This window comes from Malus domestica, chromosome 13, assembly GCF_042453785.1.
Source record: "Malus domestica chromosome 13, GDT2T_hap1".
NCBI classification, from domain to species: Eukaryota; Viridiplantae; Streptophyta; class Magnoliopsida; order Rosales; family Rosaceae; genus Malus; species Malus domestica.
In genome coordinates this window covers 22,503,459-22,575,547 of record NC_091673.1, presented here as the reverse complement: position 1 = coordinate 22,575,547, position 72,089 = coordinate 22,503,459, and the positions used below count along the sequence as shown (strand labels likewise).

General features: G+C 39.2%; 4 protein-coding genes across 4 annotated transcripts; 2 read left to right on the top strand and 2 right to left on the bottom strand.

Annotated features, from left to right (window-relative positions):
• Window positions 1-3,894: 3,894 nt before the first annotated feature.
• LOC103453652 (ubiquinol oxidase, mitochondrial-like) lies at window positions 3,895-5,981 on the top strand. The gene is made up of 4 exons (XM_008393210.4): window positions 3,895-4,519; window positions 4,603-4,731; window positions 5,077-5,565; window positions 5,645-5,981. Exons 1-4 carry the CDS (start codon window positions 4,175-4,177, stop codon window positions 5,702-5,704), a joined length of 1,023 nt encoding a protein of 340 aa, XP_008391432.3. The 5' UTR covers window positions 3,895-4,174; the 3' UTR covers window positions 5,705-5,981.
• Window positions 5,982-7,149: 1,168 nt separating this feature from the next.
• Window positions 7,150-10,048, top strand: LOC103453653 (protein SULFUR DEFICIENCY-INDUCED 2). Its single transcript, XM_008393211.4, has 4 exons — window positions 7,150-7,434; window positions 8,132-8,344; window positions 8,741-8,896; window positions 9,465-10,048. Exons 1-4 carry the CDS (start codon window positions 7,324-7,326, stop codon window positions 9,870-9,872), a joined length of 888 nt encoding a protein of 295 aa, XP_008391433.3. The 5' UTR covers window positions 7,150-7,323; the 3' UTR covers window positions 9,873-10,048.
• Window positions 10,049-35,976: 25,928 nt separating this feature from the next.
• On the bottom strand, window positions 35,977-41,728 carry LOC103424182 (uncharacterized). The gene is made up of 10 exons (XM_070811184.1): window positions 41,123-41,728; window positions 38,654-40,997; window positions 38,207-38,557; window positions 38,038-38,124; window positions 37,724-37,876; window positions 37,308-37,471; window positions 37,079-37,226; window positions 36,726-36,848; window positions 36,544-36,631; window positions 35,977-36,335 (listed from the first exon to the last, which is right to left on the bottom strand). The coding sequence occupies exons 2-10, from the start codon at window positions 40,925-40,927 to the stop codon at window positions 36,148-36,150; spliced, it is 3,576 nt and encodes a 1,191-aa protein (XP_070667285.1). The 5' UTR covers window positions 40,928-40,997; window positions 41,123-41,728; the 3' UTR covers window positions 35,977-36,147.
• A 13,816-nt stretch (window positions 41,729-55,544) lies between these two features.
• LOC103453655 (probable voltage-gated potassium channel subunit beta) lies at window positions 55,545-68,342 on the bottom strand. Its single transcript, XM_008393212.4, has 4 exons — window positions 67,667-68,342; window positions 57,958-58,101; window positions 57,505-57,669; window positions 55,545-55,957 (listed from the first exon to the last, which is right to left on the bottom strand). Exons 1-4 carry the CDS (start codon window positions 68,243-68,245, stop codon window positions 55,844-55,846), a joined length of 1,002 nt encoding a protein of 333 aa, XP_008391434.1. The 5' UTR covers window positions 68,246-68,342; the 3' UTR covers window positions 55,545-55,843.
• Between the last annotated feature and the right edge of the window lie 3,747 nt (window positions 68,343-72,089).

The following is a 72,089-nucleotide window of genomic DNA, read 5'->3' as shown; positions in this document are numbered from 1 at the left end:
TATCCCAGTTCATGAATGCTTAACTAATGTTTATTTTGAGGTAGTCAAGCGTATACTTCGTTATTTGAAAGGCACGCTCGGCCATGGTCTACCATTTCGTCACTTCCTAGCTTCTACTCTTCTTGTAGCCTATTCAAATGCGGATTAGTTAGGTTGTCTTGATACTCGCTGGTCTATAATAGGTTCTTGTATATTTTTGGGTCCTAATCTCATCTCTTGGAAAAAGCAACGAGTGGTTTCTCATTCAAGTGCAGAAGCGGAATATCGTGCATTGCTTATGCTTGTGCGGATACTATCTGGACTCAAGGACTTTTACATGCTCTTCATTTTTCAACATCCCAATGCATCTTAATTGTGATAATATTTCGGCAACTTACATGGCTTTCAATCCTATCTTCCATGCAGGTACCAAACATATTACACTCAATTATCATTTTGTTCGAGAACATATTGCCTCCGGAACTAACAAAGCTCAATTTATTTCTTCTGTTAATTAACTCATTTTACCTTTCACATACCTCTTTCAATTTTTAACTACTAGATTGATTTAAATTAAGAAAAAAAAAACCTAACGAAAATGACTTTAAAACTTTGAATCTTCATAAAAAAAAAACTAGGTAATAATTTTATTTAATGGTTAAGACCAAGCCCAACATCAAACCAGCCCAAAGGATGAGTTTTCAGTTTTACCCTTAACAGCAAACCCTTTCCCTTTTGATCATCTCTCCGTTTCTCAATCTTTCCACCTAATCCCCATTTCTCGATCTCCATTCTCAATCTCTCTGCCTAATCTTGATCTTTCCTCTGCATAGAAACAATTCCTCCACTTTTGTAATCGGATTGATCTCTCTACCTTTCTCTCGATCTCTCCACATCTCTGTTTTCATTCTCCATTCCATTAGGAACCTTTGAGGATGAAGGAATTTGGGCTATTGGTTTCTGGGCATCCATAACATCAGCATTTGTAGCATTGGTGGGACTACTAGGTACAGGCACTTAAAGCCAAATGGCAATCCACTCTCAAGGTTTTACCAAGTCTTGTTGCTGTGAAGAAGAAATGCAGAGCACATGTGCCACAAGGTGGAGAGGACTTGTACAACGAGAGTAACAATGAGTCCTTGAATAGTAACCGAAAGATCTGAAAACTAGTCTTTGTGGTGTTTATGAGAGAATTAATCATAAGAGGTTTAAGGGTGTGGTTATGAATGGTGTGATTGTTTATACCCGAGAGAGAAAGGCTCAGATCAATGGCGGTAATGGGGTTTCGGAGGGGGCGGAGATAAATAGGAGGAAGGGCTCGAAAAAGCCGAGAATTGAGGAAAGCCCTTCTCATCAATTAGTTGAATGTTTAGTTAAAGATGAGTCAAATTGGAATTTGGAGATACACATGAGGGTGGCAGTGAGCGGTCAAGGCCTTCGGGTGCGGAGCACGATACGGAAGCAAACTTGGTTGAACTTGGAGTTAAAGATGAGCCCAATTATCATGAAGGGAAGCACATTTTTTTTAAAATTATCAAATACAAATATGATATTGTAAAGAGGCTGCAAGAGAGGAAGCTAGCTTTCTACTTATCATAAAGCACATCTTTTCAAGAGTGAAGTACCAATTTAGTCCCTGAACGATAATTTTAGTGAAAATTAGATCCCTGAATTATTTTTTGGGTAAAATAACTCCCTAAATTCATCAAAAATTGCTAATTTCATCCCTAATATTATATTCAAAACTGTTTTATCCAATTTTTCGTCAACTTAAGTCACTTGACACACTTTAGAGTGTAATACCATCATTTTCTCGTCTATAGGCCCTTAACATTTCATATAGTTGCGAATCTAACGTCTAATTTACCCTTCAAGGTTAACTTACACTATTTCTTATGAAAAAATTATTAATTTACCCTCCAAAGTTAACTTCATACACTATTACTTTATGAAAAACTAGCAATTCACCCTCAAATGTGTATCACATACAAGTAACGTGACTTAAATTGAAGAAAAATTGAATATATCAAATATAATATTAAAGATGTAATTGGCATATTTTTATAATTCAATGACTGATTTTTTTTGAAAAAATAGTTTAGAGATTTAATTTTTACTGATGTGGTAATTCACGAACTAAATTGACAGTTCATCCTCTTTTTAATATTATAAAGCACATTTTTTTTAACCAAAACCCAGATGGAGATGGTCACACTTGAAACTAATTATCATTTAGTCTTTTGAGAAAAACACGTTGAAAAGTACGAGTTTATTTGGTGAGTGCTATGACAACTTATAAACAAGGTTTTGATGATGCTACTATAATTAGTAATTAATTATATATTGAGTCTACCTAGGAAATTTTGGAAGTATGTGGAAACTTGTATTCGAATCGCTAGCTAGTGTCTGTTCATGTGTTTGTTAGTTTTTCAAATAGTGTAGTACCTATATTCAGTTTCAAAAATAATTATCATTTAGTATAAGAAATAATGATAATATTAGTGCTTATTTTCATAAATAGTGTAGCACCTATGTTCAATTTCAAAAAGTGTAGTATCCATGTTTAGTTTCAGAAATAGTTAGCGTTCGATTTAAGAAATAGTGATATTACTAGTGTTTAGTTTCATAAATAGTGTAGTATTTGTGTTCAGTTTCATAAATAGTGTAGTCTCCATATTCAATTTCATAAATAGTGTAGTATCCGTGTTCAGTTTCATAAATAGTGTAGTCTTCGTATTCAATTTCATAATTAGTGTAGTACCCGTGTTTAGTTTCAGAACTAGTTAGCTTTCGGTTTAAGAAATAGTGATAGTACTAGTGTTCAGTTTAATAAATAGTATAGTACCTGTGTTCAATTTCAAAAATAGTTAGTGTTTAGTTTAAAAAATAAGGATAGTACTCGTGTTCAGTTCTAAAATAATGGTAGCAACTTTTATAAACCCGCAACAATCTCAAACTAACTCTATAAATGCCGTATATGAAAATTATATTAATTTATTTTGATTCTATAAATATTTCAATATGCATTTCATCACAATTCTTTTTTCAAGAAACATCGATATGTTATTGAAACTCATAGTGGTTACATCATATCTTGGACGAGAAGGTCTTGAATGAAATTAGGAAGATCCTCGAAACAAACTAATTCATTGCCAATGAAAGTAGCAAACTAATTTTGATATGGTATTTTGAAGTGGACGTACTTCTCTTTATAGCCCGAATTACAGTGCTAATAAGTTAATAATAATAATAATAATAATAATAATGATGGACTAATAATTGGGAATGAAGGTTCTAGTTTTGTAGATTAGGGAGAAGGTGGTGGGGCTGTGCTGCCAATTTGGTACATGTCAAATTTGATTACGCAATATTTGATCGATGATTCTGATTTAAATTCCATTATTCTCACATTTACATGCAGACATAGACAGAACCAAACAAATATACAATGGGAGTATGGCCCCAACAAACTTTTCATGCCGTTCAAAGCATGGTGGGAAAATTCAACTTTCTAATGGAATTGGATTGACGGAACGGGGTTTTCGTTAGGGGTATTAGTTGGTAAAAAAAATTTAGTTTTACACATGGGCTTATTTCCTACTTATGAGGCTTTAGTTTTGTCCTTATTATATTATCTTTTGTCATTTTCATTAAGTTTCAAGCTTTTTACATTAAATAAAGTTTTTGAATGATTTTTTGTTAAAATAAACTTGACCTAAGTCATTTTCACATTAACTTCGTAAAAAGATAAAAAAATAAAAACTTATAAAAGTGTGTACTAAGTAAAATACGCGTATGGATAGCTCCTCCCTTGCAACAATTTGCAGACAGAGAAAATTCAAAACAAATGCAAACTTTGATTTAGTCAAAGAGAACGTGCATACAAACGCAGTATTCCACCTCATAGCCGTCACGGCAGTCAACTGCTTCCTGGAAACGGACCCATCTGGACACGTGTCACCAACCCAAACTCGGCCTTGAGGCGCAAGAATTTTAATCGGTCCAGGCACCAAATACAACCACCCAAAGATTCCAGGTCCAAGTCAAGATCGTCAACTGCCAGAAATTTTACTTTGAATTTTAAACCTGGAACCAAACAGACCAAATCATCATATAAAATGCCCAGGAACCCAAACGCTTTCCACAAACAAATCGAAAAACAAAACCCAAATTTGAATTGTGAAAGAGGAAGAAGATGAACCGGGTCGTGTTGAGGTCGGTGGTCGGAGGTCTCGTCAATGGCCGGAGCTGCAATCGCTACATTTCTACGGCGGTCGCGGTGGCGAGGCCGTTGGAGAGCTCGGAGTTTCTGAGTCGCCAGAACGGCGGGGTTTTGGGAGCGGTTCAGTGGAGGAGTAGGATGCTGATGAGCACGTCGTCGTCGTCAGGGCAAGCGACGTCGTTGGCGGAGAAGGAGCAGAAGGAGGAGAAAGAGAGCACAAACGGCAACAATAGCGTTGACGTTTCGAGCTACTGGGGGATTCAGGGGCCCAAGATTAGGAGAGAGGACGGGACTGAGTGGCCGTGGAATTGCTTCAAGGTCAGGGCTAATGCTAATCCGAATTATTAAATTAATTAGTCTGTATTGTTAATATAATTAATCTTTAATTTTGATTAATGTAGCCGTGGGAGACTTATGAGGCGGACTTGTCGATTGATCTGAGCAAGCATCATGTGCCGAAGACATTTCTGGACAGAGTTGCGTTTAGGACGGTCAAGTCTCTTCGAGTTCTATCGGATCTTTACTTCCAGGTCTTTGACTTTTACCTCTAATTTTTTCTTCTTTTCATTAGTTGGGTGAAAATTTGACAATGACATGGTTGGAGTTAGTCTCTCTGGAGTGCTTTTGTAGGAAGCACTTTTGCTTACGCGCTTATGTTAGAAGTACAACCGTTTTATTTTAATTTTTTTTTTATAAAGAATCAAGTGCTTGCTGTAAAAGTAGTTCAAACTCTTTATTGTAGACGTTTGTCAAAAGTGTTGATAGCGCAATGTCAAATGAACCCTCGAATCATATTTTGATCACACTAGTTAAACAATTTGATGCGTAATATTCCGCTCCCGGTTTGATCTAAAGTAGTTCAATACATGTTGCAGCAACGGCACGGATGCCATGCAATGATGCTGGAAACCGTGGCAGCAGTCCCCGGTATGGTAGGAGGAATGTTGCTGCATTTGAAGTCTCTCCGCAAGTTTGAGCACAGCGGCGGTTGGATCAAAGCTTTACTTGAAGAGGCAGAGAACGAGAGGATGCACCTGATGACGGTGGTGGAACTTGTGAAGCCCGCCTGGCACGAGAGGCTTCTGGTTCTTGCCGTGCAGGGTGTCTTCTTCAATGCCTTCTTCGGGCTTTATCTGGCTTCCCCCAAACTGGCTCATAGGGTTGTCGGTTATCTGGAGGAGGAGGCTGTGTTCTCCTACACAGAGTACTTGAAGGATATCGAAAATGGCAAAATTGAAAATGTAAAGGCTCCTGAAATTGCAATCGATTACTGGAGGCTGCCTAAAGGCGCGACACTCCACGATGTTATAACTGTGATTCGCGCTGATGAAGCTCACCATCGCGATGTCAACCATTTTGCATCTGTGAGTAGCAAATTAAACGACATTTCCATTTCAATCCGCTTTATTCGTTTCCGAAATCTGACTGCTTTTCTGTTGGCAGGATATTCATTTTCAGGGAAAACAATTGAGAGACGCACCAGCTCCCCTTGGATATCACTAAGGTGGCTTTGTATGTGAAGAATTAATTAAAGAGTTGCTTGTATTTCCTCATGTAATCTCTCTTGTATGTGGACAGTTGATACATGTACACCAAGTTCCAACACCGATTGTTTTCGAGTGTAAAAATTTCGTTTCGATTGAATTTAAATTGCCTACGTTGGAATCTAAATTATTGTTTCTTGCCAACAATAGTTGAATAAACAAAATCCGCCAAATACTGTTTGACGGATTTTGGCAGTTTAGTAATGAGAAGGAAAAAAGATAAGTTTTGAAAGCAATTTGATGTTTATTTAAGAAAAGTTCAACTTTGACCCATCAACCGTACATAATGCCCAGTTCTTGCCTTTGGAGAATTTTTCAAAATCATGTCCATTGGCTGGGTGGATTAAAAAAAAAAAAATCAATTATTGAAAAGGTAGGTTTTACCCTGTCCATGGCCACAGTCAAACAGTCTTACCAGCTTGGAGCATCGAACCTAGGACATCCCACATTTCATTTTTTTTTGTTTATTGGAGTTGCAGTCCGCGTCCTTATCACTGGACTACTTGATGTGGTTAACTAGACACAAATTCATATTTGATGTTTTTTACTCATTAACATATTTTTTACAGTAAGTGCTAATGTTTAGGTTATTTTGTCAATCAAAGAAGGTAAAAAAACTATTTAGTCTTCTATTACAAAATAATAATAATAATAATAATAATAATAATAATAATAATAATAATAATAATAATAGTAATATAATTTCACACTACAAAATCTCCATAGCTGCCACTCATTGTTAGCAATTTTGAATAATAATTTGCTTCTATTTTTCATACCAAAATCTTGGATATAAAATCTCCATAGCCGCTGCTCATTCTTTTTTTTTTTTTTTTGTATTGGTTAAACGATAAATTTTAGTAGATTAAATGTTAGATTAGCTACGACAGGGTTTAAACTCACGTTGTCATGTAAGGATTTAACATTTTTCAACCAATGTGATAAAAAGCCACATGCAATTGCTGCTCATTGTTAAGAAAGAGAAAAAAAAAATCTCAAACGGACATTTCAAATATAATAAACTAATATTGGGTATCATCTGAACCCAAAAAGATTGGGATGACAGTTCTCTTCCGCGATGAAAGAAGGAGAACGGAAAAGAAAAATCGAAAGGGAAAAATAAATAAAAGGGAAGAAGAAAAAGTGAAATTGCATTCTTCTTTCTTTGTTGATTAGGAAACTGCAGACATCTTAGAAAAGCATAAGTAAAGAAAAATAAAGCCCACAAATATTCCGAGGGTTTACAACCTAACGACTAATTTTGTTGCATAAGCGAAGATTACTCTAGCGGATAACCTCTTAAATGGGGTTGGTCTCGTTGACGACTTATATGAATAATAAAAGGCATATATTTATGATATGCGTGATGGCAGGGGAAATTCGCTTGCGGCCAAGTGGCCAAGTGCGCGTTTCCAAACTGATTACTTGGCAAGAGAACATGTCCCCACCCATCTCCACCACGAACCTGGACGCAATCCAGGCCACCTTCCTTCCCATTCACTTTCCTAACCATATGATATTTTATCATTCGTAGAGTACGAATGAAAGAACAAAAAACTCACCAGCTGCCTGCAGAAGATGACGAGCCCAAGGAATGGAGAGAGGACTGATCAGCAGCCTCCTCCTTACCATGTTCTTCACAAGCTGCCTCCTGGTGACAGCCCTTACGTCAGAGCCAAGCACGTCCAGGTCCTCTCTTGATACAATTATACCTACTTATGTATTTTTAGGATATATAGATGAATTAATTATATGCTATTTTAATTACTCGTTAGTTGATTTCAATTTAATTTTGTTTGGGATTTGATGAATTAATCAATTTCCAGTTTCATTGAATATCTCACATTATATTTGGTAATTTGCTGGATAATAAATTATCGGAAATCCTCAGTTATGGCTTTCTTAAAATCTTTATATTACTAAAGTGGAAAAAAGTTGAACTTTTAGTGAGTGCTCAACCTCCACACCCAAGTGAAAATGAATTCCGGGCAGTGAAGTCTTGCCCAATACTAATAGTTTACAATTGGTAGTAGGATGGATGCTCAGACTCTAATACCGTCTCCGTAGTTTAGATTTGATTAATTTTATTGATTAGAATATGGTCCGAATAAAATAATAAAAGAAAGGGTAATGCTAGGGAGATTAAATGTTTTACCACATCATTTGGGTTGCCAATTTAATTTAAAAATTTTGGTCTCCTAGCATTATCCCAAAAGAAAACGCTCGTAATTTGGTATTATGAAATTGTATTGGTTTGAATTTTGATTGTGGATTACGGAGTATGGTATTTTAATCCGTAGGTTAATCTGAGTGTGGTAGACGCTGTTAGACGATCTGCTATTTAGCTAATATTGTTTTGTTCGTTGTCTTCTTTGTGCAAATGCAGTTAGTTCAGAAAGATCCCGAAGCGGCTATTGTACTGTTCTGGAAGGCAATAAATGCCGGTGATAGGGTGGATAGTTCCCTCAAAGACATGGCAGTGGTCATGAAGCAACAGGATAGAGCGGAAGAAGCAATTGAAGCAATAAAGTCTTTCAGGGATCGGTGCTCCAGGCAAGCACAGGAATCCCTTGACAATGTACTAATCGACTTGTACAAGGTAACTATGCAAGCTTACTCTAATATCTGGCATCTGATGAATGTCTATTTTTGTGCCTAGAAAATGGGTCTGTTTGATATCATGAATGTCGACGCACCATAAGTTCCAACAAGTGTTGAATGTTTTTTTTTTCGATTGATTGTCAATCTTGGCAATGCCTTCAAATCGATCACCCCAGCCAATAGACTTGTGTAGCTTTTTGAAGAACACTCATGCTGTCAAACCAGTCGCACTTTTCTTTCCTTTTTGCTTTCTTATTTACTCAAAACTTAACAATTGAGGCCAAACAGTAGGTGGCATCAGCTTGCACTCTTTCTGACCATAATAAGAATTTTAATCCTGCTTTTGTGCCTCTAAATTGAAATTTGTTTCTCACGATATATACAAATTTGGCAGAAATGTGGAAGAGTTGAGGAACAAATAGAGCTATTAAAACAGAAGCTTCGGATGATTTTCCAGGGAGAGGCCTTCAATGGCAAGCACACCAAGACAGCGCGCTCTCATGGAAGGAAATTCCAAGTCACAATCAAGCAAGAAACCTCCAGGATACTGGTCAGTACTAAGTTGCAGGAATTTATTTTCTCTTCATTACTAAATTAGATTGCATAGTACTTGTGAGTGACCTTATTAAAAATGTTGTCTTTTTGGGATCTTATCGCACTTCTCGTTCAGCTTTCTCTAGTGTTAAAAGAGTCTCAGTACAACACAGTTTCTCTCTAGGTTTCTTTAGAATCTGAAAATTCTAAAATTAATTACCTGTAATATTTCCAGCGCAGTTGTGATTTCGACATTACTCTGGTTGCTAACCGAAAACTCCTTGGGTTGTTTAGCATGTTTTCCCAACAATAAGATTCACCTTCGAGTTAATCAATGGCTGTTATATTCTTCAAAAAACAAGCTTTCTCAGAAGATTACCTTAGCAGCCCCACTTAAAAATATACATGAAGGCAGCTGACTTCAAAGTTTTTCAGCATCATTCTCTTCTCCGTTTCTCTGAATAAAAACTTGTGAAGATTGATAGTGCTGCTTCTAAACCTCTGAAAAATGTCCTCCAACCAAGCATTTGCCTTTTTGAATGTCACCATATCACAGAGTTTTTACTTTAGAGATGTGTGAGCAGGGCAACTTAGGTTGGGCATACATGCAACAAGGGAACCATACGGCTGCAGAAGTGGTGTATCGTAAGGCCCAAATCATCGACCCGGATGCAAACAAGGCCTGCAACTTATGCCTGTGCCTGATCAAGCAAAGAAGGTATGCCGAGGCGCAATCAGTTGTCGACCATGTGTTGAAGGGCATGCTTCCGGGATCTGATGAGCCCAAGTCAAAAGTTCGTGGCGAGGAACTGGTGCAGGAGCTAGAGCAATGTCAACGTGTAGTTTTGCCTTCCAATTCGTTAAGTTTAAATATGGAAGATGCCTTTCTCGAGGGGCTTGACCACTTGGTGAAGCAGTGGACTCCTCAAAGGTCGAGGAGACTTGCTATATTTGAAGAGATATCGTCGTTTAGAGATCAGTTAGCTTGCTGATTTTGTAGAGAGTAGAGATTATACACATGTTTCCCCCATCATGTTAATGTATGCTTTGTATTAATAGCATGGAAGAGTGTATAATTTTGGACAAGGAATGGCTGTATGTATGAGTATAACAAATGAATAATCAAAGTTGCAAGAAAGAAATTAAATACAAGAAAGAAATTGTGGCAGATCAGAATTTACAAGACAGAAATTAGATACAAAAATATTTGGAGCTCTGCTCCTTCATCTCTTCTTCCCTCTTCTTCATAGCTTTCTTGTGCTACTTGTAGGTTGATTAAGGGAATTGAGAATTGGGTCGTATCACAAGCTTTTGGGTAGCGTCGGCCATATGGTGGTTAACCACCTTGTTTAGGGTTTGTAACTTCAGAATTAACGGCAGAAGTTTATGTGTATTAATGTACACATGGCAAAATTTGAGTTGAGATGTACTACCACTCAGCAATGCCACCTGGTGGAACTGTAATCGCAAATTTTGTCCATTCAGTTTGGTTATATACCAACAAAGTGAATTAAAAGAAAAACTCAAAAAACGTTTGTCGTTTACACCAACCTCACCTTTGTCGCTGCCATCACCATTGTCGCCACCACCACTCCCATCACCACCACCACCATTGCTCTCACCATTGAATTCGCCACTATTCCCGCTACCCTGTTTGTTTTGGCATTATCTACAATTATATCACTTTAATCTTGAAATTTACCAAGCACTTCTACACCGCTACTTTATTTTACAGCTAATTATTTTTAAAGCACAGCAAAAACATGTTTTTTAAAATGCGCAACAATCCCAAACTGGCCGTTAGTCTTTTCATACATACCATTTATTTATTTATTTATTTATTTTGTAAATGGAAGATCACACAACCTAGGTGCTAGGCTCTTACTCGTTGCTCGACTAGTGCCTTGCTCCTTAGAGCCCTAAATCCTAAATCACGATGTCCACTACCTTATATTTTGAGATTTGTGCCTATTCACTACACAAATTTTAAAATTTAAATTCATCTAATGGGGATAGATAGGATGGAGAACTTTGTTGATGCACAAAATCAGTGAGGACTTTGGTACAACAGAAAGTGTTAAGTTTGTGACCTTCACTAGATTGCTCTGGTCACTAGTGTGGATAAGTATGTAAATGGATAGAGACAAGGAAGCAAACACAAGATGTACGTGGTTCACCTAGATTGGCTACGTCCATGTAGTAGAGGAGTTCTCATTAATTGTGAAGGGTTTACACAAGTACATAGGTTCAAGCTCTCCTTTAGTGAGAACTAGTGAATGATTTAGTACAAATGACATTAGGCAATATTGTGGGAGTATGATCTCCTTTTATAGAAGAGAGTTTCTAGCCTTGTTTTGACATTGACACGTGTTGTGTTGTGATTGACTTTCGATGTTGACACGTGTCGCGCTATGATTGACTTCTTATGTCGGCACGTGTCGCTCTGTGATTGGCCTCTTGGTTGGAGGGAAACTTTTCTGGGTCTTTGACGGTATAACGTTGACCGGTGCTCGGTAGTTTCAGGATTGGTCAAGTATGGTACAAACAATGCTCCCTTAAGTTTCCGAGTGAGGGAAGCTCCTCGGTTGGGGACTTGTAAGATCCAAGTCGCTGAGTAATCACGAAACTTCTAAGTACCGAAGTGTGGTATCGTCTTCACTCACCTTATCTGTCTCATAGGTAGATGTGGCATCTTCTCTGGATGTACTTTTCCTCCATTCAGGGGTGGTATCTTTAACCAGTGGAGATGCATAAGGTAATGTATCAATTTGACTGGAAGCTTACTTGTAGTTTCAGGCTTGGTCAAGCGTGATACAAACCATGTAGTAGGAGTCCCCCAAGTCGCCGAGCTAGGAGATTTTCCGAAAGAGGTGACAGACAAGGTAAGCAATCAGAGTTCCAAGCAATCAGTCCCAGATCAGAAGTTTGATTTCGAGTTCCGGCTGATTGTTCTCATTCTCCTTATCTTGCAGGCAGCAAGAAGGATAAAGAGAAGAAAAAGAAGAAGAGAGGATATGAGATACTTTTGTTTTTGAAGAAGTAACTTTCCACATACTTATTCTTGAACTAAGCTAAAGGGTTTTGTGGTTTCCTCCAGAGTATAAGGCCGACTCAAGAATTTGAGGATCAAAACAAGTCCATCAAATCTAGAGTACGTTTGACCCTGATGATATGAGATACTTTTGCTATTGACAAAGTAGTGGATGTATCAGCACGTGTTCTGTTACGCTTGTCTCCACATGCTTTCTTGTATCCTTCTTACTTGCCTTATCTGTTCTTCAGGCAGATGTGGTATCTTCTCTAGAAGCATAAGATGTTGAAGATGAGTACTCGAGAGCAATGCCAGGTAAGTAATTAAGCAAGGGGTTCCAGGCAGTCAGTTCCTAACTAGAAGCTTGATTCCAAGTGCTGACTGATTGCTCTCTTTCTCCTTGTCTTGTAGGTAAGAACAAGGCTAAGGAAAAGACAGGGAAAAAGCATGATATGGGATACTCTTGCTTTTAACCTTGATGATATGAGATATTCTTACTCTGGTGTAGCTTGTTTGCAGAGGTATTATCGGGGGGAAAGAAAGCTGAGTATTTCGAGAGGCTTTGTTGGGAGTGCCCTCTTAGATATGAGGAAGGGTTGAGCATTTTTGTAGGTTTGCCTGTCCATTGAGGATGGAGGTCGACATATATAGGAGTCTCCCTAACAACAAGTAGTAATGTTATTCCTTTACCTTTCTTGGTCATAGCAATGTAGTGGGAGCTGCAAGCTTTACGTGTTTTAACTTTGTCAAAGCACTTTGAAAAAGTGGTCTGTGGTATCTGGAAAACTGATGTTGCGTGTGAAGATTGCAGACAAGCTTTATCCTAGGAAATCTGGCTCTCGAAGTTCGGAGAGGGGTGTCTCTTCGATTTTCGAACAAGCAATCCTGTCAGGGATCTGGCTCTCGAGATTCGGAGAACGGTGCCTGTTCGATTTTTGAGAAAGCAATCTTGCTAGGAGTCTGACTCTCGAGATTCGAAAGGCGGTGCCTCTTCGATTTTTAAGCAAGTAATCTTGTTGGGAGTCTGGCTCTCGAGATTTGGAGAGCGGTGCCTCTTCGATTTTTGCTTGTCTGCCTTGCCACGGAGCACAGAGGTTGACACACATAGGGACTTTCCAGTTATCAAGCAGTGGTGCTGTTCCTTTTCCCTTGTAAGTAATAGTAGGGTAGCTGGACCTTCAAAATTTATGTGTCTAAACTTTGTCATAGATCTTTGGCAAAGTTATCTGTAGTACCCGAGGTTGCTTGTGGAAAGTGATGCCTCTTCGAAATCCGGAGAGTGGTGTCTCTTCGATTTTTGAACCAACAGCCATGTTGCCCTTTCTTAGCTATTCCTTTACCCTTCTTGGTCATAGCAATGTAATGGGAGCTGCAAGATTCACGTATCTAAACTTTGTGAGAGATCTTTGGCAAAGTTATCTGTGGTACCCGATAAGCTGATGTTGCATGTGGAAAATGGTTCATCTTCGAAATCCGGAGAGTGGTGCCTCTTCAATTTTTGAACCAACGACCATGTTGCCCTTTCTTTTATAAGGGCACCAATTGTGTGCAAGAAGTACATTCAGAGAGTTATTGCTTGTAGGAATTTTCCCTTTATTTTTGTACTTCAGAGATTTATTAGACCTTATTTCTCCTTTATCATTTCTGAAAATGTTTGGCCCATCTGACTGTCGTTTTGACTTGAACTTTGGTGAAGAGGCAGCTATGTCTCCTCAAGACAACATATGGCGCCTATCCTTCTTATCCCTTACTGGTCCTCTTACCGTTGGATACTATATGATGAAGAATGATATGGTCGCTGCGGTGGTGGCTAGGAACCTTCTCACTCCCAAAGATAACAAACTACTTTCCAAACGGTCTGATGAGTTGGCTATTAAGGATTCCCTGGCTTTTAGTGTTCAGTGTGCAGGTTCTGTGTCTAATATGGCCCAACGCCTATTTGCTCGAACCCACCAAGTTGAATCATTAGCGGCTTAAGTGATAAGTCTCAAACAGGAGATTAGAGGGCTTAAGCATGAGAATAAACAGTTGCACAGGCTCGCACATGATTATGCTACAAACATGAAGAGGAAGCTTGACCAGATGTAGGAATCTGATGGTCAGATTTTACTTGATCATCAGAGGTTTGTGGGTTTGTTCCAAAGGCATTTATTGCCTTCATCTTCTGGGGCTGTACCGAGTAATGAAGCTCCAAATGATCAACCTCCGATGCCTCCTCCTTATGGGGTTCTGTCCAGTACTGAGGCTCCGAATGATCACCATCCGGTGCCTTCTCTTTCTAGGGCTCTACCGACTAATGAGACTTCTCCTAAGCAACCTTTGTGAAGGCTCCCTCTTGTTTGTTTATTTTGACTCATGTATATGTACATATTTGTAACTTATCGGAGATATCAATAAATAAGCTTTGCTTCATTTCAACGTATTGTGTTAAATACACCAAAGCTTTCTTCACTAAGTTCTTTGAATTTTTTCTTTTGTTGAAGCTTGTATGTTGAAGCTTTGTGAGTGAAGCATGTAGGTTAAGGTAGTGTTCCCTTAATTTCCCGAGTGAGGAAAACTTCTCGGTTGGAGACTTGAAAAATCCAAGTCACTGAGTGGTCGTGAGACTTCCGAGTATCAAAGTGCAGTAGCATATGGTAGGAGCCCCCCAAGTCTCCGGTCGAGGGAGTTGACGAAGGAGGTGTCTTGCTAGTAGCCAAGCTTCTAAAGTAACAAAACTTCACCATTTTCCTTTCTAAGTGATAGCCTAAAACTCCTCCTTCATATCTATATGTTATGAAAGTTATTAGGCCCAAAGAAGATGAGGCCTAGGCAATTTTTTTTTTTTTTGTATTTTCGAATTTTTGAATTTTCGAATTTTTGAATTTCCGAAAATATATATATATATATATATATATATATTTATTTTTTTTAAGCTTTGTAGGTGAAGCTTTGATGTTGAAGCTTTGTAGGTGAAGCTTTGAGGTTGAAGCTTTGTTGGGTACTATGAATTGATTTTGCTTCACACTATCTTGATTGAGAGTGTGTGAAGCTTTTGTAGGTGAAGCTTTTGTGTTGAAGCTTTGTAGGTGAAGCTTTTGTGTTGAAGCTTTGTAGGTGAAGCTTTTGTGAGTGAAGCTTTTGTGGGTCAAGCTTTTGTGTTGAAGCTTTGTAGGTGAAGCTTTTGTGAGTGAAGCTTTTGTGGGTCAAGCTTTAGTGGGTGAAGTTTTTGTGGGTGAAGCTTTTGTAGGTGAAGGTTTTGTGGGTCAAGCTTTTGTGGGCGAAGCTTTTGTGGGTTAAGCTTTTGTGGGTCAAGCTTTTGTGGGTCAAACTTTTGTAGGTAAAACTTTTGTGGGTGAAGCTTTTATGTTGAAGCTTTTGTAGGTGAAGCTTTGGAGTTGAAGCTTTGTAGGTGAAGGTTTGGAGTTGAAGCTTTTGTTGGGTACCATGAATTGATTTTTCTTCACACTATCTTGATCGAGATAGTGTGAAGCTTTTGAGAATTTGTAGTTGTCCTCTATTGATGAAGCTTTTGTTAGTGAAGCTTTTGTGTTGAAGCTTTGTAGGTGAAGCTTTGGAGTTGAAGCTTTTGTTGGGTACCATGAATTGATTTTGCTTCACACTATCTTGATCAAGATAGTGTGAAGCTTTTGAGAATTTGTAGTTGTCCTCCATTCATAAAGCTTTTGTTGGTGAAGTTTTTTGTTGAAGCTTTGTAGGTGAAGCTTTGGAGTTGAAGCTTTGTAGGTGAAGCTTTGGAGTTGAAGCTTTGTAGGTGAAGCTTTGGAGTTGAAGTTTTTGTTGGGTACCAAGAATTGATTTTGCTTCACACTATCTTGATCAAGATAGTGTGAAGCTTTTGAGAATTTGTAGTTGTCCTCCATTGATGAAGCTTTGTTGAATTTCCCAATTTCCTTTTGTTTTTTTGGGAAAATTAGAAATTTGAAAATGTGGGAAAGACAACATATACAAATTTTGCTTCTACACTGTTAAGCAAGAGATTGTCATGCAAGCCACACCTTGTAGTAGTCGAAGGTTTGGATGAACCATATAAATTGAATTTGCTTCGAACAGTCTTGATCAAGAGTGTGTGAAGCTTTCTACGAGTTGTAGTTGCCCTTCATTGATGAAGCTTTTGTAGGCACCATAAATTGGTTTTGCTTCACACTGTCTTGATCAAAAGTGTGTAAAGCTTTTGAGAATTATGGTTGAACTCCTTTGATGAAGCTTTTGTTGGCACCATAAATTGGTTTTGCTTCACACTGTCTTGATCAAGAGTGTGTGAAGCTTTTGAGAATTGTGGTTGCCCTCTATTGATGAAGCTCTTGTTGGCACTATAGATTGGTTTTGCTTCATACTGTCTTGATTCAGAGTGTGTAATGCTTTTGAGAATTGTGGTTGAACTCCTTTGATGACAACATATACAAAAGCTTCACCTTGTAATGTTTGCATTGTTACAAAGGAGAAATGTCTGAAGCAAATGCAAGAGGGCTGAATAGCTTGATCTTCGTATGCCATGCACTGAAGTTGTTGGTTTGCAATAACACTTTATTGATGACTATAACTCTTGTTGGGCATAAGTGCTCCCCTAGTTGAGTTGTAAAATATGAGGGTTTTTTATTATTTATGAATGCCAGGAGTTCATGTGCAAGTTGTACCACTCGTCTTCTGGTTGGTGGAATGAATGGTGAGTTGCTTTCATCACCTGGTTGGTGGCATAAAGATGAGTTCCTTCTTCACTTGGTTGGTGGCATGAGTGGCAAGTTGCCAAATGATATTAGAGTACGGGTTGTACATTTCATCACCTGGTTGGTGGCATGAAGGAGAGTACGGGTTGTACATTTTATCACTTGGTTTGTGGCACGAAGATGAGTTCCTTCTTCACCTGGTTGGTGGCATGAGTGGCAAATTGCCAAATGATATTAGAGTACAGGTTGTACATTTCATCACCTGGTTGGTGGCATGAAGGAGAGTACGGGTTGTACATTTCATCACCTGGTTGGTGGCATGAAAATGAGTTCATTCTTCACCTGGTTGGTGGCACGAGTTGTACATTTCATCACCTGGTTGGTGGCATGAAGATGAGTTCCTTCTTCACTTGGTTGGTGGCATGAATGAAAAGTTGCCAAATGATATTAGAGTACAGGTTGTACATTTCATCACCTGGTTGGTGGCATGAAGGAGAGTACGAGTTGTACATTTTATCACCTGGTTAGTGGCATGAAGATGAGTTCCTTCTTCACCTGATTGGTGGCATGAATGGCAAATTGCCAAATGATATTAGAGTATGGGTTGTACATTTCATCACTTGGTTGGTGGCATGAAGATGAGTTCATTCTTCACATTTCATCACCTGGTTGGTGAGAATAAGGGCAAGGTGTCGAGGCACATTGTAGCAAGTGTCGAAGACACAAAATATGTTGAACCCTTTCGAAGCACATTTGGCTTATGTATGGATATGTTGGAATGTATGATGTTTATGTATGAATGTGTTGGAATGTATGATGTTTATGTTGATTGATATAAGTGATGCTTATGAATGTTTTGCTATGCATGAAGGGATCCATGGTTTTGATATGTGAACCATGTTGGTTGTAACACTTAGTATCACATACTTTGTGTCAAAGTACGCAGGTTGAAGCTCTGAGTTGGAGTATAAGGGTAGGTCAGCGTAGACCAAGTGTTCCAATGCTAGGAACGCAAAAGACTCAGAAGAAGTTGTCTGAATTCCCTATTCTTTAAATATTTGCCGAATGGCTTGTGTGACAAAAGATCTCAAGCGGTTGAGAGTCAAAACATTTGTAATGTGTATGTCTTCTTATGATAGCATTTCCTTCAGTACCTAGTCCTCCATTTTGAAAGAGTGAGGCTTGGCCCCATAGTCATAATAGTCGACGGTACGTTCACCCCTGGTTGTCTTGATACGAACTTTTATCTTTCTTGTTGTAATGGGCTTGCTGAGAGTAAAAATCCTTCATCTTACCAAGAGACAGATACGTTTGGTGACTTAGTGAGTAGCTAAATGAGGCAAGAGATGATGCAATGGGTGTCTAAATGGCCAAGATCTCCTTACTTGGTAGAACTTGACTTCCACTTCCCACTTGTTGATAGGGGTTAACCATATGGGGGTTCCCTTGGTATGTCCTTGCTTCGGCGGAGGCATGATTGTAAGCCTGTGTCATCACCTCATAGTAAGTTTTCCAAGTGTTGGCATTGATCATGTACTTGAAGAAACAATCACGTACACTTGCCATGAAGGCCTTATGGGCGGTCTTGTCATTTGCCTCAACGCAACGAGAATACTCATGGTTGAAGCGACCGGTATACTCTCGTAGTGACTCGTCCGGCTTCTGGCGAATAGTGTACAAGTCATCTGTAGAATGCAAGTGATCAGTTTGGAAGATGTGTTGAGAGACAAACAGTTTCCTCAGTTCCTCAAATGAGTCTACTGTCTCAGGTGGAAGACGGCAATACCAGTTAAAAGCTCCGCCAGAGAGGGTTGAGGGGAAGAAAAGACATCGCTCTTCGTCAATGTTCATCCGATATGCCATGGTGGACTCAAAGAGGTTAAGGTGTTCAATTGGGTCCTCATTTCTAGTATAGAGTTGTAAACCGAGCTTTTGTTTTGTCTTCGCTTGAAGGGGGTGTCGAGGATCCTCCTTGTGAGAGGGTCAGGCCTGGGTTGGTTCCAGTCAGGTATCTCGGCCTGATGTTCGGCCTTCAATTTGTTTATTTCTTCAAGGAGTTGTAGGACAAAAGGGTCCTGAGTGGAGTCATGTACCATTGGAATTTTCTTTCGTAAGTCTCCATCGCCTCTTGGAAGTAGGAAAGTTTGAGCAAGGGCGTGTGGTTTTTTCTTGGACTCGCCGTACTGACTTCAAGGGCGAGTCTGTCGGAATACCTCAGAGTCGCCTATACCTTCATGATCCTCGGGGACCTGTTGTTCCTTCCTTAGATTGGCAACTGGCCTGGGTCGTGGGAGGGGACCGAGACTTTCAGAAACCCTTGGATCATTGATCTTCGAGCATATGTGGAGGGGATTCTCTCGACATTGCTTTATGAAGTCTCGGCAGTCACGATAAATGGCTTTCGATCCTTCCAACCCTTCTGCAAAGAGGTGTCTTCCTCCACTTCTCCTACTTCGGGTCGAAGCATCTAGGTTGAGAGAAGTCTTATGTTGATTAATGTTTTGATGATTAGCTTGCTCCTCATCAGGGATACCCATGTCGAAGAGAGGTGACCCTCAATGTTAGGGGGTACCCAGATGATGGTTGATGTCCACAGGGACCACGAACTCGCGTGTTTGAGTACCCCTAGGTTCATGGAGCATCTCAAAGAGCTTCTCATACTGCTCCTGGAGGACCTCATTCTTCATTCCTATCTTGTTGTACTGAGCTTCTAGCTTATCGACTTTAGCTTGAAGAGCAACCCTTTTTCCTTCCTTCTTTTGTTGCTTTGCACTAGGTGCAAGAGGGGTGTCATTCTGTGTGTTGTGGCTTCCTTCGCTCCCCATGTTGAAGATGGATGCCTGGTCAAAAGAGAGTGAACAAATGGTGGAAACCAGCTTGGCAAAGCTGAAGAGAGTGGGAATAAGTGTCGTTCCCACAGACAGCGCCAAATTTTGATGCACAAAATCAGTGAGGACTTTGGTACAACAGAAAGTGATAAGTTTGTGACCTTCGCTAGATTGTTTCGGTCACTAGTGTGGATAAGTATGTAAATGGATAGAGACAGGAAAGCAAACACAAGATGTACGTGGTTCACCCAGATTGGCTACATCCACGGAGTAGAGGAGTTCTCATTAATTGTGAAGGGTTTACACAAGTACATAGGTTCAAGCTCTCCTTTAGTGAGAACTAGTGAATGATCTAGTACAAATGACATTAGGAAATATTGTGGGAGAATGATCTCCTTTTATAAAAGAAAGTTTCTAGCCTTGTTCTGACATTGACACGTGTCGTGTTGTAATTGGCTTCCGATGTTGACACGTGTCGCGCTATGATTGGCTTCTGATGTCGGCACGTGTCGCTCTATGATTGGCCTCCTGGTTGGAGGGAAACTCTTCTGGGTCCTTGACGGTATAACGTTGACCGGTGCTCGGTAGTTTCGGAATTGGTCAAGTATGGTACAAACAAGCTTTACCATGACTTGAGGGTGGTGAGCAAAAATATTCTCCTAAATAGCCAATAGGGATGGAATCATAGATTCTCCATCATTCTACCTTTTTCTTTTTTTTTTTGACTAAATTACATTTTACCCCCTCAAGTTTGGGGTTAATTTCAATTCCTTACAACATCTTTAAAACATTTCAATTTCATACATTTACTTATCATTTTATTTTAATTTCATACATTTACTTATCATTTTATTTTAATTTCATACATCTGTCAGAAAATCCGTTAATTAAACCGTTAAGTGATGATGTGGGAAATATGGGATCCACATTTATACAAACGTGGCTGCCAAATTTGTGCCACTTAGCAAAAAAAAAAAAAAAAATTTATGCAATTAAAATATTATAATAATTTACCCTATTTTAAAAAAAAAAACCCCCATCTTCTTCCCCAAGCCCTTCCCCTTCCCTACAACCCAAACACCCCATCCTATCCCACCCCCACCTCTCCCGCAACCCCCCTCCACCCCCACCTAACCCCACCCCTCCCCACCTAAAACCCCAAAATCCACTCGTCTCTGACCTCATCACCCCACCCTTTTTCTCCCTTCTCTCATCTGCAACCCCACCCACCCTTCTCTCATCTGCCACTCGCACCCACCCTCCATTCTCTCCTCTTCATCGTCGACTCTATCCACCAACGATCATCCTCATTGTCTTCGCGCCTCCTTCCACGGCTAAGCCCAACAAACCCTAAACCTTAATCGTCCAACCTTTAAATCAAACGGTGTAAGAGACTCGGCAGCGGTGGTGGGTGCGGGATTGCTACTATGTTTTGCTGGGCTTAAAGATGGTGTTGGGTTACAGTAGCAGAGGGAGGTGGTAGAGGCAGTTTGGACTTCGATTATTCGTCTTCAGCTTGATTTCACCAGCCATGGCTGCAGGTTGAACAATTGGGTTTTTTAGGGTTTTGGGTGGGGTGAGGGGGGGTTGCGGGGGAGGTGGGAGTGGGGTGGGGGTAGGGGTGGGGGTGGGGGAAGGGGGTGGCGGGGGAGGTCGGGGTAGGGTGGGATGGGATGTTTGGGTTGCATGGAAAATGAAGGGCTCGGGGAAGAAAATGGGTTTTTTTTTCTTTTTTTTTAAATGAGTAAATTATTATAATATTTTAAATGCATAAAAATTATTTTTTTTTCCACGTGGCACAAATTTGGCAGTCACGTCAGCACAAATGTGGATCCCATATTTGCCACATTATCACTTAACGGTTTACCTAATGGATTTTCTAACGGATGTATGAAATTGAAATAAAATGATAAATAAATGTATGGAATTGAATTTTTTTAAAGATGTTATAAGGAATTGAAATCGACCCCAAACTTGAGGGGGTAAAATGTAATTTACCTTTTTTTTGTGAGTAAATGAATTTGAAAATATGAATAATTGTTAAGTTTATATTAGTGAACAATATTATTTGGTAAGTGGTGTCAAAATTACTAACTAGTCCTAATATTCAAATGATTACGCTTCACTTGTCACCTAATATAGCACACACAGTAGTTTTCAATGGTTTGAAAACCCTTGCTAGGGATTTATCCATTTACAGGGAACCGAGTAGAGAGAGGCTTCAAATTTTGGATAATTTTTTGTAAAATTAATAAAATATTAAGGTGCATCAATATGTTGTAGCCTATTTTATCTAACAAGGGGAAGGGGGTCGGCGGTCGAGAAAGAAAAGAGAGAGATATGTTTGTAGAATTGTGTCGAGGAATGTGACACACCCCGACCCGGAATGTCCAATTGGACTCCGAATCGAGTTATGCTAGTAGACACTTGGAAGGTGACGAAGTCATAAAGTGTAGAGATGTGGGAAAATGTGAGTAAATTTAAACGTAAAAGTGCCTAAATGTAAGAGTGCGCTGTAAGCTGGAATGAACCTATTTCACACGTGATGTTAGAGCATAAGTAAAGTCCAGTGGAGTGGATTGAGAATCATACCATCGAAGGTAATCTCCAATTCCAAGATTTACCACGAATCATAGTCGATAAGAAAGCTCAGCTATTAAAACCTGGAGGGGCGAAAAATAAGGGTGAGTGGGCATGAAAATAAAGTTTTAATAAAAACCTTTGAAAACGTTATAACCCCTCGCCGTAAAATATGTATAGTTTCCAAAATATACATACTATGTATAGTATGAAAATACTTACCGTAGCCTGCAAAACGTAAATAAAGCATGACATCCCAAAATCACAAAATCTCAACTATAATATAAGTAAAATTAGGTGCTCAACAAGTTATGCTAGCACACTAGTTGGAGTCACCTAATGCGACCTGTACAACTGAACCTATTGCTCATCAATTTATAGCACATGAATCGAAGTCGCCTAATGCAACTTGTATGACAGGACTGGGTGTAATCATAAAATACGTTTTAGTGCTAGGATCACGTGAAGACTAGTGATAATCGTGGTCACATACGAGTCGGAGTCGCTTAATGTGACTTATACACAGGACTAGCATCTACTTGGATCCAAGGCGAGCGTGCGGTGCGGAGGTGAACATACACGTGAAGGATTGGCCCTGGCCCAGGGCGAGCACTAACATTGGGGTGCAGTAATGATGAGTAGACTACATAAATATAAGCATGCCATAATGATTCGATAGTTCTAATCAACATACTAACATTCATAGCCGTAGATATAATTATGACATCAGACTATAAGCATACATATGCATCCCGTAGGATGTAGTATATTTCATAAATTCTGTCATTTCGCTAATTCTTATAAACTTTAATCAAATCCAGGCGTACGTAAGGAATTATTTTTCAAATGCATAAATGGAAACTATCAATCATATATACTATAAAAAGGAAAAGACCCACTCACCTGAAGTTTGCATTACAACTCCCTATCACGAATATCGAGGCTTCACGAACGATTGTTGGCTAGAACAAATATCAAATCACATATCAGAATTCTTATTGATAGAACACGTAACTTACATAAAACACATCCCCAAGGACGTTCTAGAATGATTTGAAACCCATTAACTAAAAGTCAACCGTCGGTTAAAGGTTGATGGGGTAGGGTCCACAACCCTACGTAACTTGATTCGGAAGATCTGCACCTTGGATTTTCGATCCGTAACTTCCCAAGAGTTTCAATAAGCTTCTAGAACAACATCCTAAAGTTTCGGAACGATCTAACGGTTGGATCTCCGCCAATCACTAATATTAAGTGGCGGCTGACGTTTAGATTTACAAACTTAGAAAACCCATCCACTTAATGAAATCCCGATATTTTAATATAGTTTCGTAGTTGACCACCTAGTTGGTCGTCACTTGGTCATTATAGCAATTGATGATCCGACCGTTGGATCGTCACTAAACTTTAATACATTATAGTACGTAATATTTAAGGACATTAAAAATTGACTTGTTTGGTATCAGAGCTAGGTTTCAATCCTGGGACCTGTGGGTTATGGGCCCACCATGCTTCCGCTACGCCTTCGCGTTTGTATCGTTGAGTACTTTAAGAATACACTAAAAGAATATTCCGTACGTCTCACTATACATTGGTCAACGAAAGCCAATACCTTCACCTCTAGGGTATTTTCGTAAATTCACATTTTAAAAATTTATAAAACCATAGCACTAGGGATGGGTTGTCACAAATATGTGTGTTACTCCCCCCCTACGTAGAGCCTTTATTTATAGTAATTAGAGGAAGAAGAAATCCTTCACCCCCAAGGAATACAAGTCAATATAGGAAAGAATAACTAGAATCAAATATAATCTAGGATTTACACAATCACACTTAAACTAGAAAGTTTATAACACTCCCTCTTGAGTGTGTAAAAACTCAAGGTAGATTCAGCATCATGTAGAACTTGAGGAATGCGACTCATCGACACTAATTATGGGAACACGCTATTCTCAATAAGGTAGGAACTTGCATAAGGAAGTAGGTCTCACAAAAAACCCTATGACTATGGTAAAAACCAGAGTAGGGACAAAATCCATAGTCTAAGGAAAAATGTGTGAGAAATGCAAAGTCACTGAAATGTCTATGGGACGTCATCAGGGATATGATCAACCCAAGGTGGGTGCCTCGTTAAAACCTAGTTAGATAGCAAAAACCTAGTGGGAAAAATGCACCTAATCGTAGGGAAAAAAAGTACATTAAGATTAAGCAAGTATTCTTCAAGATACTCGCCCTGAGTTTGACACAATTCCAAAGAGAACTAGCAATGTTACAACTCAAAAAGTTTACGCATATCGATTCCTTGAACAAGCTTCTGAAACGTCGGCTTCGGTAGCAATTTGGGGAAGAGGTCGGCCAGATTGTCTTGTGAACGGATTTGTGTGACTTCAATCTTTTGATGCTCTTATTACTGATGTGAGAAGAAGAACTTCGGCGCAATGTGCTTATGGTTGTTTCCTTTGATGTAACTCTTCTTGAGCTATTCGATGCTTGCTACGTTGTCTTCATAGATCGTCGTTGGGACATCCACGATGGGGTAAAGATCGCATGAGCTTTGAATGTGGCCCACAACTACTTTCAACCAAAAGCATTCCTGAGTTGCTTCATGTTAGGCGAGAATTTCAGCATGGTTAGACAAAGTGGCAGCTAAGGTTTGTTTAGTTGACCTCCAAAAGATTGCGGTGCCTCCAACGGTAAATATATACCTTTTTAAGAACGTGCCTTGTGCGGATCAGATAAGTATCATACGTCGGTATAACCAACAAGGTGAAATCTGTAGCAACCTTAAAGTAGCGGAAGATGTCTTTAACACCAGTCCAGTGTCTGCATGTTGGTGCATTACTGTATCTTGCCAAAAGATTAATAGCGAATGAGATGTCAGGTTTAGTGCATTGAGCTAAGTACAATAAAGCGCCTATCGCACTTAGATAAGGAATTTCAGGCTCTAAAATATCTTCATCATCCTCATTCGAACAGAACGAATCATTTTTCATATAGCAATCGAATGACCATAAAAGTACTTGAAAGATTAGCTTTATCCTCATTAAAGCGGCGCAACACCTCTTGGGTGTAGTTCGTTTGATGTACTAAGATTTCAACCGAACAATGCTTTATCTCGAGACCGAGATAGTATCGAGTCTTTCCTAGATCTTTCATCTCAAATTTCAACTTCAGGTGCATGGCCATTTTCGCAAGTTCTTCAGGAGTTCTTATAAGGTTCATGTCATCGACATATAATGCAACTATCACAAAACCGAAATGTGACTTCTTAATGAACACACAAGGGTATAGTTTGTTCTTTACATATCCCTAACTAGTCAAATACTCACTCATACGGTTATACCATATTCTTCTAGATTGCTTCAAACCATATAATGAACACCTCAACCAAATTGAGAACGAGTTCCAGGGTTTAGAAATATTTGATCCAGTCAATGTAAGTCATTCAGGAACTTTCATATAGATTTTTGTATCAAGATCCCTATAGAGATACGCAATTACTACGTCCATCAGCTACATACACAGTTTTTCGGAAACTACCAAGCTAATAAGGTAGCAAAAAGTAATCACATCCATAATGGGTGAATAAGTTTCTTCATAGTCAATCCCGAGCGTTGTGAAAAGCCTTGCACAACAAGATGAGCTTTGTAACGCACAATTTTGTTATTCTCATTACGCTTCCGAACGAAAACCCACTTGTAGCCAACGGGCTTCACATGTGGAGGAGTAGAAGCTATAGGTTCAACCACCTTATGTTTTGCAAGCGAATCGAGTTCAACTTGGATTGCTTGTTTCCAGTTTGACCAATCGGTTCTATGTCGACATTCATCAACGAAACGGGGTTCAATGTCATCGCTTAACATGATCTCAGTGGCTACTGCATATGCTAATGCATCGTCGATGATCATCTCATTTCTACACTAAACATCATCTAAGCTAGCATAATAGACCGAAATCTCACGATTCTCTGGAGATGGATTTGTCTCTTTAAGAACACTTCCGTAATCTAGAATTTCCTCATGAGTTAGATAGAATGAGTAAGTGACAGTCAGATTCACGATAAGTTCTTCAGGTGCCTGTGTTGTGGGTTTCCTTTTCCAGGGGTGTGAATCCTTAGAACCAATAGGTCTGCCACGTTTTTGTGTAAGGGAAGATGATTGGCTAGCCGCTAATGTATGTGGATCACCAAAGTTGGCGTCCTAGGTTTCTAGGAGGGAAGTTCGTCATACATTTGGTACATCCATCTTTGCAGGCACATTCGCAGCTGGAATATGTGATCTTGTCACTCGCGCTAGATTGGTGAAAGTATCTGGCATGCTTTGAGCTATGCTCTGGAGATCTAATATGCACTGCACTTCAGTTTCAGATTGAGAGATGCGAGGATCTAAATGAGACAAAGTGGGAGTTGTCCACGATAATTCACGTCATTTTTCAGGAACGTTGACGCTCTTATCTCCCCCTAACGACGAGAATATTGTCTCATAGAAGTAACAATCTGTGAAATGAGCGGTAAACAGATCGCCTGTTAAAGGTTCTAAGTAACGAATGATCAAAGGAGAATCATATCCGACATAGATTCCAATCCTTTGTTAAGGCCCCATTTTTGTACGTAAGGGTGGTGAAATCGACTTATAGGCCGCACAACAAAAAACTCATAGATGCAATATGTCGAGTTCGTATCCGGTAACCAACTGAAGAACGCTATATGGTTGGGTAGCAACAAGCTTCAGGCAGACCAACATAGCTGCGTGCAATATTGCATGGCCCTAAGCAACAATTAGGCCTCAGGTCGTTCTGGGTGTGAACATGGGGTACAAGATGTTCAACTTCAACCCTAACCGAAAGGCAATAGTCATCAAAAGTTTTAAATGTGAATTCTCCAGCATTATCCAATCGAATAGATTTGATCGGATAATCAGGATAGTGAGCCCTGAGCTTGATAACTTGAGCCAATAGTTTAGAGAATGTAGCATTCCTTGTGGACAAAAGCACACATGTGAACAACGTGTGGAAGCGTCAACGAAAATCATAAAATATCTAAATGGTCTGCATGAAGTGTGAATCAGTCCATAAATATCCCCCTGATTCCTTTGTAGAAAAATAAGAGGATTCGAACAAATCTTGTCATAAGAAGGCTTAATAATAAGCTTTCCTATTGAACATGTTTGACATTCAATTCCTTGAATCGAACCTAAACTTCGGGTTAGTGGATGCCTGTGTGATGATTTAAAAATACGTCGCATCGTTGTTCATCCAGGGTGTCCTAAACGATCATGTCAAAGTGTAATTTTGTGCGTGATCCCAGAGGTAGGGCCGACCACATAGTGGCTTTCTATGAGGCGTATGGTCGTAATATACAGACCACTCGGGATACGCTCCATCTTCTCTAGAATACGCTTTTGCCCATATTCATAGGAAGTTATGCATAGAAATTCAACTCCGTTTTCTACATAGGTTTCAGCGTGGTAATTTTTATCTCTATTGTCCTTAAAATTCAACAACATTCTTCCAGAATGCGAAGAATAAAGTGCCTCATCAATGGTCAAAATTGTACCATTGGACAACATCATATGTGTCTTACCGTATCCTTCGATTAGGTTAGATAGGCCTGAAAGGATTGTCAGAGATGCATTCTTAGGTATGAAGTTAGTGAAATAGATGCGTTCACGCAAAACGGTGTGCGTGGTTGCACTATTTGCCAAACAACTAACTTCCCCACCAGTCATACCTAGAATGAAAAATTAATTTAAATCGGTCACATGCATAAAAGTTCTAAAAACAAATATCCATTCAAAATAATTTTAAGTATTCAAGGATGGTAATTAATTAAAAACTTAATATCCAAAAACAAATCACCAACAAATAATCCAAACATAAAGAAAAATTGTTCAAAATTAACCAAAAACACAAGGGGGTTCGGCCATTAGGTGGAATTCGGCCCCAATGTCTAAATTTCAACTAGAAAAATAGTTTATGTCTAAGATTCTAATCTTCCATAGGGGTAACGGCCTCTTGAAAGTCAGAAACCTCCATTTTGGTACTCTCCGATTCGTCCACTTGCATAAAGTTTGATTCCAACTTTTGACGATAAGAATGATATTCAGCTACAACCTTCTAGGGAGTTCGGAAAACACGGGACCAATGGTCCTTTGAACCACAGCGATAACACATATCCACATCCATGGTTTCAGGTGCTTTGCCCTTATTCTTGAAGTTTGGGGCTTTGGGAGTGAGGTTAGAGTGCTTCTGGGCTTTGTTTCCTCCCTTAAATGGGCATTGGCTCTGTTGACCTTGGCAAGGTGGCTTCTGGCCACCCCTACCACGCCTATTATGGCGTTTTGGGCGTTGATTCGTGCTTTAGTGTGCTTCAAGCATAGCAGTCGCCCCAGTTGGTCGAGCTTGATGGTTTTTCATCAACAACTAATTCTGTTTTTCAGCAAGAAGTAAAACAGAGATCAAATCTAAAAACTTAGTGAACTTCTGAGCTCTATATTGTTGTTGCAGGATAATATTAGTAGCAAAGAATGTCGAATGGGTCTTCTCCGAGAGATCCTCTTCGGTCAAAGTCTCGTTACAAAACTTGAGAAGTGATCGGATTCGACAAACTTCAAAATTATATTCATTCACAGATTTAAAGTCTTAGAAGTGCAAATGCTGCTATCACGTCTTACTTTCGGTAAGAAGATGTCCTTTTGGTGATCAAAACAATCAACCAAAGCGACTTATAGTGCTCATGGATCCTCATCATCTTCAATGGTAGGACGCAAATTCTTTGCAGTAAGGTGAAGCTTCACATCTTGGACCCACTTAAGGTAATTCCTTCTAGATACCTCCAAAGTAGTGAAGTTGAGTTTGTTCAAATTCGACATGTTCTTATCATAAAATAAATGGATAAGATGTGGTTAGTGCAATGGAGAAAAATCAATTCATTCACATAGGAGTAGAACATTCAGGTTCTAATAGACATGTATTGGTTAAAATTCGCATGAAAAAACTTCGGGTTTTCATGGGTGATATTTTTAAGCAAAACTTCAGGTTTTTAAGCAAAACTTCAGGTTTTCAAACAAGGCATGTTTTTAGAAACTTCAGGTTTCGAAATAATTATGAACTTTAGGTTCATATGTTCCTACAGACAAACGCATATATATATATACACACATAAATATGCAACAAGAAAATATGCAAATAGAACTTAGAGTCTATGATTATAATTTAATTAATTAATTGGACTTCGGGCCAAACTTAAAGTGTGGGTGAAAAAATATAAGACCCATTGGGCCTAAAATAATTAGGCAACTAAACTCGAGGCCCAAAAACTTGGACCAAAGCCCACAGGTAGGCTGAGTAAATTTGAGTCGTGCGGTCTAGGCCCAGAAACTGGGCTGGAATTGATTCGGCTGATTAGGCCCCAATATGGTTAGGTTGCCAGCCCAATTAGCAGCAAACGAGCTACAGTAATAGGCCAAAAAATGAGAGGCTCATGGAGGCATTGATCAAGTGCGGCAAGAAGCAAACTGGGATTGTAAGCCCACTCGAAGGCGCACTTTGGTGCTTCATAGTGCAGTGCACTGATGTTCTAGGCTTCGAGCTGGAATCTAGTGTGACGCAGACGCAAAGACACCATAACCCTGCGGGCTGGTGTTGCGTTAAGGGTCGAATCGTGGCTTGGGCATTATCAGGCGAGCCTAGGTATGAATTTTTTTTTTCATTCACAGGCTAAGGGGGCCAGCCTAATTGGGCTTCAGTTTCAGCCAACCGAACACCCCAACATTGCTGGGTGTGGTAATCGGGGACGAAGGTCGGCGTTACCGTTTCAGGCGACTGTGTTTTGGTCAAAAGAACTCGGTGTGAGTCAAGGGCTTGACATGGAACTTGGATGGAGTGACGGAGAAGGGTCTCGACATCCAAAAACAAAAACAAAAACTTAGAATTTGAATTTGGTTTTTCAAAATTCGGGGAGATTTAGACCAATCTTAGCCAAAAATAAGTTTGGCGACAATTGCAGGTCGTCGGGGATGGCAACTGTAGTGGCTGGGAATGGCTGTAGGCCATGCGTGTGACGTCGGGAAGGGCATTAGGGTATTTTTGGGTTGAGTTCCAGAAGTTGTGAGCTTCGGGCTTTGGTTGTGGGCTCGGGTTAAGGTTCGAAAAACCTAGATTACGTTTGCAAATTATTTTTTTCTTTTTTTTTTCAATTAATTCAAGGCATATATGATATATAATTTAATGCATGAGCATTTATTTGATGCAATTCATGACAATATCAAATTCACATAATTCAACAATTATGAATATAATGCATACACAATTTATGTAGAATCTAAAATTCGAAAAACGTAAAGTTGGGTCATGCATTATGGTGAATGTTTATGCTATCAGGATTGCAAAAATATCTAGATACAAATTGTTGTTTTGGAAGAATCTGATTGCGTGATGATATGGATGAACTGGTTTGATGCATAAAGCTTCCACGTTAGATTCCTAAGCGCAGCGGTAGGAACGTGCTGATAACGTGTTGTAGCCTATTTTATTTGACAATGGGAAGGGGGCCAGCGGTAGAGAGAAAAAAAAAAGAGATGTGTTTGTAGAATTGTGTAAAGGAATGTGTGTGTTATTCCTCCCTACATAGTAGTGCCTTTATTTATAGTACTAAGAAAGAGAAGAAATCCTTCATCCCCAAGGAATACAAGTCCATATAGGAAAGAATAACTAGAATCAAATTTAATCTAGGATTTACACAATCACACTTAAACTAGAAAGTTTATAACACAATAAAATATATTGTAATTGTAAATATGCCAGTGAAGCTTCTTGTTGATGCACAAAATCAGTGAGGACTTTGGTACAACAAAAAGTGTTAAGTTTGTGACCTTCGTTAGATTGCTCCTGTCACTAGTGTGGATAAGTATGTAAATGGATAGGGACAGGGAAACAAATACAAGATATACATGGTTCACCCAGATTGGCTACGTCCACGGAGTAGAAGAGTTCTCATTAATTGTGAAGGGTTTACACAAGTATATAGGTTCAAGCTCTCCTTTAGTGAGTACTAGTGAATGATTTAGTACAAATGACATTAGGAAATATTGTGAGAGAATGATCTCTATTTATAGAAGAGAGTTTCTAGTTTCATTCTGACATTGACACGTGTCATGTTGTGATTGGCTTCTGATGCTAACACATGTCCCGCTATGATTGGCTTCTGATGTCGACACGTGTCGCATTGTGATTGGCCTCCTGGTTTGAGGGAGACTATTCTGGGTCCTTGACGATATAACGTTGACCAGTGCTCAGTAGTTTCGGGATTTGTCAAGTATGGTACAAACACTTCTGATACACTATAGTCTATAAGACATCAAACAAACAATATTTACTAATTCATGCATAACAACTGGCAACGTTCAAGTTTTTTTATTTCTTATTAGGTAAATCTCATGCATCACTCCCACGTCTAATATGTTTCACACCTTGTGCGACTTTGTGGATTTAGACAATGCATTGCAATGTCTATTTTCTATTTTGTTTTCTACATTTAGATCTTGGTGTTGCGTTGCAATGTCCATTTAGGTCAATCCCACACATCACTCACACATCTCTATACTTCATTCATCACGCGACTCTATGGATTCAGAAACTGCAATAATGTCTATTTCCTGATTTTGTTTTTTTTTACATTTGGATTTAGATGCTACATTGTAGTGTTCATTTCTGGTTTACCCTATACTTTCAGGTTTAGACTCAGCGTTGTAGTCTCTAAATTTGGTTTTGCTTTTACATTAAGTTCAGACTTTGCAATGCAGTGTCTATTTCTGGTTTCGCTTTTACATTTGGATTCAAACCTTTTAATGCAATGCAGTGTCTGTTTCTGTGTTTGATTTTACATTAAGATCATACTCTGCAATGCAGTTTCCATTTTTTTAGTTATGTTTGCTTATGAATTGTCTTCAAGTTTCCTACAGATGCAAGCATTGCCTTCCACCAATCCAAACACAAATTCAAATACAAAATTAAATAACAAAAATGGCAGAAAATTCGAAGCACGAATTTCGCAGATTTGAATCATCGCTCCATTTCATCCTTAAGCTCATTCCATGACGTCTTCTAAGCCTCATCAATACTCAAGTTTAACTTTTACGACCTTAATCCCGACAAGCTTTCTTCTAGAAACTCTCTTCGGTTGCTGATGTGTGACTACTCCTTCCCAAAACTCGTTGCTACCATCCGCTTCACGTTCTCGTGGAGGTCGTTGATGGTTCAGCAAGAAATTATGTCAATCATGATGTCATAATCACTGATCGACTGAGCCGTTGGGAGCTGGTGCTACTCGCCATTATCAATGACCTTTTCTTCTTCATAGGAGAAAAATATGGGAGAGAGGGGATGAGAGGACATCATAGAGTGAAGAGATAGAAGGAGAAAGAGAGACATAAGAGAAAGTCAAGAGAAGGGAGTAGATAAGGAAAAAGAGAAGGAGGAGAGAAGGAACACTATAAATTGAAGTGAGAGTGGTTGAATAGTTATTTTCTAATTAGTCTAAACCTATGTGACATGCTTCATTGACCAATGTCTAATTATTATAAATATTTTATTGATTATGTCCAAAACAAATGATGATCATTAATATATGGCTAATTAGTAAAGAATCTATTGACCTTTGACTAAATAAATTATTAATTAAACAAGCTAACATGCAAGTCCCACAAAATATTTCGCAATTGCCGGAGCATATATATAGGCAAAGCCTTTAAGTAGAGTGATCGTTATTTTTTCCAAAGAGATGGGAATTAGTTGTAAAGCTCACACTACATCGAAATTCAACTATCATAATTCTCTATTTTTCAAGTTACACCTCATGGATTATCCTTACAAAATATTAGCTAAATTGGAAATATTTGGGGCAATTAAATTGAGTCTTAAAAATTTGACGAATACTATGTTTTAAGAAACATTGAAATTTTATCGTGACAATTAAATAGGCACAAATGGTTTTGGATTGAATTGAATTTTTGCAAAGATAGTCTATGAATCCAGACTTACAAAATAAACGATTTAGATCGTTGAAGTTTGATCTGGAGTGGGTTGCACAATTAATCCCTACTTTTTTTTTTCAAAAAATGGGGATCCCTTCTCTTAAAGGACATTATATATAGATGACCTCAATTGGTTATCGTCATGTACATGTGTTCTTCTCCCTTTTTTTTTTCTTTTTTTTTTTTAACAAACAATATTATCCATACTAAGGGGTGGGGGAGTGAGCTAAGTCTCATAATGAGCTAGCAATAATGTGGTTCAAATTCATTTTTTGCGAGAATCGAATCAAAGACCGCTCACTTACAAGCAAAGAGGAACACCACTAGACCATAGTACTAAATGACAATGGTAAATGTTTAAACAAATACGTATTATAGCAAAGCAATTAGCTAACCCTACATGTGGCATCCAATAGCTTGCAACCATGGTCCGAAATGCCAATAATATCGGCGATATATCGCCGATATTATCGGTTTTTAGGGGAACCGAAATTTTTTTCACTATCCAAATGGTTTTCGGGATAATATCGCGATATTATCGAAATTATCGATAATATCGGAATGGGAATACTCGGAGAAGAACGCCAGAGCTGTAGAAGCTCCGGCAGAGTGTAAAACAGGACCCTAGACTCCGATCTAGGTATGAAAATGAAATAGAAGACAAGATGAACGTTTTTATATATGAAGTTTGCCGTGAAACGGTCGGAGGTGTTCGGAAAGTGAGTCGACACCCACGGCCTCGCCGGAGTTCGCCGAGTTGCAGAGACGAGAAGGAGAGGGAGAAAGACGAGGTTGCTGATGATGATGGGTGTGCGTGTGTGTATGTGGGTCTCGGACCCTCGGTGCAGAGAGAAAGGAGAGAGACGGCGGCGACGAGGGAGAAGTAGAAGCCGATCTGCCGATGTGGGTCTCTGTGTGTGTGTGTGGGAGTGGGAGAAGGATCGAGAGACCTTGGGTCTCTGTGCGTGTGTGTATGTGTGTGTGGGAGAAGGATCGAGAGACGTGGGAGATCTGTGCTTGTTGTCGGCGGAGGTCGCGAAATGAGAGTGAGAAGAAGATGAGGAGGAGGGTTTGGGTTTAAAGGAAGAGAAAGACATCGGTGGAGGGGACACGTGGAGGGAGTCAGGGACACCTGTTGGATGCGTGGAGAGTGAGAGTCTGCATGGTGAGAGAGGAGCTGGAGTGTTCAGTGATATGTCATCGACCTTTTGTTGGTTTGTGTGTTTTAATTTGTTTTCTTCGAATGATGGATAATGTGGTTTGGTGCAAATGGCAGTGTGAGTTTTGGGGGAGTAGTTTTTTTTTAATTAAATAAGATTAGAGGGTGATCAAAATATATAGGATGAATTTTATATTTTTGTGAGGTGTGTTTTATGATTTAGGTAGTTGATTTTATCCAAGTTTTATCTACGTAGTTATGTTAATTTGCTACATTAGGTATTTACATTTGAATGCTCATTATCTTGTTGATAAAACAATTTAAGTCTTCTAAATAATTTGGAACGTGTGAAGGCTCCAATATGGCTGGTGTAAAATTGATATTTGAGTTTGTTACATAGAGTAAGTTTTGGAACTTATATGCTTTTGTGCTTGGTGTGAAATTGAAAAGGATATCATAATATGGTTTGATAACCGATGCTTGTTTAATCTCTTAAAAAAAAATCCAATGATCTTCATCGTTTGGTTTTACTTAATTTCAACAATGGTATGCCTAACATAGTATACTCATATGTTAATATATTATGATTTATGATGTAGTCATGCCTTGATGGTTGGTGATGATTTATGTGTGCTACATTAGTTATTTATGATAGAGAAACATTTAGGTATGGACATAGAGATGATGAAGATAGTGAAAAATTTGAACCTCATAGGAACTCTATGTGGTACTAAGTCACTCATGTATCTTACCATGCAATGTATAAAGTGTAAAATATTGTACTAATTTATTATATATAAATGATTATGGTGTGTTTAGACTTCTTTCATTAATTACTACATATTTTCTACACTCACAATGTTTGTCAGCTCGCTATATAATCAACTTGATAATGTTAAATCCATCATGCAATGCATTTCCTTCCAATTTTTTGTGATAAACTAATAGATAATTGACTAAATAAACATCCTGCAAAGTTTCAATAAAAATTTCCAAGTTTTTCTTACAATTTCCGTGGTTTCCATGTAATTTTTATCGATATCGATATTATCCCGATATTTCCATCGATATTTCCGTGTTTTCAGACTACCGATATTTCCGATATTACCGATATTTAATACCTTGCTTGCAACACAATGTGAATGAGCGAGCATGTCTAATGTTTGAGTTTTTTGTGGGACTTGGCTTCCATTCCATAAGAAACCAAGCAAACCACGATGCATTGATGAACTACATAAAAAGTAGTAATTATATTCCATATTATAGCGTTGTCGATCTGTGTATCGATCGATCATTGAGTAATATATGCCTATGCTTCTTATAATGCGTAGGCATTTATTTAGGATAGGATTAGCCACTAAACATAGATGTTAATTAGTATTTGTTTTCCTTTTGTGTATCAGTTTTTCAAGAAGATGATATAGAGAAGACAATCAGTCCGACAGATATTGATAGGAAGTGGCGATGATGAAGAACAACATATTTCCCACTTGCTAAGCTTCAACGCATAGTTTGCTGGGGTTTGTATATGAAGGTATATGAACAAGAACATCATATATCTAAATGGAAAACGATTTGTCAAATTCAGAAAGCTTCTTCTTTTCATCATCTTTCTTCTTGGTGTGTAACGATTTGCTTAGAATGCACAATTTATAACAAATTCCACAAAACATGTTTTAAGCATGTATACTTTTTCTGACTACAAACCGCACCATAAAATACTTCCAGTATCCAGATAACAAAATTGTGTATAGGAATGTTTCAAAGTTGTAATATCAAATGAAAAGATGAAAAATGTGAATTTTGACACCAACAACTTAACTCCTTAATATGCCAAGTTCGAACTAAAGGGAATTTATAGATTTCGTTCATGTATTCATTCTACGAAGGTCAAAATTTACAGGGATAGTGATTGTATTATGCCGAAACTATTTCTATGTTAGTGAGTCTGACTTACATGCGATTTTACGTTTCATCTACTTGCAAGACTGGGCCGCTTTTTCTGGAGTGCCATTGACATGTCACGCAGCCTATGTGTTATCTCTGTGAATGATGGACGATCAGCAGGATCCGGCGACCAGCACTGTTCCATTAGTTTTTTCCATTCAGAATCACAGCGCTTTGGAATAGAAGGCCTCAGTGTGTTATTTACAATTCCCCCTTCAATGGAAGTTGATGAAAATAGAAATTCAGTAATTCAGATAAAACAATAACAAATCAAGTTTCAAAGTGGAAGGTAACAGTTTATGCAGGGATGCTGAAATCATACGTTTTTCATACTACATTTAGGCAGAATGAAGTTTCTCAACGCGTTTAAGAATAAATTTAGATAAAACCACTCTTTAAGCAATATGCTAGAAAAACTTACCTATGATAGCACCACAGTGCATGTTAGCGTACGGTTCCTCCCCAGTCAGGATCTCCCACATTACAATACCAAATGAGAAGACATCAACCTGTCAAAGAATGGACAGCCACATGATCAAGTTAAAATTTTTAGGCATGATTTGCTCAGCCCCATTCATAAAAATGATATTCCAAGTTCCTAACCTTCTCAGAGACCCGGTTACTGCTACCATTTAATAGTTCTGGTGCCATCCACGGAAGGGTTCCTCGAACACCACCAGATACTAGTGTGTTGCGCTTAATTCTTGATAAACCAAAATCTCCAACCTGCAAAGCATAATATAACCACCAAGGAGAACTGTATAGTACCTTCCATGTACAAAGAGGCATTCTTGCCTGGTGAATAAAAGGACTATTTTTAAAAGAACTACTTTTTAATTGAAAAACATAGCGAAACTAGTAATTATGTCTGAATCCATTGTCAAAAATAAAAAATAAAAAAGTAAAAAATACAGAAGACAAGAAGGGTATGCTAAATTTTGTATTGAACAAATTACCTTGCATATGGGCCGTTCGGGATCCCTCAAATTAACTAGTAAATTGTCACACTTCAAATCAAAGTGAACAATATTTTTCAAATGCAAATACTCCATGCCAAAAGCTGTGTCCATTAAGAATATGAGCCTCTTTTGACGATCAAGCACTCTGCATGACGAATCTGAAGACTGCATAAATCTTTTTCATGTCAGAGGATATATTGATCAAAACAAAGATGGATCAACTAACCTATCTTTCCTTATTAGGACATGCCTCAACGATCCATTCACCATGAATTCAGCTACAGTTGCTAACGTCCCCCCAGGCCCATCAGGCACCACTCCATAGAATGCTACAACATTGGGATGGTGAAGGGTTGACAGAATCTTTGCCTCTCTCCAGAAGTCCTTAGTCTGTCAAAACAAGGGATGTTTGCGTTTTCATTGTGAAAATATTCAAAATGTTGGATCTACATTTAACCCCAAGATATTTTGTATGCATATCTCGAGGCATTGGGAAGCTGTAACATAAGTTTAGTATATAATTGAATAGTTTTCTTTAGTTTTTGGTTGTGAATAGCCTGCACATTATGATATAATTTACATTACAAATGATCCCAATATGTACTGTAATTAGATATGAAATTCCGAAAATTGAAGACTAACCAGTCGATCTTGCTCTGATGATCTGCCGGAGAAACAACTCTTTTTTATCCTCTTAATTGCAACATCTGTTCCTCTCCACTTTCCATGATAGACAGTTCCATATGTACCAGATCCTAACTCTTGCAGTTCTTCGAGATCATCATTCTTTATGATCTGTATATAGGGTAGATGATTTTACATTAAAGATGGTATAAGAGAGTTGCACGAAAAACAAAATTGCATGGTAGAGAAACAAACTAAGCATTCATAATATGTAGAGAAGAGAGAATTAACATCCGATCATGAATATATCAATCAAGATAGTAGTTCTCAACCTGCAAACCATAGATGCCTGCTTCCATTTCAGCTATTGCAACATCGCTAATAGTGCCATGCCTATGACTTCCGTCAGCTGTCACAGCCTATAAAATAGAAAATAGGACTTCAAGTTTACCATCGAAAAGTTCCATAAAATCATTGCTCAAATTTTAATAGGGAGCTTACCTTGTTATCAGATGCTGTAGCTGAACTTCCAGTCTCTGTTTCTCCAGTTGATGAACAATCATCACTGGCCTCATCTTCTATATGCGAAACATTATAGACCACTTTGGAGGCAGGGATACCGGGTGGTGTATTATTAGTCAAGTCTTCTACAATTATCACTGAGTCCGTCACCTTGTTGTCATGCCGATTATCCAGTGGCTGTGATTGGGCAGGGAGAGCACCTTCACAGTTGGTTACTTCAGAAAACTGTTTGTTGAGACATATGTTTTCAACCAAATACTCAGGATAATTTCTTGACTCCTTATCATGGAGAGAAAATTCTCTGTCTGGTGCAGCAGTTGTAGCCAATTTCTGAACAGGTTCCAACAGTTGAAATAAAAATATCAGGAGACTTGAGGCAGAGATTCAAAGCAATAAATAAATAAACTCAAAGGGCTGAGTACTTACAGATGTTGAGACTAAGAACTCCTGAGATGCAACAGGTAGTCGTTCACGTGACTGATGAGAAACTGTTTGACTGCTTACCGTCTCAACTGTAGCACACTGCTGATCTCTAGTACAGTTTTGGTTCCTAAGAGAAAACTGAGAAGTTGTGTCAAATCCATAGCCTTGGGGGCCCGTAGTATCTTCAGAACCTTCAGTTTCAGGGTTTGATGAACCAAAAATCCCACTTTCAGGGAACTGTGAATGTTCCATGGCTAAGCAATCACTGAGAAGGCAGTTTGCATTTTGTTCCTTCTTAAATTCTATGACAATATCATTTGATGTAACTTCAACATTTCCTTCAAAGTATTTCCATTTTTTATCAGCACCAGTGTCATTCCTGTCCGTCTGGTTCAACATCTCCAGACCTCGTTCCTCTTTACATTGGTCAGGTTTCCTGATCGTGAATTGATTACCATGTTTAGCAATTTGATGTTTCCCATCAAGAATCACTTCCTGTTGCACAGACCGTTCTTGCGAGGACCTTTGTATCTTCAATGAAGGTGATTTTTCTAGTCTGTATTTCAGTGAGGACACTGGGATAACTTCTCCTTCGGTGTACCTCTGAACATGTTCCTGCAACTGAGAGTCAGAAAGTACTGCATGCATTATTCTGTGGTAAGAAGCATCTCTTTCCCCAGACCCTGAAGATAGTCCCTCTCTATCTTCAGGACGAGAGAGAGACTTTTCCGAATGGAGGGCCTTTTCCAGAATCACAAGTCTCTCAGATTCCATACCACTTTTGCCATACTGTGCAGAAGGCACAAAATTTTCGCTAAAACTACGATTGTGGGAGTGCAGAATGTGAGACTTTTTAGCCCTATAAGTTTCAGCCAAATATTGGTTATGATGATGATGATTTAACAATGGAGGCCCGTGATGCAGATTATTGTTATAACCTCCCGCATCAAGATAATAGGTATTGTCACATGGATATTTTTCCATACCATAAGGAGCAATGCCTGCATTACCGTCACAATATGATTGGTCCAAATAAAGCTGCACATTGGAACTCTTGGGATCTCTGTGTTGAAGTGGAACCGGGGATATGGGAGGGGATTGATTAAAAGACTTCTTTGGGATCTGAAGAGTAGCTAAGAACTGAGGAGCAGGTTTAGTTAATGTGCCCACTGCACTTGAGGAACAAGGGCTATAGTCTTTGGTCTCAAAATATGCACCGGTAGGAGAGTCTCTATGAAAGGTTGGACTATAATCTGATGGATTTCCATTCTGGCTGGCCAAACTTTGCTCGCTAGAGCTTTTCTGAGGACTTGGGTCTAACATACCATTAACAGCGAAAACAAATTCGCAGTCAGCACCGATTGGATGTGTTACCCTTGCCTCGACAGAACTTGGGCTCTCTGTTTCAGTTAAAGGTACAAGGAAGAGCCTCAGTCTTTGAGAACCCTCTGTTCTCTGTAGCTCATGATATTCCTCTATCATATGAAGAAGGTCCTCATCGGAACAAACGGATACAAGTGCATCAAGATCCTCACCGGGAAGCTGGTACTTGATGGTGTGATGTTGGTTGCAAATTACAAATGTCTTCTTCATTAGTTCCTCAAAATTGGTGCCTTCGCGAATAGATAAAATCCGTGTATCTCCACCTACATATCGGAGTTTCCCATCATTGGGCCGAGGTAATATTCTTCCCCCAAAGCTGCAGAGAAATTTCATTTTGAAAGAGAAAGAACCTTCAGCAAATACTTGACCATAAGGAGTGTATGATTGAGGGGAGTCCACAACATAAAAAGGTGGAGTAGTTGGTCTTGGAATAACCCGATCGCGATTAACTTCATCAGCAAACTTACTCGATGCTTTTCCCATGGCACCATATTCCCAGTGGTATCTGCTCATGTTACTAGGATAAACATTTTTCTCTGTGTCCGCTAGAAAACCTTTTGGAGCAACTGGACTAAAATCCGAGAACTCTGAACTGCAATCGGAATCTATTCTCTTCATCCCCATAACGCTACCAAGATCCTCGTAAAGCAGTTTAGGGTTTTGGTGTATATTAGAACCCAACCTTTCAGACTGGCGCAGATCAATGCCAGTCAGTACAGGGGCTAATCTTCTTTGTGCAATACGATCCTGCAGAAACTCCATTGAAAATTCCTCACCGGTCTGTAGACAAATATTAGTCAAATTTTCGTCCGCAGCATTTCTGTCACTTCGAACATCATTGGTTGTATCTCTGCAAAACTGTCGACCAGAAGTACCAGGAACCTCACCAGTCATGGTCTCAAAAGAAGTTCCACTTCATCTAAAGCTTATCTATGAACACCCCATCGCCTTTCAGCTTTAAGTCCTTGATGAAAATAATAATTCCAAAATGTTTTTAACCAAACAATGCTCAAAACAAATAAATAAATCTATCTTTAAAATTCATCCCATGATGCACCTACGAACACTCTCTGGCCCTCCATGACATACCTTCTAATTCTTCTTTCAGAACAAATTCCAGAGTGAACTTGACATTAAATTCCAAATTGCTGGACTCTGTACAAATTCCTTGACGGGTGATATCCATAATTTCTGTCTTCATAAAAGTCACCATTCAAGAACATCCGAAACCAACAAGATCGCGTATCATCACAAATATGAACCATCATCAGGTTTTCATAATAAAAGTTAGCCTGACAACATGGTGCAAAGCTGATTATCAATGGAGAAACGATTTACAATGATCAAACCAACGCAATATCCGTTTCCTCGCCACATAAACAAATAATTTCACATATTAATATGGTTATTCCGTGTACTTTTGACAAACAACTAGCATACAGTATTGAAGAAAATAAAAATCTGAGAGCCAAAGCTGACGAAGGGATATGAAAAATGAAAAACGAACATGAACATGAACATGCAAAAGAAGAAAAGATATAGCAAACTGGGTACATTTGCTGTTTTTAAAATCGGAAAGAGGAAAATGGATTTAGGAGCTGGGGTTTTGATGGTTGGTGTTGAGAGAGAGAGAGAGAGAGAGAGAGAATAGAGGGTCGGAGTTGAAGCGACAATAATTACAAAGGATTACGCGGCATTAATACGGCATTAATACAGGGATGGAGGGAAAGGAAAAGACGAAACTGCTCTCAACTAATTTATGAACGAATTTTCTCCTTTTTTCGTTTTCTTTTTTTTTTCTTTTTTTTTTCTTTTTTTTTCTTTTCACCTAGCACATTATCCCCAAATGAGAGATGTCAAAAGATGAATAACAAATATTAATTTAAAGGCTTAGAACATCTTCAAATAGGGTAATGCTAAGTAGGCCTGGCAAACAAGTCGTATTCATGTTGCTTTCGTGTAACATATGTTATCTTAACTGATCGTATCGTGTCACACTTATTATCTTAATGGGTTCTTAATAGGACGGGTCATCGGGTAAAATAACCCAGCTCGTTATGACCCGTTAAGAGAAATATTTTATTTTCTAAATTTGCACATACCACATTGCCACATAAATATTTCTTTGAAAACTAATTCAAAACGGAAATTAAAGAAACAAAACCAATATTAAATCGAAAACAAATTTGAAGCAAAACCTTATATTTTGAAAGTAGTTCGAAAGAATCAACTATTACGTCAATTAGGGCTCGAGATTTGCTCAATCCAGAGAGAGAGAATCAGAGACAAACATAGCAGATCGACTGGCGGTAGGTTACTAGGTCATATGTGGTGACAATGGTGTGGTGGAGGGAGACTGGAGAGGGTGGTCATGGATTCATGGTTGGTCGGAGTTGAGGTTCGAGACTGAGATTTAAGAGTTTAGATCGAGAGAGATAGAGATAACGGCTGAGAGATAAAGTCTGATTTAAGGTTGAGACAAACATTGGACGGCCAAGATTAAATCTTAGCCAATCCAACGGTCATCAATTTTTTAAATTTAATTTTAAAAAAAAAAAAAAAAAAAACACACACACACACACACATATATATATATATATTAACTTTCAACTCAGTTTTGGATTAAATCCTACTTCTATTAAGTATAGTTTTTATAGTGGTATAAAATTATTAAATTAATATTTTTCTTATCGTGTAACGGGATACCCACATGTATAATTGGACCAACCCGTCATCTTAACATGTGCTTATCGGGTTACCTGATTACGATTCAATTTGCTACCTGTTAATTTCGTGTTGGTTTGTGTCGGGTTAACGGGTCGTGTCAAAAATTGCCAGGCATAATACTAGGGAGTCAAAATTTGGAAAATAAATTTGCAAATTAAATTATGTGTCACCAATAGCAATGAGCATGTTTATCGACGCTTAAATAATAAACCAATCATTAACTTCCATGTCTTTTAGTTTCCAAAATTTTGTCTACAAATTTAGTCTCCCTAGCATTACTCTTTCAAAGAAGATGTAAATTTTAAACATAAATTTTAATTTTACAGCCTATGTAGCAATTTGATATTTTTAATGGTATGTAAGAAAATAAACAAATATAATGCCCTACTAGGACCATAATAATAAGTACACAAAAGATCAAAAGCATATTGGGTGTCAAAAGTACACAGTTTGTCTATTTGGAATGTGTTTGGACTGTTTTCGACATTCATGGGATAAAATGAGCGTGCGTTTGACACTCTATTGGAACTTAAGCAAATCAACACATATAATGGCTATTGGGACCATAAGAATGTGTACTCAAAAGATCAAAAGATTATGGTGTCAAAAGTACACAGTTTTTCTATTTTGAGTGTATTTGAACTGTTTTTAGCATTCATGAGATAAACTGAGCATGCGTTTGACATCCCTTGGAACTTAAGCAAATAAACACATATAATACGCTACTAGGACCATAAGGAGTACTCAGAAGATCAAAAGCTTTTTCTCTCCACCCAACATGTCAAATTAAATTTTTTACTATATTAAACTTTTTTTTTAACTTTTTTTTAACAATATATTAAACTATTATAAAAATTGTTTTTACAAAAACAATAATAATATGCATTTAATGATCCTTTAAAAGAAGATTTGAAGTTGTAGTCAATCCATGTCATGCCACATCAGATTTGGTTTTTTAGTTGGAAAATATTGTTGCTGTGTTTTTTTATTATTAGTGCTAATTTGTACATATCAGTAATAACACTGAAAAAAAGTCCACATTAGTTATAACAATAAAAAAAAGATAACATTAGTGTTTGCCAACCGAAATGCCAATTCTTGTGTGGCATGACGTGGAATGGCAACAAAGATGGTGGCTATCAAATTTGACAACAGCTTCAGATAAATTTTAATTAAATATTAAATGCTTTTTATTGATTTTTTATTGGTTTAAAGCATTGCCTTTTCATTTCCTTTCATTATCAATGCACTGTTTAAATATTTTTATACATTTTAGTTTGTTTCCTTTATGTTAAAATTTGACGTATCGGGTGAAGAGAAAAACTTTAAGAGATGTCAAAATGTCAAATGAGCTGTTAAATTTAAATTTTATGTTTAAAATTTGACATCTTCTTTAAAGATGGCCTTATGTGACAATGTCAATTTTTTTTTTTCACTTATATGTTTTTTGCTACAATAGTAAATGTACGACTTGATTTAAAAAAAAAAAAGAATTAAAAGAAATATTCATAATCCATGATTGGTCCTTGGACCCACATAATAAAGAATTAAAAAAATAAAATGAACACTTTGTATTCTGTCAAATTTGGCAGCAGGAAGTCCTAACATCAATTCATGTCAAACTAAAGGTATCAAGTTAGTTTCCAAAAAAAAAGGGTATGAAGTTTCATTGTGCCTTCAAGTTCTACTACTTAGTCTACGTGGTGAAATGACTCTTTGATTGGAGATGTTAAATATAGGGTCGGAAAATGATCCTCTCCGGATCCCTTCCACCTAATTATCCTCATAATAACTTTAGTCATTTGATCAAATTTCAAAAGCTCGAATTCTTTGATGAAGAGGATTAGATGGAAGAGATTCAGAGAGAATCCCTTTCTGTAGGGGTCCAATTCTATTATTTCACACCAACTTTGTTTAGGTGTTTTTTTTTTTTTAAGGTACGATATTCATTAACAAAAGGAATACATACAATCAATGATGATAGGTTTTAAAATTGACTGTTTCACCGTTTGAACGAGTGAAATTAACTTAGTCTTTTAAAATTGACATTGTTTATATTTCTTGTTTTGAATTCAAAACATAAAAAATTAGAAATTCCATTTGAAAAAACAATAATATGAATTCTCAATTTTAAATTTCATGTCAATGGTTGTTGTATCTGAGTTTTCACGAGTGAAAGTATTAAAAACAAAACAAAAACCATGTATGCCACCATTGCCACCTTCACTGCTACACACCTACCACTATCACCACCGCGATCATCGACATCATCGTTGTTGCCGGCACCTCTATATCAATGATCACGGTGGTGACAGAGAAAAAAAGATCCAACAAGCTAACCAAATTACGCCTTAATTAATCAAGGTACCACAACCACCTCTACTACCACGTCACAAAGCGAGAAACTGGTTTGCCAAATTACACCTTAATTAATCAAGGACTTTAAACTTCTTGATTTAGTGAGCTATGAAGAAAGTTGAAGTTCTACCATAAAATCAATTGGCAATAGGGGGAGTAGCTCAGCTACTTATGAACACATGCAAGGTCTCTCTTCTCATCAATGTGGGATTCATTCTCAATACGCCCCCTCACGTGTGGTGATTTTTCAAGTCTAACATGTGGACAATACAACTTGGGTGTCGTGAAGCATGTGTGGCCGTTGTGCTTCATATGTACCGATACTATGAAGGCACAATGTGACAAGCTGTGCCTAAATCAAGTTTCGATTTAACAAAATCTAGAATTTGAGAGGCAAAGTTGTACCTAACTCAAATTTTGTTTTTACTTTGTTTTATCAACATACAAAAATCAAGTTTAAGCACTTCATATCCGTAGGAGTTTATTCTAGAAAAATTATGTTTATGTTGCAATCCTATTAGATTAGGAATGTGATTGTGTAAATCCTAGTGTATCTAGGGATATCTTGGAATATTATCTAAGTTAGATATTATCCTATTTGGGTAAGGATTTAACCTATCTTACTACTATAAATAAAGGCACAACGGGGTGATACAACACACACCTTAGAATTACATCTCTCTTTATCCTTTCTCTTGTCGTCGGCCCCCTCCCTCTCTAGTCCTAAATACAGTTTAGTAAATTAGGCCTACAACACGTTATCAGCATGCTCTTGCCAGAAGCTAAGGAACTGAAGGATCGTGGAGGAGGCTTTCTTCTACAATATCAAAGGCTCAATTCTTTTCTGCCAATCAGGTTCTTTTAAAATAAATTAAGATATTTGAAACAACCTTGAAACATGAAAATATTCCCAATGATGCATGAACCCCCTATATTTATATTTTGAGTAAATTATAGTAATGGTCGCTTAACTTTAATCAAATTGGAGCAATTGTCTCTCAACTAAAAATCAATTACCATTGGTCCCTCAACTTATCAAAATGTGTAACTATAGTCATTTTCATCAATTTCGTCAAAATTTTGTCAAAATAAGTTATGTTGGAATAACCATTTATATAATTAGGGTCTCTCAACTCATCAAAGTGTGTAATTATGGTCATTTTCGTCAACTACGTCAAAATTTTTGTCAAAACGAGTTATGTTGGAATGACCATTGCTACAATTGGGTTAAAGTTAAGGGACCATTTCTCCAATTGAATTACAGTTGAGGGACCATAGCTGCTCGTTTTGATGAGTTGAGAGACCAATGGTAATGGATTTTTAGATAGCTGCACGTTTTGATGAGTTGAGGGACCAATGGTAATGGATTTTTAGTTGAGGGACCATTGCTCCAATTGAGTTAAAGTTAAGGGACGATAGCTACAATTAACTCTTATATTTTCCTTTCAATTATATATATATATATATATATATATATATATATATATTGCATATGTGTTCATATATTTTGTCAATATATATATTTGTTCATGCATTACGCAATTATACTATGTGGAATTTGTAAGTCAAAGCATCAAAATTAATTTAAAAGCAACTAAGGTTATTAACCCTAGAATTTCGAAAAAAAAAAAAGGAAAAATCTGGGATTTCTCACGGCTGAGCCATGGCACCATGCCGCGCTGCCGAGTTGGTTGGCACGAAGCCAAGCCATAGCTAAGACGGCGTTGTTTTGACGCCCTACATAGCACCAGGCGTTGGCCTGGGTTGGTCTTCACCCTTCAGCAAGTTCGTAAGCCTTGCTAGGCTTTGCCTTGCCTTGACCCTTCACAAATTCAACAAGCTTATGCTTGCTAGGCTTTGCCCGCATGATCCGACTAGCTTGCAACAAGTTATGCTTGCTGGGCTCGCCATCTATCACGGCCCGAGATCGCAACAAGCCAACCCTTGTGGCTGGGCTTGCCCAAAAACAACCCACAATGAAGCCATCTCTCACTGGGCTTCACATGCACCCAGCCCATGTGCTGGGCCTATATTTCCCGCGCCTTTTGTGGCCCAAACCAGTAACTTGGCTGCTAGGCTTTCTTCCCAGAACCCGCCCATAGCCTACATCCATGATTGGCCTGCCTTGGCAGCGTACCCCGTGGCCCAATAAGCCTTTAGGGCCTTGCCCAGTACACAGCACCCCATCCCACTAACTTAGGTTGCGATTTTTTTTTTCGAACCCAATGCGATTTTTTAGCATTCCTACTTCTTAAACTATCCTCTTATAATTTAAGATGTTATTTATTAAGCTAATATTAACCGGAATGTTATTGTTTTGATTCTACGATCAAATATGTATGGTTATGATCTATTGAATTAATTAAAATGACTAGCAGTCCATTAATCTGACAATTAATCCAAAATTATTAGCTTGAAGCTCACTTTTTGGCAATTAACGATTCAATAAATTATTTCATTTATTTGAACCGTTGATTATCTTTCATAGTCCCAATGCACTCATATTTGGGTTTCTGAAGCAATCCACAAATTCACCACACTTTATTGTATATTGTATTCTGTGTTCTTACAGGTGCCCCTATATATGAACCGAACATTCATAACTAAATCGAACCTGTAGTTTCGAATTTAGCGCCTTTGAAACTCGAATTTTCATTCAAAACATACCACATGGAACCCGTAGCTTTCATGCTTAAATTAAACCAATACATGTCTGTAGAACTCGAATGTTCTACGATATATGTCTATGGCTTTCCACGTTTTTTGTTGTACCCTATATTTTAGGGATATATCGAACTTGAACAAGCTCGATTTCACCACTCTGGAAGTATCTGGAAGAAACTACCTGAAGTGGGTTCAAGAAGTGAATCTTTATCTTACCGCAAAAAAGGTATTAGAGCCACCATCGAGGAACCTACTAACAACAACTGACACACCCCAATCCTAATGTTTGGAGGACAGCAGGATGACCACGTGCTGGCTGACACCCAAGGGTGACGTAAGCCATTTAATGAATGCATATGCCAAGAACATGAGAAAACATGCTTATAAATTTTGCTCGAACTACATAATATAATAGTATTCAGCCGTCCATAAAATGATAATGATAATGCATGACATATTCATAGCATATATCTAATTCAAAATACAACCGGAATGTGCTATTACAAGTGAAGTCAAAGCAGAGAGGATGGCACAATATCACTGGTAGGAGAATGCCTCGTAGCTCGGATTGTATGCCTCGTTCCTATGTCCTGATAGGGCGCAAAAACAAACATGAGTGGATCAAGTTGATATATATATATAATACTGAAATAGTTATTCATCAACGTACTAACTCCCAAAGTTTATGAAAACTCATATAGCATAATAAGTAATAGGTTTTCCGAAAACCCTAGCATGCCATAAAACATATATCATATAATGTGCTAAATAGTGGTATCATGTATCAATGTTATACGGTCGAAGCCACCAACCTACGCCCGACCGAAGCCAATATAAGTATCATCACCCGTAGGCAGAACAATGACCACTAGATACGCACAAAAACATTGAATATAATCTTTCCAACATAAGTACATATATCTCAAAAACATCTTCATAGTATATAGTCATCCATCATATATACTACAAAGAGTGTAAAAACATGTCTATCATATATACTACCAAGAACATAAATTTGGTAAAGTATGGTATTCCAAAATATTCTTAGTTAAGCATGATAATCATAAAGTGTAAATATAATTTACCCATAAAACGTTTAATAAAACGCAACCATTAAATCATGTTTTCCATGTACACATTTCTAATAGTAAAATATGCGTGTGCCCCAAGCGCCGGCACCAGCAGCCCTTCACACACACACACACGCAAACCCATGCACGGCCTGGGTTCTGGGTTGGACCAGGTTTGGGCTTAGGCTTAGGCTTGGGATCCTGGGCTTGGGTTCCTTGGGCCGTAGGCCCAACCTTGCATGACCCAAAAGCCTGGGATTCATTTGGGTTTTGGGCTGAGGGTTTAACTAGCCTAGGGCCCAAGTTGGACGACCCAAAAGCCCAAGTTGGACAATATTGGTGGCATTGATGGTCGAATAGGTCTTATCCAAGAGGGAATCCGGATTGGGTAAAGGATAGGAGACAAAAAGGTAATTTCATAAATTTAAAAATGTGAATTTACAATTAACTTTGGGGTGGGGTTTCACAACAACCCCATCGATGAAGTTGACAAAGCTACTGCAATGATCTTCATTTGAAGACACATCCATGATGCACTGCAGACCTCATTGACGAGTACCCACGTACTTTCTGGCTTGCTCTGGCTGATCATTTCGATCACCAGAAAGACATTTACTTGCCTGAAACAAGACGCGACTGGTAGCATTTACGCTTCCAAGACTTTAAGTTTGTGAATGAATACAACTTTGAAGTTTGTAGAATTTGATCACTGCTTAAGTTCTGTAAAGTGGACTTAACCGACGAGGACCTCCTGGAGAAGACCTATTCGACCATCAATGCCACCAATATTGTCTTGTAGTAACAATATAGAGCAGAGAAGTTCACCAAATTTTTATATTTGATCTCTGTTTTACTTCTTGTGAAAAAAGCAGAATCAGTTTTTGATGAAGAAACATCAAGTTCAACCCACTAAGTCGAACGTTTACCTGAAGCGCATGCGACTGATTCTAGCAGCCACAACAGACGGAAACCCCATCATGGCCATGGAAATGGACAGTAAACCCACCCACAGGCCCAAGGTCAACAGAGCAGAGGCCCACCCAAGGAAATTCGACCCATAAGCGCCAACCCCTTGCCCTTAAGGCCACAAACTTCAAAAACAAGGGAAAAGGTACCACTCAATCGACTTCCACTAAATTGGACATGTGCTACCATTGTGGATCAAATGATCATTGGTCGTGCATATGTCAAGCTACCCTCGAGGCTATTGCCAAGTATCATTCCCGTCATGAGACTAACTTTGTGCATGTGGAACATCCTGAAGATGCTACTACAATTGTAGAGGTTTCATATTTTTAGGAGGCATCCGCTCCCATGGAATAATAAAGTTTTATTTTTCTAAAACATGTTAGGGTGTTTTACACCCCTAGTGGCCGAACCCCCCCCCTCTTCCCCCCTTATTTTCTAGGTTTATGGTTTAATTATTGGACAATTTTTCTAAGTCTTAGGAATTATTTGTTTGGTTTGGTTTGTTTTGAATTATGGATAATTCTTTTTATGGATATTATTTTCTCGATTAATTAATTGAATGAATGGAATTGTATAATGTTGTTTAATGGTATTGAATTAACCATTAAAGAGGCACTCTGTTCTCCCCGTTTCGAAAGAACGTTGATGAGTTTTAGAGATATTCGAGATAATCAATATCATGTTGAAACCACTGAAGAGAATGGTTCTGAATTTCATTGTGTCACTTCTTATGAATATGGCCAGAAGCGTATTCACGAAAAGCTAGAACATCTCTCGAGTGGGTTTTAAATAACAACTATTTGATCTATGGAGACCCACCACGTGGCCGACCCTATGCTTGGGTTCCAAAGCACTCTATGCTTTGGCATAACCAAATTGGACACCCTGAATGAGATATGATGCGCCATATCCTCAAAATATCACATGGGCATCACCTTACGTCTTATCTCAGCCATATGTTTTGCAAAGCATGCTCACTGGGGAAGTTGAACATTCAACCCTCAATTACAAAGATTATTCATGACCCCCCCCCAAGTTTCTTCAGAGGATTCAAAGGGATATTTGTAGACCTATCCAACCAACATGCAGACCATTTAGATATTTCATGGTGTTGGTTGATGCATCGATGTGTTGGTCACATATCTGCTTATTGTCCACACACAATGCTACATTTATGAAACTCTTAGCACAAATCATTAAGCTTAGGCTCACCACCTTGATTATCCAATCAAGTCGAACGTTGATAAGTTTTAGAGATATTCGAGATAATCAATATCATGTTGAAACCACTGCAGAGAATGGTTCTGAATTCTTTATATCACTTCTTACGAATATGGCCAGACGTGTATTCACGAGAAGCTAGAACGTCTCCTGAGTGGGTTCGACATAACAACTATTCGATCTGTGGAGACCCACCATGTGGCCGACCTATGCTTAGGTTCCAGAGCACTCTCTTGCTTTGGCATGACCGAACCTCAAAGTATCACATAGGCATCACCTTACGTCTTATCTCAACCATCTGATTTGCAAAACATGCTCACTGGGGAAGTTGAACATTCAACCCTCAATTACAAAGATTATTCACGACCCCTCTAAGTTTCTTCAGAGGATTCAAAGGGATATTTGTGGACTTATTCAACCAACATGCCGACCATTTAGATATTTCATGGTGTTGGTTGATGCATCGATGCGTTGGTCACATATCTGCTTATTGTCCACACACAATGCTGCATTTGTGAAACTCCTAGCACAAATCATTAAGCTTAGGGCTCACCACCCTGATTATCCAATCAAGATGATTCGACTGGATAATGCTAGAGAGTTTATGTCACAGACTTTTGACAATTATTGCATGTCAGTCGGGATTGAAGTTGAACATCATGTACCCCATGTTCACACCCAAAATGGTTTGGCAGAAACTTTCATAGAGCGCCTTCAAATGATAGCTCGAACTTTGGTTATGGGAACCAAATTGCCGGTATCTGGCTTGAGCCATGCAATATTGCACGCAGCTATGTTGGTCCGCATGAGGCCCATCGCTACCCAACCTCATTCACCTTTACAGTTGGTTACTGGATACGAGCCTGATGTCTCATATTTACATGTATTTGGGTGCGTAGTCTATGTGCCAATGGCACCGCCACTACGTACCAAAATAGGTCCCTAGAAAAGATGGGAATATATGTCGGTTATGATTCGCCATCAATTATTCGCTATATAGAGCCCTTGACAGGAGATATCTTTACCACACGCTTTACGGATTGTCACTTCGATGAGAGAGTCTTCTCGTCGTTAAGGGAAGATAAGATCACTAATGTTTCCGTAGAATGCCTCGAATTGTCATGGATTACTGCTACTATGTCTTATTTAGATCCCTGCACTCCTTAATCTGAAACTGACGTGCGACGTATTCTAGATCTTCAGAGCATTGCTCAAAGCATGCTAGATGCTTTTACTGATCTAGCAAAAGTGACAAGATCACATATACCCGCTGCAAACGCACATGCAAGGATAGATGTACTTAACGTACGTCGTAATACTGCCTTGGAAGGCCGAACCGTCCATGAGGGTGGGGCGGTCGCACCTTCCACGCAGCCCGGTACACTGGCAGCTAGCCAATCATCTGCTTCTACCCTGAAGGATTCATAACCCTGGAAGAGGAAAACGACACAAACTAATGACCCTAGTCTGAATTCGACCATCGCTTACTCATCTATTCCAATGCATGAGGTTATTATAGATTACGGTGATGTCTTAGACGAGATAAACTGGCCTCCCGAGAATTGCGAGATTTCGATCCACTACGCAGTATTGGATGACGTTTAGAATCGAAATGAGATGATCATCGATGATACATTTGCGTACACATTAGCTACTGACATCATGTTTATCGATGACATTGAATCACGTTCCGTTAATGAATGTCAACGTAGAATGAATTAGTCAAACTGGAAACAAGAAATCAAGGTCGAACTCGATTCACTTACGAAACGTAAGGTGTTTGGGCCCGTAGGTCCTACTCCACCACATGTGAAACCCATGGGCCACAAGTGGGTTTTCGTAAGGAAGCGTAATGAGAATAATGAAATAGTTCGATACAAAGCACGTCTCGTAACGCAAGGCTTCTCTCAACACCCTGAGATTGATTACGAAGAGATATATTCCCCCGTAATGGACGTCATAACGTCTTATCAGTTTGGTAGTTTTCGAAAAATTTAATATGCAGCTTATAGACGTGGTAATCACGTATCTTTATTGGGATTTAGATACGGAAATCTATATGAAAGTTCCAGAACGACTTCAATTGACTGGTTTAAATAGTTATGGACCACAGAACACTCTTTTGATTAGATTAAGGAGATCACTATACGAATTGAAACAATCTGGATGGATGGGGTATAACCATCTGAGTGAATATTTGACAAGACAGGGCTATGTGAACAACGAACTATGCCCATACATGCAGTTTATGTTGACATAAACCCTATCGGAACTCCCACAGAGCTTGAGAAAATTGTCGTTCACTTGAAATCAAAATTTGAGATGAAGGATCTTGGGAAAACTCGATATTGTTTATGCCTGGAGATCAAGCATTGTTTGGATGGAAACCTAGTACATCCATTGACCTACACCCAAAAAGTGTTGCGATATTTTAATGAGCATAAAGCAAATCCTTGGAGTTCTCCTATGGTCGTTCGGACTCTAGATGCAAAACGAGATCTCGTCCCAAGGAAGATGAGGAAGAGATTTTAGAGCCTGAAGTTCCATACCTAAGTGCAATTGGTGTTTTATTGTACTTAGCTCAATACACTAGACCCAACATCTCCTTCGATGTTAATCTTTTGGCTAGATACAACAATACGCCTACACGCAGACATTAGAATTGTGTTAAAGATATTTTCCGCTACCTCAAAGGTACAATGGATTTGGGCTTGTTCTACACCCATGAATCATTAAGAGGATCTGCCGCCCTCTCAATCCTCGGGTTGATTCTCGCCTCATTGGTTATGCAAATGTTGGTTATCTGTCTAACCCACATAGGGCACGTTTGCAAACGCTAGTTGTGACTTCTTCGAACCATGTTGAGATTCTCGCCTTGCATGAAGCCTCACGTGAGTGCTTTTGGCTAAGAGCAGTCATGGAACAGAATCGAAGCACTAATGGTCTTACTACTATCGTTGACCTTCCTACGACGATCTTTGAAAACAATGCAGCATGTATCAAGTAGTTAAATAAGGGATACATCAAGAGAGACAACACCAAGTATATAGCACCGATGTTCTTTTATTCTCACCAGCAACAACAACATCAGAACATTGAAGTCAAGCAAATCTATTCCCATGACAATCTGGCCGATCTCTTTACTAAGTCATTGGCCAATGTTACTTTTTAGAAACTCATCCAAGGAATCGGTATGCGTAAATTATCTAAGTTAAATTACTTGTAGTTCTCTTATTTGGAAGTTATGTCTAACTCAGGGAGAGTATCCTGAAGCATACTCACTTGATCTTAATGTACTCTTTTTCATATGATTAGGAGCATTTTTTCCACTGGGTTTTTGCTACCTAACGAGGTTTTGATGAGGCACCCATCCTGGGATGATCATACTCTGTTGGGTTCACTACTTTCGTCCCGTATGACGTTTGTTTTAGACATTATGCATACTTCTCACTTTTCTCCTTAGTCTATAGGTTACATACATTAGGTTTTACCATAGCGAGGTTTTGTGAGTTTTACTACCAATGCATACTTTCTTTAATTTGATACTCGCATTCGCCCGTTCTGCCAACGACTTCATCAATTGTTCAACCTCAACTACTAAAGACCTGATGTGGATGTTTTGCTTGAATATTTACACAATCAAGGGGAGCGTTGCAGTCTTATTAGACTAGGAATGTGATTGTGTAAATCTTAGTATATCTAAAGATATCTTGGAATATTCCCTAAGTTAGATATTATCCTATTAGAGCTGTAATCCTATTAGGGTAAGGATTTAACCTATCCTACTACTATAAATAAAAACACAATGGAGTGATACAACACATATCTCTATCATCTCTCTCTTGCCGCCGGCCCTCTCCCTCTCTAGTCCTAAATCCAGTTCAGTAAATTAAGCCTACAACGGTTTACACCCAATATTTATCTCAATACTGATAAATTTTCTTTTTCTTTTTTTTAGTACCCAATTATGCCCCCGTGTGGAACGACTTAAATACCAATACGTTAAATAAATCAAAATTTTATAAAACATTTTAAAAATAAATATTTTAATAAAGGATTCAAGGAAAAGTAAAAATCATGGAACTTGGGTCAGAAAAAGAAAAATATTTTAATAAATATTTTAAAAATAAAATTACCTTAACATATTCGTTGTGGGTCACCCCTTCCATTGTTTTGTAAAAACCCAATGATACTTTGGGTCAGAAAAATAATTTCCGTATACATCTTTTATTTTTATTTTTATTGCATTCTCGTTTATTTTCATCTCTATATTCTCCTTTGATAAGGGGTATGCATGGGAGAAAAGTCGTGTATGGAAATCACCTTCCAATGTTTAATGAGACACATCCATAGACTTTCCTACTTAAAACATTCACATCACCATTTTGGTTCTTGCACACCAAACCAAGGTGGTCGTAGAAGTACAAATGACTAGATGAAATCAAACTTCAGCTTATATGAAAAGCCACCAAAACAAAGACCATCTCATAGCAATGTTAAAATATCTTTAAAACCAAATCCAGAATGCATCTTTTTATTTTTGGACGGTAATACCGGTAAATCCACAAGTCATCAAATAGTTCTGAGAACATCCACGACTCCCCCTCTTACTACAAACGAGGGGGAGGGGGAAGGAAGGAAACATCAATACGAACAACCACCTCCGAGCGTGAAAATGAAAAAAGATCCAACAAGCTAACCAAAAGCACCACAAGGCATGAGTTTCTATTCCATTGCGTTGGAACAACCTAGTCTGCTATGCAATGAGTAGAAATATGTGGAGCCTGTAAATATACCGTGTCTACTTTACGCATTCTGGACGCTTTTGCTTGCTTTGAACAACAGCCTCAATCTTTTCCATGACAGCGGGAGTTAATAGAGGGATTACATCTACAGCTTTCATGTTCTCTTGAATCTGCACACAGACGAAAACAGCTTTTTCGTAACTGTAGAAACATGACATAACAATTGCTATTTTAGTGGAAATCAGAGGACATTAAACCTCTCTTTGCTTTTCCAGATTATCACCATTTAAAACAAACCAGAGTTCTCCCTTCACAATGGAATAACTACACGCCTATTTAACAGTCATGTCACTGTACCGTTTTTAAAGGCTCTTCCCTCTCCGTTTGCTCTTTCTCCCAAAGGAATTGGTCATTGGTTGAATTGGCCATATTGTTTCCATGTAAAACCATCTCCATTGGAATGGAGACTAGCAAACAATTTGACATCAAAGTGAGGCATGTAAAAGCTAACATATCACTAAAAAGTCGTTTTGTTTCTTAAGGTCACGTTTGGTGCCTGCCTAGGATGAGATTGGATTGGATAACTCACTACATTCAAGGTATGTTGAAGTAAGAAATGAAGGCTAACTTCCAAGTTTTGTCCAACTTAAAAGGAATTAGATGGATTAGCAATAAGGTATTGATATCCTACCAATTTGTGGGGATTGGAAGGAGTTTCCTTCATGATGAATCCATCGTCTACCTTTAACTTGGACAATTTTGAATGTTAGCCTCCATTTCTTCCTTCAGCATACCTTGGACCTAGTGAGTTATCCAATCAATACAATCCTAGGCACCAAATGTGGCCTAAGTTTAAACTGAAAGGAATGCAATCTAGGATAAGCTGACGGTCACCATGCTGACTGAAAGCTTTATAGCCTCCATTCTCCTTATCTGGGTTGTTAGACATTTTACGGGTTGTTTTCTTCTTCCCTCCCCCGGGTTTAAAATCTGGGAAACCGACATTGAAGACCAAACTCTAAGTAAACGACCACTATTTTAAGAAATTAGGACAAGTTTGGAGTTTTTCACAAAGCATAGGATGGGCTACACTACAAATTACAAATTAATGACATGAAACTGGAAGATCATAACAATATTACCCTTCATATGGTAATGACCAAGATTATGGTTTACCATAACATAATAATATGGGGAATGCTAGCAATCTTCTCACTTACCTTCTCATTTCAACCTTCTCATTTCTACTTATGATGTATTCCACTAGCACGCAAAACTAAAAAATTAAAATTTTAACAACAAAGGAAGAAAAATAGCAGGAGTTTAATATAATTAGAATTTTAGTTTTGAGTACTAGTGGAGTACCAAGTGGCATGAGGAGAAGTGTAAAGGTTAAAATGAGAAGGTAAGTGAGAAGGTTGCTAGCATTTCTCTTATACTGTTCTCTTGGTCGGAAGCTATTCAGATAACAGGATATGACACAAAAAGAAACTATAAAAGAGCAATACTGCCCAACCTGTCTCAAATGGTGATACTTGAACACCGAACAGAAAAGTAAAGTTCAGACCCGCCGGAAAGATAACATAGACAGGGATGAATTCTTTTCCCCAAATTTGAATTAACTTCACAGTAGTAGTGTAGTAGATCAAGCAATGCATAGAAGCCAAGAATGACCACCTTACAATTATGTCACAAAGATGAATATCTTAAAACTAACCTGGGACTCCTTTGTAGCACCAGTAATAACTGACGAGACGTTCGGATTAGCAGCACACCATGCAATTGCTAGTTGAGCTAATGGTACACCTAATTCATCAGCAATTGGCTTAAGACCATTAACTTTTTGCAGCACGTCATCAACCAGTTTTCGACTAGCTAGATTCTGCGAGGCATAAATCAAAACGTTAGCATCCTACCTACAAGGGAGGAAAAAATTTAAAGCAGTATGGAGCCTTGACACCCGAAATATGATAACGGCTGCAATGTCTATTAAGGGGAAACACCAAGGAATCCAGAAATCAACCAATGCATGTCATTACATTGCATCCCAGCAAAAGAAAATTACATGGCGGGTGCTGCTTAGAATATTAGGGTCATCAATCTAGACAAATTAATAATTGCATGTACATAAAAGCATAGAGTTAACTTTGTCATTAAATCCAAGCCTTACTTTGTAATTGTCCAACGCAAATCGGCTATCAGGAGGTATATTTCCCTTGGTATATTTTCCAGTAAGAACACCAGAAGCAAGTGGACTAAAAGTGGTGAGACCCAGGCCATAGCTGGTATACAGTGGGACGAACTCAGTCTCGACCTGCACCCACAGACGAGTTGAAGAAATAACGGATGAGATGGGGAGAGAGTAATCCTTTCTTCACAAGCTATAACAGCAGTATTCTTGTTCCCCTCGTCAGGGACATATATCAAGATACGCAAGGCAATGCAGTTGATGTAGTATAACCACACAGACAGGATAACTATATACAATATAAGACCGAATTATAGGCATGCACATGGACTTCAATTTAGTAACCTTTTTTAATTAGAAACAAAACATCTATTAAATTACAACAGAGGACAAGGTGTCGACCAATTTACAAGTTTTCCATCCTACAAAACTACAAGTAAAAGGCATAACAGCCATTACAAAAATTACAAACAGAAAACAGAAAGACAGATAAAAAACATCAAAACCCTAAGATACAGAAGCTCTCATATCGGAAATATTCCAGAAGAAAGCCATTAAAGTTTGAAGACACTATCAAAGTCCAAAACTGGACCCTTTCCCGTAAAGACTGCAATACAGTAATCCATAGACTACGAATGTAGATGTGGATGAGATAAGTTCAGGCAATTTATGGTAATCATTCAGCTAGCATACTGATTGAAATTAGATTCTTTTTACTGAAAATATGACTTTAGCCCTTAAACTTAATTTTTTCCACATAAAGCCCGACATAAGTTTTTTACTTGAATAAAACCTATGAGTAGATTCCACATCAACAAATTCATTAATTATATTTGACTTTACACAATTAAAAATTTCCAATACCTAAAATATCCTATTTGAATGTTTGATGTATAACTCCGCCTATGTAAGTTTATCTTACATTGCCGGTCCCAAGCCCGGATAAAGGAGGAGGGGGAGGGCGTCAGGTAGTCGACAGCCGGCACTCCACAGTTACGTCGAATCCTTATGACAATGAATCCAGAACGAAATCGCGCTAAAGCTAGGACGTCACCCGTAAGTGGCGCGCTGTGTGGCCCGAGCACAGTGATAAGTGAGCAAGGGTCGCTGTATCTCCATCGGCACCCGGATGCAGTGTTAAATGAGCAAGGGGGCCATAGAAACTTCTTTTCGAACGACTCCACTCAAAGTTGTTTGGGAGCATATGCTCCTATTAACTTTACACAGGACACACAAAAGAAGTACTTTGATCCTATTAGACGGGGGATGGTGAAGAAGCTAGGACAGAAGGGTAGAGTTCAAGAGAGTAGAATGCGTTTAGGAACGTGGAATATATGAACCTTAACGGGAAAATCTATGGAAGTAGTGGAAGTTATGGTGAGGAGAAGGATAAATATTATGTGCCTACAAGAAACTAAGTGGGTTGGTCTTAAGGCAAAGGATCTAGAAAACTCAGGGTTTAAGCTTTGGTATTCGGGCACAAATAGAACGAGAAACGGTGTTGGCATCATTGTGGACAAGACCTTGACACAAGATGTTGTAGATGTCAAGAGGGTAGGAGATAGAATCATGGCAATCAAGATTGTAATAGGACAAGAACTCATCAATGTGATTAGTGCGTACGCACCTCAAGTAGGGTGGGATACGAGTTCGAAGGAGAAATTTTGGGAAGACCTTGGAGACTTGGTGCAAGGAATTGCTCAGACGGAGAAGTTATTTATAGGAGGAGATTTAAATGGACACGTGGGTAGGGAGACAGGCAATTATGGAGGTTTTCATGGTGGCCATGGTTTTGGGGAGAGAAATGAGGATATGGAAGCTATCTTGGATTTTGCAATGGCATATGATCTCTTCTTAGCCAACACCTTCTTTAAGAAGAGAGAAGAACATGTGATCACCTACAAGAGTGGGTCGTCAAAAACATAAATAGATTTTCTTCTAATGAGGAAAGGGGATCGTATAACTTGTAAGGATTGCAAAGTTATACCGGGGGAGAGCTTGGCTAATCAACATCGCTTGTTGGTGATGGATGTACATATCAAAAGAGTGAGAAAAAAGAACAAGACTTGGAAGTGCCCAAAGACTAGATAGTAGAATCTAAAAGGAGAAAAACAAGTCACTTTCAAAGAGCAAGTAATCACCCAGTGTGTGTGGGATAGAGAGGGGGAAGCTAGCCAAATGTGGGATTCCATGGCTAGCTGTATCCGAAAAGTAGCAAAAGAGGTATTAGGAGAGTCCAAGGGCTTTGCTTTACACCAAAAGGAATCTTGGTGGTGGAATGAGGAGGTACAAACAAAGGTAAAGGCTAAGAAGGAATGTTGTAAAGCCTTATACAAGGATAGGATCGATGAAAATGGTGAAAGGTATAGAAGAGCGAAGCAAGAGGCGAAGAAAGCTATGAGAGAAGCTAAGTTAGCGGCTTATGACGATATGTATAAGCGACTAGATACCAAAGAATGAGAGTTGGATATCTATAAACTAGCTAGAGCAAGGGAAAAGAAGACAATGGACCTAAACCAAGTGAGGTGCATCAAGGATGAGGATGGAAAGGTTCTTGCTACAGAGAACGCGGTCAAAGACAGATTGAGAGGTTATTTTCATAATCTTTTCAATGAAGGACATGAAAGGAGTACTCCTTTAGGGGAGTTGAGTAACTCAGAAGAGTGTAGAAACTACTCATTTTATCGTCGAATCAGGAAGGAAGAAGTGGTTGTAGCTTTGAAGAAGATGAAACATAGAAAAGCAGTGGGCCCAGACGATATACCGATTGAAGTGTGGAAAGCCTTGGGAGAGACAGGTATAGCATGGCTCACTGACCTTTTCAATAGGATTTTGAAAACGAAGAAGATGCCAAACGAGTGGCGAAAGAGCACATTGGTGCCTATTTACAAGAATAAGGGCGACGTACAAAATTGCATGAACTATAGGGGTATTAAGCTAATGAGTCATACAATGAAGCTCTGGGAGAGAGTCATTGAGCATAGATTGAGGCAAGAGACACGGGTTTCGGACAACCAATTCGGGTTCATGCCAGGGCGCTCAACCATGGAGGCAATCTATCTCTTACGAAGATTGATGGAAAGATATAGAGATGGGAAAAAGGATTTACACATGGTCTTTATAGATTTGGAAAAAGCGTATGATAGGGTCCCAAGAGACATTCTTTGGAGGATTTTAGAGAAGAAAAGAGTACGAGTAGCATATATCCAAACTATAAAGGATATGTATGAAGGAGCAAAGACTGTCGTAAGAACTCATGAAGGACAAACCGAAAGCTTCCCCATAACTGTAGGATTACATCAAGGCTCATCCTTAAGTCCTTACCTTTTTGCGTTGGTAATGGATGAGTTAACAGGACATATTCAAGATGATATTTCCTTGGTGTATGCTTTTCGCAGACGATATAGTATTGATAGATGAAACTCAGGAAGGGGTAAATGCGAAGCTTAACCTTTGGAGAGAAGTGTTGGAATCTAAAGGTCTTTGCCTAAGCCGATCAAAGACAGAATATATGGAGTGCAAGTTCAGTGCAAATGGAGGCCAAAATGAGTTAGGGGTGAGGATCGAAGATCAGGAAATACCAAAGAGCGACCGTTTTCGCTACCTAGGATCTATCTTGCAAAAGAACGGAGAATTAGATGGAGATCTCAACCATAGAATACAAGCTGGATGGATGAAGTGGAAGAGTGCATCCGACATGTTGTGTGATCGTCGTATACCACTGAAGCTTAAGGGAAAATTTTATAGGACCGCAATAAGGCCGGCGACGCTGTATGGCACAGAATGTTGGGCAGTGAAGCACCAACACGTACACAAAATGAGTGTAGTGGAGATGAGGATGCTTCGTTGGATGTGTGGGCACACGAGAAAGGATAAGATTAGGAATGAAGATATCCGAGGTAAAGTAGGAGTAGCCGAAATTGAAGGAAAACTGAGAGAAAATCGGTTACGGTGGTTTGGACATGTGCAAAGAAGGCCTACTGACGCTCCGGTTAGAAGATGCGACCACGGGACAGAGGTTCAGGGCCGAAAGGGTAGAGGAAGACCTAGGAAAACTTTGGAAGAGACTCTAAGAAAAGACTTAGAGTACTTGGATCTAACGGATGACATGACACAGGATCGAGCGCAATGGCATTCTAAGATTCATATAGCCGACCCGACTCAATGACTTGGATTTTTCAAGTCTCCAATCGAGAAGTTTTCCCCACTCGGGAAATTAAGGGAACACTACCTCAACCTACATGCTCCACTCACAAAGCTTCAACATACAAGTTTCAACAAAAGAAAAATTCAAAAAACTTAGTGAAGAAGGCTTTGGTGTATTTAACACAATACGTTGAAATGAAACAAAGCTTATTTATTGATATCTCTAAGAAATTACAAATATGTACATATACACGAGTCAAAATAAACAAACAAGAGGGAGCCTTCACAAAGGTTGCTTAGGAGAAGTATCAGCAGTCGGCAGAGCCCCAGAAAGAGAAGGCACCGGAGGGGGATCATTCGGAGCCTCAGTACTGGACAGCACCCTAGAAGGAGGAGGCATCGGAGGTTGATCATTTGGAGCTTCATTACGTCGTACAACCCCAGAAGACGAAGGCAATAAATGCCTTTGGAACAAACCCACAAACCTCTGATGATCATGTAAAATCTGACCATCAGATTCCTTCATCTGGTCAAGCTTCCTCTTCATGTTTGTAGCATAGTCATGAGCGAGCCGGTGCAACTGTTTATTCTCATGCTTGAGCCCTCTAATCTCCTGTTTGAGACTCATCACTTCAGCCGCCAATAATTCAACTTGGCGGGTTCGAGCAAATAGGCGTTGGGCCATATTAGACACAGAACCTGCACACTGAACACTGAGAGCCAAATAATCCTTAACAGCCAACTCATCAGACCGTTTGGAAAGTAGTCTGTTATCTTTGGGAGTGAGAAGGTTCATGGCCACCACCGCAGCGGTCATATCATTCTTCATCACGGAATCCTCAACGGTAAGAGGACCAGTAGGGGATAAGAAGGATGGGCGCCATATGTTGTCTGGAGAAGGCGTGGAGATTCAACAAGGTTCAAGTCAAAACGACAGTCGGAGGGGCCAGACATTTTCAAAGGTGTTGAAGAGAAAAGAGGTCGGACAAATCAAGATCTTAGAAATACAAGAAGGGAGCTTCTACTGGTGGAGATTCAAGTGTGCTTTGGAACTTAATACCAGCCTCTATAAAAATCCGCACTCGATGGAGCTTCAGAAATCGAAGAGGCGCCTGCTCAGAAATCGAAAAGGCGTTTGCTTTCTCAAAAGCTGGGCTGCTCAGAGACCACGAGGGCCGATCTCAGGAATCGAAGAGGCGTTTGCTTTCTCAAAAGCTGGGCTGCTCAAAGACCACGAAGGTCGATCGCAGAAATCGAAGAGGCGCTTGCTTTCTCAAAAGCTGGGCTGCTCAGAGACCACGAGGGCCGATCTCAGAAATCGAAGAGGCACCTGCTTTTTCAGCCTTGTCAGCACCTGTCACATGCACACTCAACTTTGCGGAAATTACGGGCATTCTGTCGAAGATTTCTAGTGAAGTAGAAAGCACGTGAATGTTACTGTTCAATCATTCACTTTCCACACGCAACATCAGCTCACGGGTACCATAGATAACTTTGCCAAAAATCTCTGACAAAGTTTAGACACGTGAAGCTTACAGCTCCCATTACATCGCTATGACCAAGAAGGGTAAAAGAATAGCAAAGAAACAGCACTAACAAAGTTTAGACACATAAATTTTGAAGGTCTAGCTACCATATTACTACCCACAAGGGTAAAGGAACAGGACCATTGCTGGATAATTGGAAAGTCCCTGTGGGTCAACCTCTGTGCTCCGTGGCAAGGTAGACTAGCAAACAGGCCTAACCTTTACTCACATTCGAGAAAACACTCCCAACAAGATTGCTTGCTTCAAGATCGAAGAGGCACCGTCCTCCGAATCTCGAGAGCCAGACTCCCAACATGATTACTTTCTCAAAAAGCGACGAGACACCGCTCTCCGAATCTCGAGAGCCAGACTCCTAGCAGGATTGCTTTCTCAAAAATCGAAGATGCACCGTTCTCCGAATCTCGAGAGACAGATCCCCGACCGGATTGCTTGTTCGAAAACCGAAGAGGCACCGCTTTCTCAACTTCGATAGCCCCTTAGATAAAGCTTGTCTGTAATCCTCACACCGCTTTCTCAACTTCGAGAGCCAGATCTCCTTGGATAAAGCTTGTCTGTAATCTTCACACGTAACATCAGCTTTCCAGATACCACAGACCACTTTTTCAAAGTGCTCTGACAGAGTTAAAACACGTGAAGCTGGCAGCTCCCACTACCGTGCTATGACCAAGCAGGGTAAAAGAATAGTATTACTCCTTGTTAGGGAGACTCCTATATATGTCGACCTCTATCCTTAATGGACAGGCAGACCTGCAAAAATGCTCAACCCTTCCTCATATCTGAGAGAGCACTCCCAACGAAGCCTCTCGAAATACTCAGCTTTCTTTCCCCCCGAGAATACCTCTGCAAACAAGCTACACTAGAGCAAGAATATCTCATATCATCAGGGTTAAAAGCAAGAGTATCCCATATCATGCTTTTTCCCTGTCTTTTCCTTTGGCCTTGTTCTTACCTGCAAGACAAGGAGAAAGAGAGCAATCAGTCAGCACTTGGAATCAAGCTTCTAGTCCGGAACTGGCTGCCTGGAACCCCATTGCTCTCGAGTACTCATCTTCAACATCTTATGCTTCCCGAGAAGATACCACATCTGCCTGAGGAACAAATAGGGCAAGTGAGATGGATACAAGGAAGCATGTAGAGACAAGCGCAACAGAACACGTGTCGATACATCCACTACTTTGTCAACAACAAAAGTATCCCATATCAGCAGGGTCAAACGTACTCTAGATTTGATGGACTTGTTTTGACCCTAAAATTCTTCAGTCAGCCTTATACTCTGGCGGAAACAAGAAAACCCTCCACCCCAGTTCAAGAATAAGCCTGTGGAAAGTTACTTCTTCAAAAGCAAAAGTATCTCATATCACCTTTTCTCCTTTTCTTCTCTTTATCCTTCATGCTACCTGCAAGATAAGGAGAAGGATAACAATCAGCCGGAACTCGAAATCAAACTTCTGATCTGGGACTGATTGCTTGGAGCTCTGATTGCTTACCTTGTTTGTCACCTCTTTCAGCAAATCCCCTAGCTCGGCGACCTGGGGGACTCCTACTACATGGTTTGTATCGCGCTTGACCAAGCCTGAAACTACAAGTAAGCGTCAAGTGAAATTGATACATTACCTTGTGCATCTTCACCAGTTAAAGATACCACCCCTGGAGGGAGGAAGAGTACTTCCAAAGAAGATGCCACATCTACCTATGAGACAGATAAGGCAAGTGAAGACGACACCACACTTCGGTACTTAAAAGTTTCGTGATTACGAGATCATTCTTCCACAATATTTCCTAATGTCATTTGTACTAAATCATTCACTTGTCCTCACTAAAGGAGAGCTTGAACCTATATACTGTGTAAACCCTTCACAATTAATGAGAACTCCTTTACTCCGTGGACGTAGCCAATCTGGGTGAACCACGTACATCTTGTGTTTGCTTCCTGTCTTTATCCATTTACATACTTATCCACACTAATGACCGAAGCAATCTAGCGAAGATCACAAACTTAATATTTAAGATGATATTCTTTGGGGTAAACGTGAAGCTTAACCTTTGGAGAGAAGTGTTGGAATCTAAAGGTCCTCGCCTAAGCCGATCAAAGACAGAATATATGGAGTGCAAGTTCAGTGCAAACGGAGGCCAAAATGAGTTAAGGGTGAGGATCGGAGATCAGGAAATACCAAAGAGCGACCATTTTCGCTACCTAGGATCTATCTTGCAAAAGAACGGAGAATTTGATGGAGATCTCACCCATAGAATACAAGCTGGATGAATGAAGTGGAAGAGTGCATCCGGCGTGTTGTGTGACCGTCGTAGGCCACTGAAACTCAAGGGAAAATTTTATAGGACGACAATAAGGTCGGCAATGCTGTATGGCATAGAATGTTGAGCGGTGAAGCATCAACACGTAGATGTAGTGGAGATGAGGATGCTTCGTTGGATGTGTGGGCACACGAGAAAGGATAAGATTAGGAATGAGTATATCCGAGGTAAAGTAGGAGTAGCCGAAATTGAAGGAAAGAGGAGGGAAAATCGGTTACGGTGGTTTGGACATGTGCAAAGAAGGCCTACTGACGCTCTGGTTCGAAGATGTGACCACGGGACAGAGGTTCAGGGCCGAAGGGGTAGAGGAAGACCTAGGAAAACTTTGGAAGAGATCCTAAGAAAAGACTTAGAGTACTTGGATCTAACGGAGGACATGACACAAAACCGAGCGCAATGGCGTTCTAGGATTCATATAGCCGACCCCACTTAGTGGGAAAATGCTTTGTTGTTGTTGTTGTTAAATGTTTGATGTATACAGTTAATTCCATAAGAATAGTAAGGGAGAATTAATGGTTTTACCAAAAAACAAATAAAAAAATCATGGCCTAATATTATAATAACAATAAAAGATGCCTAATATATGTGATAATTCATGCTTAGTTAAGTCAATAAAATTGTATTTAAATTATTTCACACACATATATATAAAAAAAAATTACATTCATGCAAAATAATTTACATACAAAAAAAATATTATTTGTTTCAGTGCACCAACTATTTAAATTTTAAAATATTAGACTGCATAAAAAAAAAGCAAATTAATTTTCCCAATATATGTAAAATACATGCAATATAATTTACCTACATAATAAAGCAAACCCACAATACATGCAAAATCATGTACCTACATAAAAAAATGATATTTTTTTTCAATACTAGTTTACCTATATTCGTACATATAATAATAAAATGTGCCAAATATAAGTAATAATACATGAAAAATAAATTACCTACAAAATAAAATAATGTCATTTGATTCAATATCAATTTACCTATGTTTTTGCTCATCATAAATTCACATAGGAGTATAATACGTTTGATCATATATGTAGTACTGTTTTCGACAAAAGAAAATATATGTAATACAGTGCATATATATAGGTAAACAATATATATATACACATATATATATGGAGGTTATGGTAGTACTATATACATTAACAGAAAAAAATATTAACAGCAACGAATGAAATCTGGCAAAAACGAGGTTACAAATACTGCAAAGATGAAGTTGTGTGTACACAAAATAGCCAAATACGCGACTCTTCACCGAATATTACATGACGAAGGTCATGCTCATTAGTCCTTATCAATCCGCTCTGGCGGCTATGACTGGGTACTTTATCATTACCTGGTACCTAGTCAACTGCCCATTATTTTCATCAGGATATAGCAGGAGACTTCCATCATTTGTAAACATCTAGTCAACCAATCTAAACCGGCCCTACCAAGTCATCCATTAACAATTGTATCATAACGCTTTATAAGTTTATAGCAGTGGCAAAAATTAATAAGCACTAATTTTCTTTAACTGACGTATTTAACAACAAAACCGCATTAATTCAACCAATATTGTGACTTTCCATCACCATTACTAAAAACCCAACCCAGGTTGAAAATTCCACAAATAAAACATCAAACAATCCCCATGTGGGCACAACAAAAACAAAGAAAACACAGACCTTGTGCCTGGAGAGCAAATTGTACTCAGGCTGCTCAACAATGGGCCCCACCAAATCCAACCTCTCGGCGATCCCCCACGCATCCGTGATCTGCTGCGCCGACCACTCACTCGTCCCCCAATAAAACGCCCACCCTTTATCGATCACGTAGTTCATCGCCCTCACCGTCTCCTCGATCGGCGTCGTGGCGTCCGGGCGGTGGCAGTAGATGAGATCCACGTACTCCATGTCCAGGCGCTTCAGCGACTCCTTGGTGCCCTCGACGATGTGCTTCCGCGACAGGCCCTTGTCGTTGGGGCCTGGCCCGCCCCAGAAGATCTTGGTGGAAATGACGACGTCGGAGCGCTTCCAGCCGAGCTCGCGGATGGCCTGGCCCATGATCTCCTCGGCGCGGCCGGAGGCGTAGACCTCGGCGTTGTCGAAGAAGTTGACGCCGTGGTCGCGGCAGGTCTGGAGGATGGACTTGGCCTCCTTGACGTCGAGCTGGTTGCCGAAGCTGACCCATGCGCCATAGGAGAGCTGGCTCACTTTGAGGCCCGAGCAGCCGAGGTTCTTGTACTGCATATTGTTCGACGCCATTGGAGAGACTGAGAGAGACTGAGAGAGACTGAGGAGTCAAAAGGTTTGAGTTGATGGGAGTTTATAGGGAGGGAAGGAAGGAAGGAAGAGGTTGAAGCACACGTGGATTTATTTGGTTTTTCCATTTCGAAATATATATATATATATATATAGCGTGGGGATGTAGGCATTGTATGTAACGTTCTTGTGGACCTGACTGGATTTATCATGCGAGCTAGTATTTGAGTGTCTTTTTCGAGAGTGGGTGATGCATTGAATCGGATTTTTCGATAGGAGTTGACTGTTCGACAGGGACGGATGGATCGACGGGCCAATGGCGCTGTGGCCGCTCGAATATGGAATAAGGGGTGGCCGGCGAGAGTTGGTATTGGGTTCAATCAATGATGACGAAGAAGGAGGACGATGATATTAATCTTTTCTTTGTTAATTTTATTTTAACTTTTTATTTTTTTATTTTAATTGATTTTAATTATTTTTTTAATTTCAAACCACTTTTTAAGAAAAAGAATTTAATTTTTTGTATTTTTCACATGGCACCATATTATTGTAGTTGTAACAACCCGTCCCAATTTTTATTTATGGATTTTGGAACGAAGGGGTAGTTTGGTAATTTCAGTGGGGTTGATAGATATATTAAATTGTTGCTTTTGGGTCTTGTTTGGTGTGCCCAAGCGGGACCCACCCTTGGTTTTGTTCCCCCGGCTCAAACACTTCATCTATCTTTCCTTATCTCCCTCACTTTCTCTCTTTCTTTCAACTCCCCTGAGCTCTCTCACTTTCTCTCTATCTTTCCTTATCTTGCACCGTTGTTCCACCACCACCGCCCACCTCATCGGCGAGCCACACCACCATCACACCAGTTCGTCTTGCCTCTCTCCTCGAGACCTAAACTGGAACTAACCCTCAGACGTCTCTCGCACGCTCTCACTGCTCACAGCAAGGTCCAACGGGCTTCGAGCCGATTTCTGGCCAACTCCAGCCATTACTGGGGAAACCAAAGGTATAAATCTAATCTACACTTGGTTGTCGTCAATTTGGTGGGTAGATCGTATGTTAGGGTTGAGAATCGAGGTTGACCGGAGCTTGGGAAGCTCCGGCTTTCGTCTCCGTGAGAACTAGTCTAAAAACGAGTCAAACCCGATCCACAAAACCTAAGTTGGCCCAACTCGTTGGGCCATGGAATTCAGCCCAATTGGCCAGCCCAACCCAATAAACTTAGAACCCAAAACCAGGATGTTGGGCCACACAACCCGGGCCCACCTTTATAACCCGACCCAAGACCCCAGGCCCAACCTTGGAGCCCAGAATCAAGCCCAAAACCCTCGGCCCAAACCCAGTCGGATCCTAGAACCTGGCCAATGTGTGGGCCTGCGTAAGCGCATGTCTTGGCCGGCGCGTGGAGCACACGCACTTCCACCGGAGGTACTGTCTCTACTGCCTTCCACGGCAGCGCCGGCAGCAACACTGACGACTTTTCCAGCCAACTTTCCTACGACTCAAATTAGCCCGTGCAGTGGCGAGTGGCCGTCCGAGCCGCTGTCCCATGACGACGAGTAGGGGTACCTGAGGTCCCCCTTTATGTTTTTCGACGTCCCAAATTCTTTTATGACGTCCATTTCGCGAAATTCAATCATTATGGTATAGTTTTATTAATTGGATGCTTTATGTGCTTAGGTTTATTTATTGTGGCATTTCCATCTTCGCTAATTTGCACGGCTCTTCGACGACAAAGTATCTGTAAGTGGACCCTTTCCAAATTGCATGATTTTACTATTAGAAATGTATACATGAAAAACATGATTAAATGGCTACGTTTTATGAAACGTTTTTTAGTAAATTGGAGTTACACTTTATGATATATCATGCTTTATCGAATTTACGTTCTTTGTAGTATATATGATTTATGATTATATACTATGAACATGATTTATGATATGATGTTTGAGTTATTGAGCTCCGTTGAGATATATACATATACTTTGGAAAGATTATGGTCAATGATTTTTGTGCTATCTAGTGGTCACTATATGCCTACGGGCAAATGATATTTATATATGGCTTCGGTCAGGTGTTGTAGGAGCTTACAGGCGATTGATATTGATATATGGCTTTGGTTGGGTGTTGTAGGAGCCTACGGGCCTTCAGGCAATACTGATACCATTATTTAGCACACTATATATGATATATGTTTTATTGAAGGTTTTATGGCATGCTAGGGTTTTCAGAAAACCTATAACTTATTATGCTATATGAGTTTTCATAAACTTTGTGAGGTTAGTAAGTTGATGAATAACTGTTTTAGTATTACATATATCAACTTGGTTCACTCATGTTTTGTTTTGGCACCCCCTCAAGACTTAGAATCGAGGCGTACAATCCCAGCATCAAGGCACTCCCGCATCGGCATCTTCGAGTCCTCTCGATGTAGGACCCATCCTTCGTTCATTCAATTTTATATTATTCTTTTTTAGTGCCTCAGATTAGTTGTATGCTCTGAACACGATCCACAATTGCATATTCATTATAATTAAATTTACAAGTTTTATTTATGTCGATTAATTGTTTTTAGTTCTCATGCATCCTAACATGGCATCGTCACCTTCGAGTGTCGGCCAGCACGTGCCTACCCTGATGTTTGGAGAATATCAGGGTCAACCGTGTCATTAGGAGTAGAACCTACATGTGTGCCATGTGGGCACACTAACAAAAGTTTTAACGAAATTCTAGCAAAAACTACATTAATTTACAACGTCAAATTTCAAAAACGATATCATTTTCAAGTTCTGAGACCAAATGAAGAGTTCGGTCTATTTCAAAGACCATTGTGATAAAAACCTATTTCAAATTATGCCTAGTTTTACAGCTTTATTTCCTTTCCTAGTCAAACTGATAAATATGATATTTATGTAGTGCTAAAGTTGATTTTTTTTTTTTTTTTTTTTTTATCGAATGGTGCTAATAAAATTGAGGTTGAATTTATTTAGAAATAATTTTTACGCTTTTAAATTTAGTAGGTTAATCATTTTAATCTAGCAAGCAAGCGTTAATATTCAACCTTGATCATGGTTTGTTATTTTGTTGCCCCATTATATCCATAAAAATAAAAATAATACATTGAACAAGAAAAATAAAAACATGTTGTAAACTTTCCTAGTTTAAGTGTGATCGTGTAAATCCTAGATTATATTTTATTCTAGTTATTCTTTCCTATACGGACTTGTATTCCTTGGGGATGAAGGATTTCTTCTCCTTCTTATTACTATAAATAAAGACATTACGTAAGGAGGAATAACACACACATTCCCCTACAATTCTACAAACACATCTCTCTCTCTTTTCTCTCCTAGCAGCCAACCCCCTTCTCTCTCTCTCTTTTCTCTCCATGTCGATGGGCCCCCGGCCAAGAACCCATCCTGGAGCTACAGCTCCAGGCCCAAAAACCAGAATCGACGCCCAGAAGGTGTCGCCCACCCTGAAACCACTGTGACGCATGGCCTGCAGCCATGCCCAGCCACCTTGGCTACCTCCCCGACGACCTGAAGATTGTCCACCGATGTCACTTGGCTAAGAGTCCTTCGAATCTCATTGGATTTCTCGAAATCCCGATTTCAATTTCTAGGGTTTTTTGGTTGAATCGTTGAGATTTCATAATCTATGTTCGTAATCATGGTCGAAAACATCCAAAAATGGTACCTTCGAGTCTCCTCATCCAAGATTTGGCCACGCGTAGTGACGGCACCGATCTTCTTCCCTAGCGACACCCCCTAGCTCTAGGATTTCTTGGTCCAAAACCGACCCTATTTTTTGGCCTGGTATTGACTTGAGTTGAAGAAATTTTATTTTT

Coding starts and splice junctions, on each gene's coding strand:
- LOC103453652 (XM_008393210.4), top strand. CDS start 4,175: ATGAACCGGGTCGTGTTGAGGTCGGTGGTCGGAGGTCTCGTCAATGGC. Junction 4,520..4,602: donor GGCCGTGGAATTGCTTCAAG/GTCAGGGCTAAT, acceptor TGATTAATGTAG/CCGTGGGAGACTTATGAGGC. Junction 4,732..5,076: donor TATCGGATCTTTACTTCCAG/GTCTTTGACTTT, acceptor TACATGTTGCAG/CAACGGCACGGATGCCATGC.
- LOC103453653 (XM_008393211.4), top strand. CDS start 7,324: ATGACGAGCCCAAGGAATGGAGAGAGGACTGATCAGCAGCCTCCTCCT. Junction 7,435..8,131: donor TCAGAGCCAAGCACGTCCAG/GTCCTCTCTTGA, acceptor GTGCAAATGCAG/TTAGTTCAGAAAGATCCCGA. Junction 8,897..9,464: donor AAGAAACCTCCAGGATACTG/GTCAGTACTAAG, acceptor ATGTGTGAGCAG/GGCAACTTAGGTTGGGCATA.
- LOC103453655 (XM_008393212.4), bottom strand. CDS start 68,245: ATGGCGTCGAACAATATGCAGTACAAGAACCTCGGCTGCTCGGGCCTC. Junction 58,102..67,666: donor ATTTGCTCTCCAGGCACAAG/GTCTGTGTTTTC, acceptor CTGTGGGTGCAG/GTCGAGACTGAGTTCGTCCC. Junction 57,670..57,957: donor TTGCGTTGGACAATTACAAA/GTAAGGCTTGGA, acceptor TATGCCTCGCAG/AATCTAGCTAGTCGAAAACT.
- LOC103424182 (XM_070811184.1), bottom strand. CDS start 40,927: ATGACTGGTGAGGTTCCTGGTACTTCTGGTCGACAGTTTTGCAGAGAT. Junction 38,125..38,206: donor CTACAGCATCTGATAACAAG/GTAAGCTCCCTA, acceptor TCTATTTTATAG/GCTGTGACAGCTGACGGAAG. Junction 37,877..38,037: donor CAGGCATCTATGGTTTGCAG/GTTGAGAACTAC, acceptor CCCTATATACAG/ATCATAAAGAATGATGATCT.